The sequence below is a fragment of the Dunckerocampus dactyliophorus genome, chromosome 7, assembly GCF_027744805.1.
Source record: "Dunckerocampus dactyliophorus isolate RoL2022-P2 chromosome 7, RoL_Ddac_1.1, whole genome shotgun sequence".
Classification (NCBI taxonomy): Eukaryota; Metazoa; Chordata; class Actinopteri; order Syngnathiformes; family Syngnathidae; genus Dunckerocampus; species Dunckerocampus dactyliophorus.
Genome location: NC_072825.1, coordinates 10,459,250 through 10,531,338, shown reverse-complemented (window position 1 = coordinate 10,531,338; position 72,089 = coordinate 10,459,250). Strand labels below are relative to the sequence as shown.

Genomic DNA, 72,089 nt, shown 5'->3' with positions numbered 1-72,089 from the left:
TAGTTGCTAAGCCTGATGCAGTTGACAGGTCGGTGTTCCTGGCACAAAATAAGGACATGCATGTGTCTTCCAACAATGTTTACCTAAAAAATACTACTGTTCAATTGAAAGTATTTTTGAGTTGCTGACGTTTTAAAATTTCCTTATATTTTTCTTCTTTTGTTATTAGCTGGGGATTTGGCTTTGATTTTGTCCAAACTTAAAAATATCGGGATATACAGTTTGTCTATCGTATATCGATATTCAGCCTGAATATATTGGGTGATGATTTGAGTTTTGATCCATATCGCCCAGCCCTACTGCTGACCAGCCAGGGTGTACCCCATCTCTCACACAAAGTCAGCTGGGATAGGCTGCAGCTCACCTGTGACCTTAATCAGGACACGAGGTATACAAAATGTGTGTATGGATGAATGGTTTATTTTCTCCTTTGTAGCTCTAGTAGCTTTCACTTTTCTTGGAAGACATTAAATTTGGACCTGTCTGTGGGATTTATTTTTTCATTCATCCAGGAAAAAAGTCAGACATGAATGTTTGAAGTGGTCCGAAGTGTCTAATACTTTGAGCACTGGAGCACAGCCAGGCGAGACAGAACGTGCCTTGGGCAAACTGTTAAAAATGTACAAAATATTTTGATATGCTAAAAAATGAAAGTACAGTTCAAGCCCAACCCCTGATCCATTAAATAACTGATTTATAGTGGTTTCCCAAAATTGATCACTGTGTCCAAAAGCCTCAACTGGTTCTCTTGACTTCTCAGAAATGACTATTTAAGATGGTGACACACAGGCAGATCAGAATAACTACGTCCAACGTGAATGTCTTTGATTTAATTAATGAGAAATCTCAAATTAAGAGGATTTGTGTATGTTGGACAAAGAGTACAGCACTGACGGTAACAGCTGATCAACCTGGGTAAGTATGAGTGCTGTGTTGTGGTTCTCCTTGATTGGATTAAAGTCTTAATGCCGGATTTAGTTCCTATAAAAATGTTATCAATATTTCCTTACATCTAGCTTCAAAGAACATTTTGCTTTCATTTACTGAACAAGTGAAAGCAGGTAAACACAGGTAAACAACTACACACCAGTTCAGAAACAAAAAGGGAGAAATGCAACTCCAAGCTTTCACTGTACTATTTAATTAATCAGCGTGTGTGCGTGTGTGTGTGTGTGTGTGTGTGTGTGTGTGTGTGTGTGTGTGTGTATGAAGTGGCACACTTTGTTCATCTCAGGCTCTGTCCACTTCAACTGCAGTCACCCTGCACCCCGCCAGGGCTTGATCCCGCATTCACACATCCACACTGATTGAGAGTTGAGTGGAGCACCATTAGCCAGTGAGCCAAAAGCCCCGGCTGTCTACCCATTGTCCAGCGCAGCTCTTAAGGCACCGGGGAGTGAGGTTTAGACAACGTTTTACCACACAACCACACTAGCTATCATCTGTTTCACTCACGCTCCTGAACCTCACTCTCATTCAAGTCTTGGTATCAATGCAACAGGGACCAGCCCTGCACCTTGCGTCCACGCATCCCCACTTTGAGAGTGGGGATTGAGAGTGGAGCAGAGCTCTTAAAGCGTCGGGGAATGAGGTTTGCACAATATCCTATCACACAGCCACATCATCGCATGTGCTAAAAGCTGGGTTTGGAACTAATCCGACCTCGGGTGCAAAAATGTGGTCATATGAATCATGTAGTATTACATTCATATTAGTATTGTACTAACACAAAAACAAGACAAGAGCAATGTCATCCTTGGCTGAGCCCCCTCTCCATACCAACTGTTCAGGAAAGTCAAGTAAGTAGATCAGAACAAGCCAAAGTCAAAGCCAAGCAAAGTTAGTAACCGGGTCTGTGGGTCCATGGCTCTCTCCACAGCCATCACACACTCCACCACCTGCTGTTGAACATGAGTGATACTGGAAGAGTCCTCTCAGGTTCACACCTTCACTTGTTCACCTCCTGACTGGGCAACAGATGGACTGCAGCCGAGCACAGCAACAACACCTCCTGCTACTGTGTGTTTGTGTGCGAATATCCGTGTGTTGTGTGTTGTTAGGTCAACATGGCCGGAATTAGTGTGATAATAAGTATGATCCTTCATGTCTGTTGTTGACAACATTATCAGTCATTTCCGTGGAAGGTCCATTGTGTTTCTGTTATTAAGGGTTGCTATCATCATAAGCTCCAAACCTGAAAAATGATTACTCATATGCAAAATGTTAAAAAAATGATATCTCCTCTCACCTTTTTCTACTACTAAATACATGAATACCTATGAATGACAAAAAAGGCTCTTCTCCCAGCCTCTTATTAGAAATAAACCCTGGCATCTGTATAAATCACTCAGTCATGTATTGATGATGATGATGATTAACGGAGCTTGCAGGATGCGTGGTATCGAGTAATCCCTGGCGGTTAATTGGTTCCAGACCCGACCGTGATGAGTGAATTACCGTGAAGTGGGGTTCCTTATTTACTGTACAAATCGGATATTTTCGTAGTTAAGAGCATGGAAAACAATCTTTTAGAACCCTCTAGACATGAACTAGCACCCCTATAGTCACATTTACACTCATACTACCCAATGTAGTCGACATAAGAGAAATAAGACATACGTATTTGTAAGTTTAATATTAGAAGTTTCTTGTTCTTTTTTCCTGCCTGTTCTTTTTTACTTCCTGTCTTCTGAATGCCTTATATTTATATTTTAGTTCATTTAGCCATTTGTACGTTTTTAAAATGCTTAATTTAGGCAAAAAATACATATGATGTACTTAAATATGCATATGTTTTGGCTAATAGGCCATGTTCAGTGAAGCTGCTAAAGTCGAAGCATGAAATGGAGAGGGATTACTGTGGTTTTATTGACCAGTTGAAGTTCTTATAATTTCAATACACTGTACTTCAATAACTATTAAAAAAAACCTCAAATAAATACAGGTGGTGCTCACTTTGTTTACTCGAGCAGCCAAGGACCTCCTATAACCCACGTGGGTAGGCACTGCATGACTTTCCTTTTCTCAATTCAGACAGCACAGTCAAGTGAATCTCCTGTAATGGAAAGTCACATTTTGACAACATCTGTGTTATGGCAACAAATTAGACAGTCTTAAAGAACAATAAACGTTTACCACCTCAGACAAAGCAGCATCGTCTGCTTTAACTCCTGCTGGGAGGCTTGACTGTGCACAAGCTGCTCTAAGGCTTCGGGGAGATATACAGCCTGCATGCATGCATTTAAACAGACCAGTGTGCAAGAGATTCACACATACAATCACTCCTCTGCGACTGGCTGGCGACCAGTCCAGGGTGTACCCTGCCTCTCGCCCGAAGTCAGCTGGGATCGGCTCCAGCAATACCCCCGCGACCCTAATTAGTATAAGCTGCATAGAAAATGGATAGATGGAACAATCATTCCTACACTCAGAGTCTATCCAGACGTCTGGCAGGGATATTGCACCTTGGACAGGCTAGACTGAACCTGCCTAGTGTGTGTAACCTGTGTGTGTGTGTGTGTGTGTGGGCGAGCGGTTGTGTGCTGGTTTATGTTCTCCTAACATCTGGACTCAAGAGTGAATGACTCAAAGCTGGTGGGAAATTACCAATGTACGTCTCCCACTTTGCTGACCTAGGCACTGTTGTGAATTCCTGTAACTCAAATTGATTGTGTTAGTTTGTGTGTTTATCTTTGTATTACATGATTACATGAAGGACCATCAAATCAAGTCAACTAGATTATATATATATATATATATATATATATATATATATATATATATATATTCTTGTTACATTATTTCTTGTAACATTTCTTGTTACACTATTTAAAACAACACCGTGGTCTCCTAAAGTACTTCAAAACCAACCAATACAACTAGATTGCCGTCTGTATCGCAGTAGCTCACACATGTAAGTACACCTCTCACATTTCTCACATATTGTCTAAGTTTCACGAGGGAGGGGATCAGGCTCTGCTTCAAAATGTCACAGTACATGTTGGAATTCATTCACCATCCTTGACTCTCGGCACAATTATGTTGATACTCGCTTGTGTTGCCAACTATTTAGGTTGTGTAATTTTCAGTGGATAATAAATCTATATCGCTTTACAAGATGTACACTGGCAACTCTTAGCCATATCCAAGTTTCATTTCTATAGGATTGCCCCTTGAGAAGATTTAACAAAATTGTTGCTGAATCGTGAGCGGTGTGCTCAATTTTGTGAGATAATGTAAGTATGTCAAGTGTTTTCCACTCATACAGTTAGCCAGCAAAGTGCCTCATGGTGTGAAAAAGGCAATTTCGAGGACAGCTCAGTCTGTTTCTTTCATCTGTTTTTTAAGATAACTGGATACGTTCTTTCCAGTGTTGTGCCGTCACGGCCGGCAAAGCCTACTGTGTTGGCCACTGCCAGAAGCACCGGCATACAGTAAATGTGTGCCTTAAATTCTGGTATTTGTTCCATGAAAGTGTATGAATTTATTTCCAACAGTCTATTATCTTCATTTAGTGGCATGCCTTTTGGCTGGACTGCTTCAAAAAGTTTAAATAGTTATGGCCAAAAATACCGTCATGCCAAAGATGCCAATGTTTTTGGCTATGCCTGTACGGAAAAGAACCAAATCAGCCTAATTTATACAGCCATGGCCAAAAAAATCATCATTTTTGACCGAAAACACTGGCATCAGATTTCAGCTTCTATGTGTTGTCATATCAATGTAATCTTCTCAAGGCTTTCAGAAGTGCTGGCCCATACCACATGCACACTAAAGTCGTCCCTTGCTATATCGCAGTTTGAATATCACTCCCTCACTATATCACAGTTTTTTCCAAAAAATTATTAATTAATAAATGATCATTGTTTTGTAGTTGACCATGGCCTATTATTAGTTTAAAAATATTGAAAGACAATTTATATGTAGTATTCTGGTCACTAGGCATCAGTAATGTCATGAGACATGACGTTAGATTACTTTACCTTTTACACCACACTAACTAGTTAGCTTGCCAGCTTGTTATTCTAGCGGTAGTCGTCTGTTATGTCCCAGCTTTGATCCCTTGGCCTGAGCAATGTGATGTAAACAAAGAATAATCGGAGTGTAAAAGTGACTATAGGGTTGTTATTGCATGTCTACAGGGCTCTAATAATGTTAACACCCGTATTTAGAAAGTCATAAACGGGTTTTCTATGCTCTAACTATGAAAATATTCAGTTTTTTAATATTGAATCCTACTTGGTGAAAATTCTTATTGCAGTCAGGTCTGGAACCACGATAAAGGAGGGACGACTGTATTAGCAATGGGGCTGTTTCTGTAGCCATTCAGATTTCAGATTTGCCTCTTAGGGCCAGCTAGTGATATGATGATTGTCAGCGTATGATGATTCTGTCCTCTAATTGGTTGATCAGAGCAAAACTGTTCAAAAAGCCAAGTTCAGCCCACAATGTCTGACTGAGGAGGAAATTGCCATTTTGGTGAGTAGATGTACAGTATTTTACTTATAAGGTTTTATGTTTTTGTCATGTTTTTAGATAAATACTGATGGTGAACTCTTCCAGATGATACTGTAGTGTAGATGTTTGTCTGAACCCTTAATCACCGAGTCGTTCCATTTATGCTTGTTACATTTGGCTGAGTACGAAATTTACCACCGCCGCCGCCACTGACCAACTCGAAGTTACGAGCAGTGATGTAAGTCAGTATATCGGTGAGTATGTATTCAAAGATAAGGGTACTTGGATAAATATCAACACAATATTGGCATCGATGCAATGTGGGATCTTTTTTTTTGTGACACTGGCTCTCACAGTGCTCGGCTAAAAAATGTAATTCCCCACTGAAGACCCGGGTACCAAATGCACCGCCCGCCACTGGTTCGCTCCTTGTCTCCTGTACACACTCACTGTGACTGCAGTGTAGTTTAGTGATGTGGAATAAATGAGAAGAAGAGGACCTTTATGTCACTGGTCTCATTCCTTGTGTTCCAGTCAAACTCCTGAGTTAATTAAGCCTTTAATTATAGAGTGTTGTGCCTGTTTACGCAAATTATCTGAAATACCCTTGTATGCGCTGGGCAGCTGACATTAACGTTTTAATCTTAAGAGCTTCGTTTGCGTTTTTTCCAGCAAACCGACGGCCTCAATAGCTGTTGATAAGTGTACTTAATAATTCAAGCATGTAAAGTTGAGTCAAGCTTCTGAAACACAAGTTGTCCTCAGTTTACGGCATTGCGAGTTATGACATTCGGTGGTTACATACACACTGCCATGAATTAATAATACTGTACAAAAAGAAAACAAAAACTAGACACGTGGAGTAATACATTATTATAAAAGGCGGAGTAACATTTAGTCACGACGCCACCCTGAGACGAAGGACATCGTCATTTTTTGTTCTTTTTAGTTACTGTAACTATTTAACTTTAACCTCCATTATGCCTCCCAAAGCAGTGAGGCAGACATGTCTGGTGGCAGCGCTTAAAAGAAAGTGAAAGTGAAATTAGACATCGTAAGATGCTCAGCGATTAAATCAACATAGGCTGAAAGTGACCGTCATGAAGTGTAAAGGTGGTATCAACAGCATAGTGCTCTCATTGAAACTTCGTTCTCTCAATAAGGCTATTCTACCTCCCTTGCAACGCCCCCCAGTGTGCAAGACAACCACAGGGATGAAAGTTTTTTTTAAATTGAACTCCTATAAATATACTTAATACTTACTTGGCAAAGCTTGGCAATTTTATTTCAATGAGAACAAGGAGCACAGGAGCAACAGTGAAGGAGGTCAGTGAGGAAGCGTGCAGGCAGGCAGCAGGAGATGTGTCTGGCTCCTGAATGCCTCCACATGCTCTGTGTCCATGGATTTATGGCCATGCCACCATTGGCCTGAATCTCCCACTGATCCAAGGTCAGAGGGTACGATGATGCAGGGTAGGAACAGATACACATAACAAATGGTAATGATATAAGACTGGCAAGGGGAGCCCATGTAAACTCCACACGGAGATGGAGAGATTCAAACCCTTGATCTCCTGCCTATGAGGCTGACCACTGTGCAGCCATAATTAATAAGACATTGCAACCCCGTAATGAGTGTATGTAAACCTCTGGCCAGAACTGTAGGAGGACATTGAGGTTAAAGGTGAGCGTGGATAGTGAAAATAAACAAGAAAAACAATAACAAACAGCACAGACAGGTAATACGCCAATATATAATTTAGAAACTACTGATGATGTGCTCTTTGGTACGGTCATGGAAAAAATGATTAGACCACCCTTCAGTTTCTTGCTCATTTTAATGCCTGGTAGATTTTGTCTCGGGCTCAAATTGTAGGACCACTGTCCTACAATATACTGTCTCTGTCTCTACATCTGGGCTCGAAACCTACACTCGATCATTACACTCTTGTCATTTTGTCTTTTTTCTTTTATAATTTCTTTCATAATTAGTATTTTCCTATGTTCATTTCTTTCTCATTGATGGACTTCTGGACTCGGACTGGACTTGGCTTAATTGACTTGACAATATCATCAAAGACTTGCAACTTGACTTGGACTTTGACTTCGATGACTCAGGACTTGAATCAGACTTTAGTCTGATGACTTGAAAATATGTGATTTTCAGTGAATGTGTTGAGAACTAACATAATTCTAACATCATTTTTATTATGTAATTTCCAGCAAGACAACATATTTTCCCTTTGAGTCTGCCTCATTTAATGCATCTATTAACGTCCAACCAGGTTTAGGACCAAACAACAAATGTGTGGATTACATAAATCCTGAATGCTACGTCAGCACTTTTTTTCTGTGACCAAGTCTTGTCACACTGGTCTTCCATCCATCCATTTTCTATGCCACTTATCCTCACTAGTGTCAGAGAGGTATGCTGGAGCCTATCCCAGCTGACTTTGGGCGAGAGGCAGGGTACACCCTCGACTGGTCGCCAGCCAATCGCAGGGCACATGTAGACAAACAACCATTCACTCTCACATTCATACCTATGGACAATTTAGAGTCACCAATTAACCTAACGTGCATGTTTTTGGAATGTGGGAGGAAACCGGAGTATCTCGAGAAAACCCACGCACGCACGGGGAGAACATGCAAACTTCACACAGACACAGCCCAAACGAAGATTCCAACTCAGATCTTCCCAATCGTCTGACTGTGCGGCCAACATGTTAACCACACTGGTCTAACTGTATTTAAAAAATAAAACAATTCAACTTGCATTCAATGTATTTGTCAAATTTGCTAGATTGTTTTAAGGACTCCAAAATTTCCAGCCTATGTTTTGTTTTGATTTGAGACTTGCAAATCTTTACGTGAGACTTGACTTGAGATTAAAGACGAGAGACTTGCAAAACACTGACTTGCTCTGTTGGTATTCACGTACATGTCCGTAGCGCGTCCACACACACAAAAACAGTCCCAGAGAGGCAATGAACAATTTGCATTCATTATGTTGTTATGATGGGCTATACATTCAGTGATGGCAAACATTAGTAGCTAAACTTTTCCAAATTGCTTAGCTGACCAAAAACATAACTACAAGTAATGTGTGTACATGTGTTACGTGGGCATACTCAAAGCAGGAAGAGGCAGGATATAATGCTAGTAGTGTGTTTGAAAACTGGCCCTCTCTAGTCAGATGGAGAAACCCGCTGTGTTTTGAGTCTCTTTACGAGAGAAGAGAAAAAGTAGTTTTCCTAGTATGTAGCCTCCTTAAGTGGCTGGTGCTACACCATTTCCCATATAAAAATGCCATTGGATCCTGACATTATCATTCATATGTGATCTCAAATGAGGGAACAGTGTATGTGAGGCAACGCTGGCTAAGATCCATTCAAAGCAATAAAATGTGAGAAACCGTTTGAAGGCTCTTAGAGCTTGCTCTGTTGTTCCAGGCTGCTCTTTGTCAGCACTCATTTAGTAGTATTCTTTTAACTCTGCTTGCAAGCTTTAACATCCTCTCCAGATGAATCAAGCGCCACTTAAGAGAGAAAGAGAGTGGGTGTAAATGAAGCTCCCACACAATGCGTGGGTAATGCTGCCAAGTACATGACCCTGTGGAGAGAGTTGGATTTCAAACCATATGATGTTTCTCAAATGCGAGGAGGAAAACATAAGCAGTTCAAGCTATAGGAGGCCTGATAAGTGACGCTCTCAGGAAACAAGCCACCACTTCTACTCTTCCTCTTGTCGACTGAGTGCTGCGCTGTAGCTGTTTACTGTGCCCATTGTCGTTCACAAAGCAAGGAGGAATGTTTGGCTGCCTCTCTGGGAAACGCCACTTCAGGGCCCACAGCTGTCACAGGCCGGGGTCATGAATTCTGCCAAAGAGAGTTGAATGGTAAGGAGCTGGCAGGGGAAGACATGTCTTTCACTTACTAATGGCACACTGGGAGAGGGGTTGATGTGAAAGTACTGGTTCTACCATCACATAGTATTCTTAACATTCTCCATCTCAGGGAAACACATTTGGTCTCATTCAATATGTTCATAATAGTTTTAAGAAATGTGTTCTTGAACGCATGTGGACCTAACTCAGTGTGCCAGCTACTCCTAATTATTAGATGGACAGAAAGCACGAGAAAGATGATTATGGATGACAAAGGCCGCTTTGCTCACTGGGACTCTCAGGGCAACAAACCCATCCCCAGATTTGTGAGCAAAACAGTCCTGTCCCAGAGGTCTACAGACAATTCCTTTGACTACATGCTTGCTTTGTGCTCTGACATGCACTGTCAACTGTGGGACGTTACATAGCCAGGTGAGTGCCTTTCCAATGTCCAATTGTCCAATTAACTGAATTTACAGTCAATTTATAGAGAAATAGTTAATAGTTAATTTATAGAGAAATGAACATTAAATACACGAGCAACAGCTCTGGTCGACGTTCCTGTTGTCAGCATCCCAATTCCACACTCCCTCAAATCGTGCGACATCTGTCACATTGTGCTGTGTGATAAAACTGCACATTTCTGAGTGACCTGTGGGCAGTCTAAGGCACACCTGTGCCCTAATCATGGTGTCTAATCAGCGTCTTGATATGGCACACCTGTGAGGTGGGATGGATTATCTCAGCATGGAGAAGTGCTCACTATCACAGATTTAGACAGATTTGTGAACAATATTTGAGAGAAATGGTGATATTGTGGATGTGGAGAAATTGAGTTCATCTCATAAAAAATGGAAGCAAAAACGAAAGTGTTGCGTTTATATTTTTGTTGCGTGTAGTTCATTATAGAATTATCAAGTTAGTTTGGACAGTAATTATCCTACAAGCCAAAAATGTTTACATTTAGTATATAGGCCTACAATATGTAATATAGCGGCCCTTGATTCAAATGCACTTTCACTTGATTGGGTGATAGTACATCCATCCATCCATCTTCTATGCCGCATATTCTCACTATGGTCGCAGGTATGCTAGAGCCTATCCCAGCTGACTTTGGGCGAAAGGCGAGGTACACCCTGGACTGGTCGTGGGTGATGGTACAGTAGAATAAAATGTACCGCATGCATATAATGTTGCGACAAATACAGTTAACATATTACCACATGTGCATTAGGCCTATGAATGGAGAAGTCAATCTAAAGGCAAATATGAACCCCTCAAATACACCGCAAGGATTTTCCTCAATATTGAAATTACCCGAATGTTTCTCTCACAAAACTGCTAATCTAATTTTGTTCACTTCTATTTCCCTTCTTCTACTCCCTTGCCTCTCTCCACACCGTCTTCTTCCTCCACTTATTAGTGCTATTTGCATCTCACTGAGAGCCCGATAGAATAATAATCAGCCAGCATGACCCGCCAGAGAGGGAAAGCTTTCGTCAGCCAGCACCAGCCTGAAAACACGCGCACACACAAGATTTTATGACTTCAATTCCATTAGCTAAATACATCTCTTAGTTCAAGCTACACAAACAAGGTCTCTCTCATTTCACATCAAAGTTTGATTCTTTGTCCAATACTTTCTTTTTGTTGTGCACGTCTGTAACTGTGAAAAGCAGCAACTGTACGCTCCGTGTACTACTATTTTCATAATTATTTTCATGCATATGTGGTCGAAATGCACTTCTGGCAAAAGGTATGAAAAATGGATAATGTGTGCTTTTAGCAGACATGCGCTAATGTGTACAATTATGCTCATTACAATACCCATGTACACATTATTCATGATGATGGTAAATCTAATCACCAATAATTAGGTTTGTATGGCGACCACGGAGGCTTTGGCTGCAGCAAGTGCAAACTTCAATATATAAATATACAAATGGCTTTTCCTCACTGGAAATAGTGTGATGGACTCTTGTGTGTGTGCTGCAAAAGACTAAAGCGTTTCAATTACCTTTCACTTCACCGGTAAACACTCACAACGAGGCGAATCTCTTCCATCCTTGTCAGTCTTAGGCTTTGGGATCGTCTGATCACGTGCGGCTGTATTCACTATTTCCATGGCAACTGTTGAGCAATTTTTTTTTTGTTTGGAATATTGAGCAGCAGCACTTGTCACTATTTTAAGAGAGATAGGAAGATAACGCAACACACTCCATTAATAAAGGGGCAGTTTGCAACCGGCTCAAGATTACATTCCAAAAACAAAAATATGCAAAGAACACCACCCACTAGCATATGTTACCATTCGTGGTTGAAAAGAACACACTGAACAAAAAATGTCTGTTGCAAATTAAACTTCAACTCGGGCTGAACAAGATGACTGGCGTTCATGGCTGTCGTACCAGCACATACACACATCTTAGACAAGCGACCAACAATATGCAGCCATCCTGTTGTTGCGATAGGCTACAGTACACGTTTAATGATAGCTAACATTAGTAGCTATCCTTGCCAAACAGCTCAGCTGACAACAAACATACAGTAACTAACTGGTGTGTGTTACGTGGGGCACGGCTTACGTGCTCAGAGCAGGAAGCGGGCGAGATATAATGCGTGAAAAATGTTTGAAAGGTAGCACCCTCTAGGCAGCCGTGAAGACACCCTATAACTACCGGAAGCAAACGTTAACAACAAAACCACTGCTAGCAAAATCCACACATAAACACAACTTTAGGAAAACAAACAGTTTTTGTTCGGCCATCTAAAGGAGCTAAGGCTACGTTCACAGTGCAGGTCAATTCAGATTTTTTTCAAATGTGACCCAAGCCTCTTTCGTACGTGGATATAAATCTGACGCTACTGCAGTCTGAAGGTATATCCGACCATCCATCTACAGCATATGTGCGAGAGTTGGAGATATGTAGGCAAAAGTTTTTCTTGTCATCCAAAATGTATTTTAAAAATTGGTGTGAAGCAGCTCATGTCAATGTTTCACCACTCCTGGCTTCGACTCCTGAACAGCCACACGCTTCTCGGAACAGACGTCGCTGTAAATTCCCCAAAAAGTGCCACAGACAAAATTCTTGCCCTCTTCCTTTTGAATCTCCTACGTAAAATCATTTGGTTAAGAAAATATCAACCACAACTCTCGTTGACCTATTAGCTTGTTAGCTTCCTTTGTTATGAGAGAACGATGGCAATTAAAGAGACATGCAGAGTGTTATTGGAGCTGAAATGAATCGATGTGTTACAACAGTCACTTATATTGCAAATGGTGATCTAAAATCGTAGTGAAAGGCCCTCTGAACAAGTCGTACAGTTGGCCTTCGTTTATAGCGGTTAATTGGTTCCAGACCATTAAATGTTAATACATTTAATATTTTCGTAGTTAGAGCATAGAAAACCTGTTTATGACTTTCTAAATACCGTTTTTAACATTATTAGATCCCTGTAGACATGAAATAACAACCCTATAGTCACTTTTACGCTACGATTATTCTTTGTTTACATCACATTGCTCAGGCCAAGGGATCAATGCTGGGACATAACAGACAACTACCGTTAGAATAACAAGCTGGCAAGCTAACTAGTTAGTGTGGTGTAAAAGGTAATGTAATCTAACGTCATGTCTCATAACATTACTGATGCCTGTATTTCAGTGCAGCATTTCTGTAAACAAATGTGTCTTCTTATGCCACTTTTATTGCAATATTCCTGTAAACAAATGTGTCTTTCTTAGCAAAGTCCTTCTCCAGCTTTGTTCCACCATCAGTACTGTAAAACCCGAAATGCATCCACACTTTTGACCTGTAGGCTGCCGGTGCATTTTTCGCTTCTGTTTTTCGCTCCTGTCCGCCATGTTCTCTCCTGTTGTATGTTTACTTCGCTTGTCGACTTCCGCCGACTTTCCAGCCGCTCCCGCGAGGCGGGCCCCTAGCGGACCACCAAGGAATTAAAAAGGAACTAATAATGAGTGAGGCGGTTTATAGCGAACGTATGTAAATCAAAATTATTGATACTTGGCGGGCGTATATCGATAATCAATCGGGAGATAAAATATGGCGATTTATCCCCATATCGAGATATTGTCACACTCCTACTGTACATGACATAATATGAGTTAGGTCTGGATTGGTTGAGTGTGACAGTGTTTGGTAGAGGTCTCCATATTCCACGGACAGTGGCCTCTCCGTAGACTTGCTTGTGCATTAGTGAGCTCTATTTTCTTTCAGAAGTGATATCATCAAATGATGAAAGCCTGAGGTCTTATGGGAATGCCATAACATATTTTGGGACCCTGAGTGCAAGTAGAGGAAGACTGCATCCGGCTTTAGAACCACTAACCCGAGTATCCTTAAAAGGTTTTATTCAGTGTGTGATTGTGATTGCATGCGCATGCAAACTTAGTCCTCAAGAGTTTCCATCTTGCACAGAGTGGATGCTTTGTTACAAGATGGAAACTCTTGAGTTGCTTGCAAGAATGATTGTTTGCATGAGTCCTGCCATATGTTTATTTGTGTAAAGCTGCTGTGTATGTGTGTGTGCAAACACGCAAGTGCGAACTATACAAGGAATCTCCACTGGCATGTGCACACATTTCAGCATCTGTATATGCAAATATCTACTTAGAGCAGCTTTTCTTGCACACATGCATGCAGGTCTTTGTGTAACAGATTGCTGCAAGTGTGTGTACGTATGCGTGTGTGTACAGTTGCTGCAAGGCAGGTTGAAGATTGTCTCCCCCCTGAGGGCCTGCCTCTCCCTGCAGCATGTGGAAATCATGGCGCATTGCCAGGATACAAGCCCCTCGTCTCTACTGACAAGAAGACATGAAGAGCAAAGATTAATTATTTACAAGCAGACCCCTGTACGCCACGTCTGGCTTGGCACATCTCCTGCATTAAATGTCACTATCTATGAAGCCATCCATTTTATTGCTGATTCCATTTAAGCACTGTAGAAAGTATCGTATCATCCCATCTCCTAGAGTCCTGTGATGTGCGTAGCCTCCGTTCTCATTTCATCTAATATTTATTCACCGCTTACTGACTAGCAGATATTCATAAAACATATTAGAATTCACATATATATATATATATATATATATATATATATATATACACACACACACACACACATACATATACAGTATGAACGCATGCGCTTTTCGGTTCTGATGTGGCAAAGCTAAAAGTGAAGGCATCCGAGCAGACTCAACCTAGGCTGGTCCTTTGTTCTCATTTTCTCCCTTCTCTTTGTTGTGCTGCCGACTTGTCTGTCTGTAGACAGCAAGGGTGTATTTGCATTCTTCCAACACATCCATATTCATGATGGAAGCAGGTCACCTCACATGATGCATGTGTGTGCATGCGCGTGTGTGTGGTCAGGGGGGGATCTTCCACACAAAGTCCCAGGTGAAGTGGGAGCATGCAGCCTGCTGTTCACAGCATTATGTATTTTCCATTGTTTCTTTTCCCCTCCTCCCAAACACAGCAGCACTCCTGTGGTGGCGACGTCTATTCATCAGGCAAACATCAGTCTGATTCTGTGCTGTTTCTGCTCATGTCTGACACGCTGATTCCAAGGACCACGGAATGAGAACAAAATATTTATCATTTGTCTTGATTTGTGATGAAAATCAAACAACACAGCACAGCTGACAGAAATGAAATGATATTATATAGAATTTTGATTAGCATCTTAATTTATATAATTTTACATTTCAATGCAAAAATACGACATCAAATATGCTACATTCAAATTCAAATTATTCCAAAAAAGCTCAATGAAAGAGGTCACACAAAAAAGCCTACTTCCTCCAGAGCCTTGCACAAGGACTTTTATTATCATCAGAACCGTAATTGCACTGTTGTTGTTGAAGGACGGAGGATGGAGGGGAAAGGATCAAGCCCGGAGATATCATGTACGTGCAGAGCATTAATGCACAGTCCAATTCTCTCCTTTATATTTCCCCACCAGTCCCTGTGACAACCTTACATGATGGTGCTATTGTGTCCCCTTAACCCCCTGGATGTCACATGTCACGGAACACAATCACTGCAGCAGCCTCCTTCACCCTAAAGTGGAAATGAGCATTAACACCAGACTGGAATTGTATGGCAGAACAAGCTTTATTACAGAGGTCAATGGCCCGGGGGAACACTTTTTCAACATTATCTGTAGTCTGTTAAACATACAGTACGTATTTCATTTTTGTTCTGTTCTTATTATTATTATATGTTATTTATTCTTGATCTTTAATGTATAATTAATTAAAATAATATAAAAGATAGAACAAATGTATCCTGATGTAATTTTCTGCAGAATTAATTTGATTGTTTTGAAAAGAATTAGGGCTGCAACTAATGATCATTTTCTTTGTTGATCAATCTGAAGCTTGTTGTTTTGAAGAATCGAGTAATCGGTGAGGCTCTAGATGGACCAAATCGATACAAACCGATACAAACAGAAAAGAGGCAACAATGTCTATGTCCATCTATCCTTATCCGAGATCGGGTCGCGGGGGCAGCAGCCTAAGCAGGGAGGCCCAGATTTTCCTCTCCCACTTCGTCCAGCTCCTCCCGGCGGATCCCAAGGCGTTCCCAGGCCAGTTGGGAGACATAGTGTCTCCAATGTGTCCTGGGTCTTCCCCGAGGCCTTCTATCGGTCGGACTTGCCCTGAACACCTCCCCAGGGAGGCGTCCGGGAGGCATCCTGACCCGATGCCCAATCCACCTCATCTGGCTCCTCTCAATGCGGAGGCGTAGCGGTTCTACTCCGAGTCTCTCCCGGATATCTCTAAGGGAGAGCCCAGCCACCCTACGGAGAAAACTCATTTTCAGCCGCTTGTACCCGCGATGTTGTCCTTTCGGTCACCACCCAAAGCTCATGAATCTAAATCAAATCCATTCAGGAAATTGTCCATGATACATGCCCAATGTTTCAAATAGTTAAAATATATGTTGCTTATTAAACACAATTGTGGATAAAAGATGAAAGTATCAGAAAGTAGTAAAATGTTCTCTTGTGTTTGGAACTATATTTAAACCATCAAAGGAAGGTGTTTTGTCTTTTTTGTCTATTTTGTCGCGGGTACAAGCGGCCAAAATGAGTTTTCTCTGTAAGGTGGCCAGGGTCTCCCTTAGAGATAAGGTAAGAAGCACCGTCTTCCAAGAGAAACTTAGAGTAGAACCACTGCTGCTCCACATTGAGAGGAGCCAGTTGAGGTGGCTAGGGCAATCTGGTCAGTATGCCTCTCGGACCCCACCTTGGGGAGGTGTTCAGGGACCGTCCGACCGGTAGAAGGCCTCGGGGAAGACCCAGGACACGTTGGAGAGACTCTGTCTTCCATATGGCCTCGGAACACCTTGGGATCCGCTGGGAGGAGCTGGACGAAGTGGCTGGGGAGAAGAAAGTTTGGGCTTCCCTACTTAGGCTGCTGCCCCCGCGACCTGACCTCGGATAAGCGGTCGTGGATGGATGGATGGATTGATTCACAGGGTTCTAAATTAATTAATCACGAATCGATCTGCTCATAAGAAATGAAAATGGCTCAGCTCTGTTACAAAATTGGTATTTATATTTTATTTTTTCTCATCACCATAAAGTTTTCAACCACATTTGCCCGATTACTGATTATTCTCTCGTGACCAGAATTGCTTGGCCAATTAAAACATGAGGAAGTCCATATGTGATCATAAATTAAACTAAATCATGGTAAAAAGAGAGAATAGCTGAAATCTACCTTACACAGTATCACTCCTATCGAATGCCCATACTGTGCATATTAGTATATATATATAGTATATACTCCACATAATTTAATGTGAACAGCTTATAGTCAGTCTTCAAATAATTAGTGCCTTTGTTTGATGGGAGAGGAAAAAGGGATCCATGAGAAGTGCTTATTGCAATGGGATTTTGTATTGCTTTCTAAAAACCAATTAACTCCTGAGAGCTTAGTGGCTTTTCAACGAATGGCACGTAGTTAAAGTATTGTTGAGAAACAATGTTGGCCGTGATAATTGGCATTCATTCTTTGCCGCTCAGCAGACTGGCTGTGACAGAAGCCTGAGTTGGCATTTCTTCGTCCTTCTCCTCTCGTTGAGAGTTCTTCCTTACAACCATCTCTCAATGCTTATCTCTACTTCAGCACTGCACACACAGATTTATAAATCAGCTGAAAGAATACTTTCAATGCAGAGATTGATTATAGAGATTGAACAGTGGTTTTGTGCATCTCTTCACAAGTTTAGGAGATCCTGTCATTGTTGTGCACTGCCGGAAGTGTAAATGTCAGCATTCTTGTCAGTCATTATTTAATGAAAATCAGTTTGATACAATGGCCTCTCTTAAATGTGACTTCAACAGCAATTGAGTGACAGCTGTACAGTGTTCCCTTGCTACGTTGCGGTTCACCTTTCGCGGATTCGCTCTTTCGTAGATTTTTTTTAAGTGGAATTTTCCACGTTTTTTTTTTTATAGTGTATGAATGCGCATTGTGTTCTGCATCCTTGTGGTGTATTACAGTGATCTATCAGTGCGTTGTTGTATGTGTCTGTCATTGCATTTACTACTGCTACCAGTAGAGGGTGTTGTACACTCATGTGAGAGTTGAAGACGTGTGCAGACGTGTCCGTTTCGTCTCAGTAACTATAGAGCCACAACAGTCCTGATTGAGAAGGGAGAACCCGCCCATTCTGTTCTGCATTCTGATTAGACATTGTCAATCAATCTCTTTAGTGCAGGACTGCCTGTTTCCTGTTATATGATCGCAAGCTGCTAGCGATCATACATGCTGAATGAAGGCAGACGTTACGCGGCTGTAGGGCGCCTGGAATAATGTAAATGAATCTTTGGTTCATGGAGGACGACAAGGATGAGTGTGTTTTAACAAAGATACAAAAACCCTACATTACGGCGCCAGGACAAGACACGATCAGAGGAGTGGAATATGTGTGAGTCATTGAATTTCTTGTGCCCAATCTCATAAGTTGATCATTAAAATTCAAACATAATTTGAACTTTGAGAGTGTTTAAAGAAGAGAGAAATGTGGTCAAATGTTAATTCCTGTCTGAGAATAGTGTATAAAGTGTATCGTGAGGGGTTTTACATACTTAAAACATATACAATAATTGTCCAAAAATATAGCTGGCTACTTCACGGATTTCACTTATTGCAGGCTATTTTGGGAACCTATCTCTTGCGATAAACGAGGGAACACTGTACAGTAATGTGAAAAGATTAGGACACCCCATGGTGTAATGCTTCTACTCCTCAACCACTACATTAAAAAAAGTGAAGATTTGGCAAAAATACACCTCTACTGTGCTGTTGTTTCCAACAAATGGTGGTGGTGTTGTCACGAAGCCTGGCGACCACCAAATCACCAGTCAGCGTTTCCTCTCTTGAGATGCTTTGCCTAGTCAGTGTTTCCCACAGGACTGTAATCTACTTGTGGCTATTTGTGGAAAGCCAACGGGGTGATAATGTAATCGTCACATAAGCATAATTAGCCATGATGTATTTAAAAACATGAAAAGCAAAACAAATACCGTATTTTCCGCACTAAAAGGCACACTTAAAAGCCTTTAATTTTCTCAGAAATCGCTGGTGCGCTTTATAATCCAGTGCTCCTCATGTGTGCACTGGGTTCCAAAATCTGTAAAAATGTCGTTGTGCGACTTTGTTAAGCGCTCCGCTTTATTGGCTGTCGGACCATTTCCCGCTGACACGGGACGTAATACGTACACTACATGGGCTGGCAGGGATAAACCAATCAGAGAACACTACGTAATACGTACAGCACGTACGCTTACCTCCGCCACGCCTCTGGTAGGTATACTACCGGTGTGCTGCAAAACAACATTTGTGAAGTGAAGCAAGTGAAGCAAATGAATTCAAAACTTGCCACCATTCCGGGAGGATTAACAAAAGAACTCCAACCGCTGGACAGTGTTGTAAACAGGGTGTTCAAAGTGAAGTCAGAGCACCTTATGGTGCAGAAAATAAGGTATGTTTAGATCTACAAATGAATTTTCTTATGTCGCTTATTTTTGTAGTTTTTTTAATGTCTGCAAAACTGAGTCGCCTGTGAGTGCTGTTAAATGGGCCAAGGGCCCACAGCAGCACCCACTGCTCGTTGAGAAGATACGTCCCTTCATGTCCAAGTTGCCAAAAGACTCTTCACTACATTTGTTACTCGTCACTTTACTGAATAAGTGTTGGCAACACCAATCCCTCTTGCTCTTTCTTATTCTCTCCCAGACCAGGTGCATTATAATGTGTTATAATCTATTTGTGGCGGGCTGCCACAAATAAATGAGTGTAAGGGAAACACTGTAAGTGTTCGGTGCAGCTGTTGTCATTCGTAGGTGAAAAGCAAGCTCTATTGCATAGAGATAAGGTCACTGCCTTGGCCATTCATGTGCGATACGTATCACCATCCTGTCAGTTTTGTAGCATTTGGCAAAATGTGAGCCATGAGAGTCTTACACACCTCACTGTTCATCATGTTCTATCAGCATCATCATCAATAATCACAAGTCAGCTTGTTTCATAAGCAGCCATACATGTCCATCGCTAAACACTGCTTCATGTTTGAAACATAACTTGGTGTGATTTGGATCATGAGCTTTAGGCTGATCATTTAGATCTAGATTTAGAAATAGATTTAGATATTTTATGGCAAAGTGTAATCTGGCTTTCCTGCACTTGATTGCTACCAGCGGTTTGCACCTTTGCATTTACACCTCAGCAGTAGTCAGGAAAGGACTAGCATCTCTCCAACATCTAGTTTCAATTTCTTTTTAGCCACAGCAGGGATTGAACTGGGCCCCTCCTTGTGGACTGAGCTACTGCCCCTTTTTAGTTACTGAAGACACATGTGAAGGCAGCAAATACAGTGGCTGCAGTGAAGGCCTGACAAAGCATCTCCGGGATGGAAAATCAGTAACATGCATCTTGGCCAATGACACCATGAACAGTCAGTGAAAGCGACCCAAAATCTTGGACTTTTTAAAATCTCAGATTGTAGTTTCCTTAAAATACCTGAGCAAAGTGCACATATTTTAGCAGCATGCGCTCACATCCAAACAACATGACTGTTCTGATCTCATGATATCCAGTCAGTGGTTAATAGAGGATCACAGAAAACTGTCTCTCTGTGGCGCATACGAGCATACACGACTGCTGTGTTTCTCTGCATGTCTAATTGAACAGCAATGTCGAGCTGCTCTCTAGGGCGTTCTGAGGCCTAGTTTAGACATGAAAAACTGAAACTCACTTATTCGGGACAAAAAAACTACACCCTCGCTCTCTCCCCAAACGATGTTTTAAATAATTCCTTACACCTGCATGCTGAATGAACTTTGGAGAACTAGTGCGTGTGCGTGTGAACCATATGTTTTTTTATGTCGAGATGAACATGTGTTCATACTTTTATGAATTAGAAATGATTATATATGTATTTCCCATATCTATACTTAATTACAGGTGCACTCGGATTTTCTCATGTCATATAAGTAAAAAAAAAAAGTTCTGTTTAGGGTCACGGGTGGGCTGGAGCCTATACCAGCTGTCTTGGGGCAAAAAACGAAGCACACCTATGCCTGGTTACCAGTCAGTCACAGGGCACATATAGAGAAACAACCATTCACACTCACACTCATACCTACAGACAATTTAGAGTGTCCAATTCACATAACATGCTAACCGCATGTGTAATCATGCAACCACTGATTATTTGTATGTGAAATAATCCATCATAAAGTACTATGTCTTTTAAAAGGGTTGTATAGTAACAGGCGAGCCGAAGACTGCACAGTAATCTCACAAATCAATTTCTTCGAGTACTCTGCTGGAAGGACTAATGTAGAGGAAAGCAACTCATTTAACCAACATGAAAAACTCTAGTGTTTACTTGAAGAAACTTTCATCACTGCTTTAATCAGTCAGAGTGACACAAATACACCCTGACGGAGAGAAAAAAATCCCACTCCTGATTGACAGCTTTAATTAACAAAAGCAGCAGAGGCCCTTTGCATTTCACGTTGCATCCTCTGGAGGCCAAGTTGTGATAAACAGCGAAATGCCAGTAAACAGTACCTGACTTTACAAACAAATGATCTATTCTCTAAATGGGTGCATTCATAAATGTTCATGTCAGATTTTTAATGAGGATTTTCAGCAGACTGTATTAAAATAGCTGTGGATACGTTCACACTGAAGGTTAATTCCAATATATTTACTCAAATGTGACCAGTAACTGATTTTTTTCATGTCAGGGTGAATTCCAATCCATTTTTTTTCAAATGCGAACCAGGCCGCTTTCATATGTGGATATAAATTTGATATTTATCCGATGCTCCTGCAGTCTGAGCGTTTGAGTCGCTGAAAGGTGGCAAACGTCACAATTCGTCGCCAAAATAGAAAGGCACGAAGACAAATGGCAGACAAAGGAGCAGGAAACAGTTACTGGCGAAAAGAAGATGTTTTGGAACGGATTACTCAGGTCAATGTCAATAAGCAATGCTGGCAATGATGCAATTTGGATAGCTACAACATCTGTACGTCCCCAAAGCGCCAACCTAAACCTTATCTAGGATTTGTGGACTATGTTTAAAAGCCAGGTTCGTGTCATGACATCAAGTAGTCAAGAAGAGGGATCAAATTTATATGAACTTAAAAAATACGACATTCATTGCGATAATCAGTGTATATAAACTTCTGACTGTAACTGTAAGTATACCTTGAATACCAAAACTATATATTTACAGAAAAAAATAGTGAATATAATAGTACTATATTGTTGTGCACAAGACAAACGCTAATTTTCAATTAAACAGCTCCTCAATGCATTAATCAGATCTTGGCCTCATGTTAACATTCTTGTTTCTTTCCCAAGTCACAACAGCTTTGAAAAAGTCTTGAGCGTAGTCACCGTGACGTTTCATTGACTGTGACATCTCTGTGATTTAAATGGAAGACTTGTGTACCTCTGAAGTTTACTAACATCAAATATAAAACAAAACAAAACCTCCTCATTCCAGTGAGACCATTTCAATGCTAAATATTTCAAAAAGATTCCCTCTTTTTCCTCCTGCCGGCAATCAGGAAACAATCTTTCCTTTTCTGTACCAAGCATCTTCAGGGACTCTGGGAACAGAGTGTGAGGGAAGATGTCTGAATGTAAGATGACTGCTCCAGATCTGATGGCGGACGGGTGGGGTTGGTGGAGGGTGTATAATTGGACATGTGGCTGCTTTCTCCTGCTAAAGCAGAATAGGAATATGAGTGGCTCCCAGTGGCTCAGCGCATCGCATAACCAGTGACCTAGAAAGAGAACACTGATCACTCCCCGGAGTTGACGGCAAAGGAGTCTTGGTCCTAATGAACACGCATAGCTGACGGCTGCTGATGATCAGAGAAAGCTGGGGCATTGCCTGGCAGGGACATGTGGCAGGTAATGTGACCCTGCTTATTAGACGAGATGTAGGAAGTTTCTGTGGGCCGGTCGAGAACAGTACTTCCAATTTGTTCGTTCTAATTTAAGAACGAAACCCTCACTCCTTTTCGTGGGCAAGCAGCCCTCTATCTTAAGTATGTGTGCAGCACACCTCACTATCACGTAAAACCAGACTGTATGTATGATTGGTAAAATGCAGACTATTTACAAATATGCAGTGAAACAACCCGATATTAATGAAACATTACACATCTAAATATTAATTTAAATGTGCAAAACTAAAAGAAAATGCAGCATCTGCAGGTAACAGTTTTTGTTAGTCTTTAGTGAAGATTGCCATTCAGAAACACAAAGTGCCTCAGCTTCCGTTTCCTGCTCATGTTCCGCACTTTTCCAGCTTGCCTGTGTGTGTAACTCCTCCCTTTCCCTTCTGCTTAGTGTTGACCAATCACGTGCGGCTTTAGCAGAAAAAACAATGGCTTGTTTACTTCAAAGATCCGGCTCTAAGAGATGTTTCCTTCAGGACACATCAGTAGTAGGTTCAGAGCCTGTCCAGACGGGAATGTTTTCAAGTCGTTTCAGCCTTTCATCCACACAGCAATGGCGTTCTCGGTGCCCTGAAACGGTATTTTTGAAAATATGATAACGCCATCTTGTCGTTTCCCTTCCTACTTCCTGAAAGCTAGGACGTCACCGCCCCGTCTCCGCCCCGTGACCAGAAGTGAGCAGTTGTGTACCACTACTGAAAAGCCAACATGAAATCTGAATATTTCAATCTGCCTCCCAGTCGACAGTCGCCTGATATTTTTTTTGTCATACACCAAAGTGAAAGTGAAAGAAGGATTTCCGCTTGGTCACAAGTCGGATAAGCGGAAGACGACGGACCTTGTGCACATGCATTCTTTCTTCTTCTATCGTTTTGGTGTGTCACGTGGCTTTGTCTATGTGTCTGTTTACAGCACCACAGGGAGGTATGCCTTATGTATTCCATTGTTGTCGTTCCCGTGTGGATGTGACTATCTAATGATCCAACACTGTGTGGACGCAATTTTTTTTTCAACCTGCCAAAAAAAAAAAACAAAAACAGGAGCGTTCCCGTGTGGACAGGGCCTCAGTACCCCTTTAACGCCGAAATAGTTGTCTTTCTCTATATACTGTATATGCCCTGTGATTGCCTGGGGACCAGCCCAGGGTGTACCCGGCCTTTCACCTAAAGTCTGCTGGTATGCAGTGGCAGAGCTACGGGGTGACCACTCCCCGGCCATCCCATTGGCCATCAAGACATTTCAGGTATCAACTTATTGCCACTCCTATGTGAGTAATGGTCTCACCTTGGCCACTCCGATGAAAAATTTCTGGCTCCGCCATTACTGGTATGGTGTGGTTTATTTGTTTCAGACATGCTTAAAAAGTTACATTAAGGAACATCATGTTTACACTTGCACAATTCAGTATATCCGAAAAGCAGCAGGAAGAAGCAGAGCTTTGTTTATAAATATATATATATATATGTATATGTGCCAAGGTCATATACAGTAGTTATGGTTTCACAATTCTGTTTATGTGCAGGATTGCTCAAAAATTATTCAAATTCACATTTAAATGCAAGGGACTTCATAAGATTAAAGTAAACCGGCTGCTGGATCCCGCCACCAAAAATATTTTAAGAAATTAGTCTCCACGTTGATGTGCATCACAGCCTTCACATTAATCACCAGTCTGTCACTGTTTTCTCTCCTCCTGCTCTCAATTTATTCACGTTCCTCTCTTTCCCCTTCCTTTACCGTGAATCGCGCCTAATTAGGCGTTCTCTACATCTGATTTTCATAAAAGGCTCGGGGGAAGGGTACATATGACAATTATTTTTCATACGTGGAACAGGGACAATGGATAAATGGTTATTAGTATTCTGAGACTTAAAAGGAAGTCACCAAAAATATCAGCTTGATTCAGAAATTTTCAGCATTATAGCACTTTGGAATTAGCTGCATAATGTCAACGACCATTAAAAGGCACAGAAACAATGCTGCATAATTTCCTCTAATGTGAAATTGTACATTATATTAAAAAAATAGCCTCTTTCTACGGGCAATATCTGCGCTATATTGCAATTAGTTGGAATAATACAATATGATAGTAAAGCTGGCAATGTTCATGGAGAACCGAGTGTGCTTCCCTTCTGTATTTTTTCACCCTGAGCTTTTTTTCCCTGGTTTGTGGCTACCAGGGTGGCGAGCAGAGTCTTCATTAAAAATACATCTGACCATACGACAACAATAAAGGCAATTTAGACATACTTTCATTCAGGGACTACACAATAAGATGACATGCCCGTGTCTCCATATTTGTCTGTTTACCCCAAAAAAACAATCATCATCTTCAAAACACACACACACATTATTTTCATTTTTACATTATTCAGAATGTGTGCGCCTAGCATCCGGATAGGAACCGTCGTACCTAACAGCCTCGGGCGTGAATCGGGGGGATGAGAAAACATTGGTTTAAGTGTGGAAGATCCGGCAACGTCCCCTGTTACATTACCAACACACACACACACACACACACACACACACACACACACACACACACACTTGCACTGATGATGTCTACTGCCATATTGAGCGTGCTCTATTGTTTACGGCCCCCTGGACAGGATCTCCAGATGGCGGGGGGCCTATTACTGCGGCCCTGACTGTGAGGGCCCCACTGTGCATGTGTGTGTTTATCTAGGAAAGTGTGAAGATGCAAATATGCTCAACTCAACACTCACTGTAATGGTGTGCATTTCTTTTTATATGTCTGCAGGGCAAACTGTGGTTGTCTACGTGTGGTAGGGGTGAAAGCAAGACACCACTGTCACATTCCTTCAAAGGCCTCAACACAGCGTCTCCCTACAAAGGAGAGTACATCTCCAGCCTCAAGGGGATTAGCTGGGCCTCGGTCATTAGGGCTCACCCAAATGGCCCTGAGGAGAAGCTGCTGGATCTATAGCATGAAACACATACAACACCGTCACAGCCGTATGGCGGGCCCAGCTCATGAATATCATTACATAGTAATGGAGAGTAACTACTGAGGGATAAAGCTCAGTTATCACACAATATGGTTTGGCTGTGCTGTCCGGGTGGGATTCAAGGCATTGAGTATGTATATTTAATATTTAATGTTCGATATTTCAAGCGTATTCAAAGGCTCAATGATGCAATGATTGCTTACTGTAGGGCTACATCATTTTTCGCATTTTCGAAATAGTCCAAATAAAAGATTCTCTACTGGCGAGGAACTGCAGCGTGAAGAGATTAAAGGTTTCCGTCTCTGTTAGCTTATATTGATGACTACCAACCATCTATGACCTTTACACAGCTGGAGCACACTGATCAACATCATTGATGAGCAGAGGAAAAGTGATGTATCAATACAACAATCAATCTCCATAGGTCACAGAGGTTGAGCACAAACAGATGGTATGTAATAAGATTATGGAATTATTATGACAAACTGGATTTGAACGGTCTAGTGTACTGGCAATTTGTTACAAGGAATTTGAACAAAAGCATGGTGGAAAAATATAGTGTACATACACCCTATTCTTCTCCAGGAAATCACCTCCTGGTGAGCTTGGATGCTTCATCCCGGGGTATGAGGGTGTGCGTGAGCTGGAAGGTGGTAAGACATGTTGGTGGGATTGAGGAGGTCTTCAATGTGTTCCTTCCACCGGTTCACAACATCTCCAGTTGAGGTCTGCAGCACACCATCCCCACCATACACGGTGTTGACAATGTACTACTTACTCCTCCTGAGACGGTGGATGGTGGTCCAGAATCTCTTCGAAGCCATTCAGAAGTTGTTCTCCGTGGTTTCCCTGAACTCCTCCCACGTCCTCGGTGACCGCCAGAGCCACAAACCGCTTGGCCTGCTGATACCTGCCTCCGGAATCCCATGGCCCAAAAAGGCCCGATAAGACTCCTTCAGCTTGACGACATCCCTCACTGCTGATGTCCATCAGCGGCTTCTGGGATTACTGTCACGTCAGGCACCGACCACCCTAAAGCCACAGCTCTGATCAGATGCCTCCACAATGGAGGCATAGAACATGGCCCACTCAAGCTCAATGTCCACTGGTCAATGTGGTCAAGGCTTTCACAGAGGTGGGAGCTGAAACATCTTCTGACGGGGGACTCTGCCCGACATTCCCTCCAATGCGTTTGGGCCTGTGAGGTCTGACCAGCTTCCCACCCCAACATCAGAGCCAACTCACCACTAGGTGGTGATTGGTTGACAGCTCCGCCCCTCCTTTCACCCGAGTGTCCAATATATGTAGCTGTAATTCCAACGACACAACCGCAAAGTTGACAATCGAACCTTGGCCCAGGGTGTCCTGGTGCCAAGTACACATGTGGACACCCTAATGCTCGACCACGGTGTTCATTATCAATAATCTGTGAGCATAGAAGTCCAATAACAAAGTACCGCTCGGGTTGAGATCAGGGGGGCCGCTCCTCCAAATCACGCCTCTCCAGGTCTCACTGTGGGTGCCAACATGAGCAATATCATGAGTGGATTAGCGGCACAAAAAAAAGAGGATGAATCATTTGTTGTAACCACTGTAAGATTCTTACCCTTGGTTTTACAAGACAACAATTAATGCTTTAAGAAACAATAAAAATGGAATTATAAGATGACAAACCTTGTTTTTTTTATGGAATACAATTCTTTTAAAAGTCATAATAAAAGTATGTTTTATTTGTGCAACTATAAATATGTGCTGTGATACATCTCTTTGTATACTACAGTGACGTGTTGACATTTTAACATATCTGTTCCAATAATGCAGTCAGAGTGATCGGATTGATAACATAATACAGAAGAATATTTGGGGAACCTTTGACTTATAGTATCTGGACAAGGCGAAAACCGAACCTTTCATTTAGTATTTCCAAATATTTCATTAGGCATTTTACAAAAGAGCGAGCAAACAAGCTGAGAAGGCAGCTCACACGAAAGGTCATCACCACCCAAAGGGTCTCCTGTGATATTTTCACTAGTGATGAGAAAACGCCTACTCAACTACACCCTGCTTTCTGTGCATGTGCACCATCTTCAGGATTTCAGCAGCAGTCTCTAGCGGCAATATGATATGCTTATAAAAATGAAGGAGGGGAGGTATCTTGCAATGAGAAAAGGTGTGTTATGAAAAGAGCCTGCTAAACCTGTATAAATATTGATGTGGTTTGAGGAAGAATAAAAGAAAACAAGTTAATATATAAAGCGGATATAAAATATGACGGAAAAAGGAGGAAAGCAGGTAAAAAAAAGATGAAGATGTGGAGATAGAAAAAAAAACCCCAAAAAGGAATATAGAGAAAGAAGAGACTTCGTTACAGGGATATGTCCGGTTAAGATGGGAATCAGATAGGCTCTGATTGTTTTTTCTTAGATACACTTATCTCACTGATCTCCAAACAGTGCTGTAATTGGATTCCTCTGGGAAGATCAGAAAAAAAGTATGATTAACTGCTGTCCTTTTGTCTCCAAACAACAGCGCCAATACTTGGATGCTACCATTATTTTTGAGAAAATAACTTTTTTTTTTTATCATGCCAATCGACCTCTTCTTCAAAAATACTTATTTTGGGTAATATGAGTATATTGTATTTTATATTGTACCTATCTTTTATTAAGCTGCTGGAACAGTGAATTTCTCTTGGAGATTAATTATCTGTCTACCTCTCTATCTCTCTATCTATTTAATGATAATACCGTGTTGCAAAGGTGCCTGGCACATTTGGCAATATAGGAAGATTCTAAGGGCGCCGGGGCCTCCAAGGGGTGCCAAAAAATTGGGGGGAAAAATTCACCTTCAATGCACAGTAATCCACTGTTTATGGTTAATTGGTTCCATACCCCATCGTGATGTGTGAATTTCAGTAGGAAAGTAGGATTCCTTCTTTACAAATGAAATATTTTTGTAATTTGGCATAAAAAAAAAACTGTTAGCGGCCTTCTAAATACATTTTTTCACATTATTAGAGCCCTCTAGGCATGAAATAACACCCATACAGTCACCTTGATGTTCGTGTTACAATTACTGACACCTAGTGACCAATGTAGAATACTACATTCAGAATTTGAATGGTCTTCTTCATTCCTTGTATTTGCATTTTGCATTGGTATTAAGCCATTTTTATGCTTGAAAATGCCTAATTTAGGCAAAAAATAATAATAATTTGCTTCAATGTGCATACTTTTTGTCTAATACCAGGCATCTTAATACCATGATTTATTAATTGATATGTGATAAAAAAAAAAAAAACGTGATAGAGTGAAGCCACAAAATGTGGCTATTGACGACTGTCATTATAAAACCAGTTATTATGATGAACTCTTAAAATGGAAAAGCTCACACTGATTCAAATGTAAAGCAATACCCAATTTATAATTCTACAAATCATGACAAATAAGTCTCCCTGTGGACATAGTTGTGCACGTAGTTGTGTACGGGTATTAGGGGTATTTTATATACTTTGTATTTAGTTATTTTTAGTTTTTGTATGTAGTTATCACATCGTGTAAATGTACCATATATATAGAGGTATTGTGTGGAATCTGCTAGGTTATTTAAAGTGTTTGATGTTGACTGTTGTATTTATAATTTACTACTACCATTATGAATTAACTTATTTACAGGATTTTTATTTTGTGCGTATTTATATTGTATTTCATACTTTTTTGTATTTATTTGTAATTGGTTGACCATGTAAATTATCCCACAAATTAAAGACAACAGTAAAAACCATGGCATTCAATTTCTTTTGCAAGTGTATGTAAATTGTAGATGGAGGGGGATGCCATATAAAATCTTATATTTAGGTAAGGTCGTACTTCTGTAATGACCCAAATAAAAGATGGACGCTCTTTTTCAAAACCCGTTTTTGGACAAATATTTTTCAAGAGGAAATCAAAGCTAAAATGAATCTTTTTCTAAATCATGCATTCATTATCTGTTAAATCATATTTAATTCATCATCATTCATCATCATTTTTTAGCTGCTTGACTGTTTTATGAAATTCAAATCAGAACGAGAACACCTCCTCTGTAATTTGCGAAGGATATGTTCACACAAAAATTTAAAAAACTGCCATGGGACCAAAGGCAACGCAGTAAAAAACAAAGTACAGATATGACAGTGTAGCTTCTGTGACTTATTACTTGATGAATCTCTCGGGCTACATACATTGGTTATTTGAATATTTTTTACCAATTAAAAGCTTCTAAAATACACCTTTTAAAGAGCGCTATTGCCTCACCGGGCGCAATTGTGTGCATTCATGGAGAACTCAGTCATGACTGTTACATAGACCAAAGACATTGACCAGCATTAAAATTACAGCAAAAGCCATGAATGAATTACAAATAAAGAAGAGAGAATGTGTTGGAATTGCTGTCTCTCTATTCCTCGCTCTCCCTCTATGAGTGTGACTGCGGCTGCATACACTGGCGACCTGTTGGCTTGCGTGTATAAATCTCTAGACCCCAATTATTAGATGACCCGTATTTTTCAGTTCAATACTTCTTATATTTGGGTCAATATAGTATGTTATATTATTGTTTGAGATATATGATATCCTGTAACATCACTGCACTCTAATTAGAACCCATATATATTTTCATAATGTAACATGCAAAAATAAAATAATAAGCTCCTGTGTAATTCTATGATGATTCCACACCTTTCTCTGAATGATCCTTACCTCACAAGGTGAGATCTTGTATGGCCGAGGGCGACTGACTGTTATCTTGCATTTCCACTTCCAATTATCACGCCAACAGTGATTTATTTCTCACCGAGCTTCTTGCTGAAGGGACAGGACTAATTCATAACACAACTAATATTACAAGGATAAGCGGTAGAAAATACATTAATGACTGGGTCGACCAATCAATGTCTTTGAAGAACTGCTGCCAACAGGACAAGCAACACACAATACAATATAGACATGAATTAAAGCAGGAGACACATCTGTCAAAAGACATTGTTGCATTCCGGAATATCAAATAGGCAGGATTTCTCATAACTCTGAAGCAATTACTGTCATGGAGGGTGTGTGAAATTGCTGTAGAAATTCTAGAGCTGACTGCTAAATAACTCTTCCTTTGAAATTGCATTAAAACTGCCCTGAACATATGAATCCGTAATTGCCAGTGTAATTAAAATCTTACATGAATGTAAGAAAGATATAAAGCAGGCTGAGCAAAACAATTTTGTTGTGACAAGTGCTTTTGGAAATGTTCCATCCTGTGATGTTTTTTTTTTTCTTCATCCTCTCTGCTTTGGGGCAATGAAGCAGGCAAGCGAAGGAAAAGTGCATGATGCCGCCTGCATGGGTTTTCATTTCTTAAGAATCCCTTTCTTGAAAAAGCTAGGTTGATTTATTTAAGGATATCTATTGATGTCCTGTGCTGTGTGTCTCTCTCACTTCCATTCTTTCTATGCCTCACTACCTCCGTCAAATGGGCCACACGCAGGTTTGTATTCTGTGTCTCTCCCACATCTCCTGTCCACTTAGATTTTGCACACTTTTTCCAGTTCCATGCAATGCCACCCAGGAATTGGAAGTGACTCAATGCAGCTTCCAGTCTGAAATTGGAAGTTGTGCCTGAAAAGAGGATGCAAGTTAGGCTTACTAGCATGACCGGCATGTTAATCTTGTGTTTATTCCCAAGTGTAGCCACAGAATAATTAAATCACAACGTTCATAAAAAATGTTTTGGGTGTGTAATTGGGTGTCTACAGGGTGCTGCAGCCCTGTAAATGTTATAAACTAATTATATACCAACCAGCAAGATTTCTGACCCCCACAGACTGGTTATGTGCCCATAAAGCACACAAATTAGTTAGTTCTGTCCCTTCAGCAAGTCGCTTGGTAAAAAAAGAAAAACACAGTTTGAAGAAATACAAGAGCTCCATGCAAGATCTCATCTCGTGGTGTAAGGATGATTCTGAGAAAGGTGAGCAATTAGCCCAAAATTACTAAGGATGAGCTGGTGAAAGATCTCAAGAGAACTGGGACCACAGTCACCAAGAAAAGCCATTGGTAACCAGTGCTGGGAGTATTGGCGTAAAAAACACCAACATGGTTAACAGTGTGCATAGAGACCTCACAGAATGATGCAGAGAAGGCTTGTGAGAAGGTGATATGGTCAGTTGACACCAAAGTTTTGCTCTTTGGCATCAACTTGACTCATGCTTGGCGGCAAAGCAATGCTGAATATGAGCCCAACAACACCATCCCCACTGTCAAACATGGAGGTGGAAATGTTCTGCTTTGGTACAGCGACCAGACAGTCTGTAAGGACTTTGGCTTCAGAACAGGACAGTTCCATTTTAAGCTCTGCTATGGGCAAAAAGAAATGCAACTCACTGGCGGATAGATGCATGTTTACTTCCTATAGTTTAGGTTCTTTTGAGCAAGGTACCAAACCCTCTAAGTTTCAGCAAATGGGGGCAGTCACTCTGTCATCTCTCGTTGCATGTCTGCGTGTGTGTGGTCTGGTGATGTGTGGTGTGCAACATAATATATAAAGCAGTGTAAATTGAATTTCCCCTTGAGGGATTCTAATCACTATACTGTAATAAATTAAAAATTCTATGCAAATTCTACCCTCAGGGCTAAAACTGCATTTAGTGAACAACTTCATCTCCCTTTGTGCTTCTAGAGCAGTTTCCTTTCCAAAATCAGTACGTCCATCCCTACTATAGGTTTGATTGGACAAAGGTGAGAGTCATTCCTTTTACATTACAACTGATAAATGATGGGATTGATGTGAACATGGTGACATGGATGTGATTCTATTTGGTCAGACAATTAGAACAAAGAGACGTTTTCTTGACGTGATATTTTGACTTTATTCCCATAATATCATAACTTTTATGATCACACATTTTCCAAAAATTATAACTTTATTTTGATGGTTTGTCACAAAATACGTTTTTTTTTTTAATTTAAACTGAATGCTACTAAAATTAAATTATTTTTCCTCGTTATATTAGAAGTTTAATCTTGTGAAATTGCAACTTTTTTGTGTCAATATTTTTACTTAATTCTGGTAAAGCTGTTTTTTTTCCATTTTTTTCAACTTTTTTCATGTAAATTTTCTTCTCACTATTATGACTTTATTCCCATAATATTTTGACTTTATTCTTGTAACATTACAACTTTTTCCGCAACCTAATGTTATTTGTTTTTTGTTTGTGTCCCATAATATTACAACTTTAAAAAAAAACATATTTTCTGTAATATTTCAACTTTATGCTACTAAAATGACATTATTTTTCATCATAGTATTACTAGTACATGGTATTATTCTCTGAAAATTGGGCCTTTTTTTTCCTCAGTAGAATATGACTTTTTTCTCTTAATATTTTGGTTTTATTTTTGTAAAATGACTGCTGATTTTTCCACTTTTGCTGTTTTGTTTTGTTTTTTTAGTTTTCTTCTTAAATTATATCCTTAGAATGTGCAGTGGGCCACAATCATGGGCCACATATGGCCCCCAGGCCGCACTTTGGAGATACCTGCACTAAGCCATACGGTGCATTTCTTGTCACGCTCTTCACTTAACTTTGTTCATTTTCGGCAGAAAATATATTATGGCACAGAGGAAGCTCTGCAGCTTACTCCTAAATAAGCCATTTAAGAAATAAAAAAGACTCATGCTCGTGTATGTTTCAATAAATGTCTTCCGGACAGGAAGAGACATCGGGGATTCAGAGCTTCAGAGCTGGAGTAAGACCACAACACTAGCCTGTTTTATTGTTGTTATTATTATTATTATTATTATTACTATTATTGTTATTATGATGTTATGATTGTGTTATTAAATAAATAGTTATCCAATAATAAAAGCCTATCCTTAGCGATCAAGTCTGGTTATTCGTGAGACCTACTCATCATTGTTCACTACTACTACACAGGAAGCTAAACTAGTCATGGTTGGAAACACTGCCCCCTAGCGTGTTGGTAGAGAAATACAAGTAGCAAGCTCGGTGCACAGCCTTAATCTCATGAAAGAAAAGGGCACTACAAAATTAATTTTTTTAGTAATGCAATACAGTACAGTAGTTACAATTTGTACAGATATTACAATAATAGAGGTCTTTCAAACTCTAAATACAGGCCAATCTTTCCACCACAGTTTTGGGAATATTACAATTTCATTCATTTTAATCCTCCTACATCAACTTCCCAAATTGTCAGCAGTAATTGCTCAAGAAGAAACACAAAACCGGCTAATCCAGTTTTGAAGACGTCATTACGAAACGACTTTCTTCCTCAGTTTTCACATACAGTACAGTTAAGGAGTTGACTTGTGCCACTGGTCCGCATGCAGCCTTTTATCGCTGCCACCTCTGCAGATAACAAATTTGGAGTTTGGATTGAAGTCACAGAGGGGTCAGTGGCTCCCTTGTGAGAGCTATCAGAGTTGTATTAACATGGAATTTAAGGCAGTAGCACAAACATAGCACTCTTTTTCATTGTATTCACCATCTGAATGTCTTTTGGTTGTGTGTGGATTTATGATTAAAACCGCACGTACAGTCTGATATTGCATTATTTGGATGTTCATTCAAATTGCACTTTAGTTCAATGCAATGATTTGTAATTATACTACTCTCATAAAATCATGCCAACAAGAGAAAAAAAAACATTTTTCTTTTTTTATATTTTAACCCATAAAAACCCAGACCCATTCCTGCTTAAAGAAAACACATAGGACACATTTCTGATGTTGTTCCTAAAATACTACTAATTAATATCAAAGGTCTGCGATGTTACATCCTGTGTATGTTTGGAGTGTGTGATGCTGCTGCCACCATACATAATAAAAGCTTTTCCCACAGGGTTGCAATCTACTTGCGTCGTCTAATTTGCATAAGTGGCCATGACGCATGTGCATGTGTAATTGTAATAGGTGCGATTGGAGACAGTAATAACATGGAGGACGCACAAACTGAGTAAAAAAACATGAAAAGCAAAACAAATACAGTGCCTGACAAAAGTCTTGTCACTTATCCAAGCTTTAGGAACAATCTGTAATAACTTCACTTTTAGTTGCTCATTTGGATTCACCCATCCATCCATTTTCTATGCTGCTTATCCTTGTTAGGGTCGCCGGGGTACGCTGGAGCCTATCTCAGCTGACTTTGGGTAAGAGGCGGGGTACACCTTGGACTGGTCGCCAGCCAATTGCAGGGCACACATACAGACAAACAACCATTCCCACTCACATGGACAATTTAGAGTCTCCAATTAACCTAACATGCACGTTTTTGGAATGTGGGAGGAAACCGGAGTACCCCTAGAAAACCTACGCACGCATCTTGGAACCCTTAGTTACTTTGGCATGAGACAGGCGTCATTTATTGTTTAACTTCTCTGATTCTGTCTGCTTAGAGGAAGTACAACGTAGCGCAGGCACTCTGTTATTTCTACACCAAGAATCTGAAGGTGTTTAATCACGTTGGTCGTGCACACTCCTTTTCATGATCTCATTGTGTTGCAAATGTTGCACTGAGCCGACCGCTCTCCTTTTTTTTTTTTTTTTTTTTTTTTTTTTTTTACATGAAGTTACGCCTCTTCCGGTTCCGGTCGGTGGACTGAGCATCGAAAACTAGGAATCAAAATTAAAAAGTTTAAACAATCTCTGGAAAATCGGAACGTTAGTCCGGGTTCCCATCAATGCTCGAGACCCGATGCAACCCTACTCCTACTCCATGCCTAACACGCTAGCGCACGCTGTTGTCGTGATCACATGGGCCGTAGACAGCCGCTGTTGGATAGACGTTCTGGGGAGTTTTGAATGGGCTGCTTGTATTGGGGTACCAATATCGGAGTTTTACATGCAGGCTGATGTAATCCGATTGGCCTGATATCTGATATCAATATCTAATTACTAATTAGGCTGCACCTGTAATTCTTTATATTTATTATATTTCTTCCTGCCACCTGGCAGGTCTTTGCATCTCTCGCTATTTTCTTTTTCTTTTTGTAATGTACAAAGTCCTGCAGGGGGTAAACAAAGTGAGAGTGGGTGAGCGACTGCCGGAGGAGCAGTGGGCACTGGAGAAAAAGGCGTTGCATGGCCCGGAGCCTAACTGGTAATAAAGTCATTAATTCAGCTGATTAAGTTGGCCTTTGGGTTAAAGAAAAATAATATCCATCTCCCTTTGTGACTAGGGAAGCACAGAAGAGGGAGAAGCCAGCTAATTAGTGCTGAAACTGGATGGGGGTGCAGAGAGGGAGATGAGAGATGGGCGGGAGCAACAAATAGAAAGAGAACACTGTATGTGCATGTGTGCGTTGGAGAGGGGTGCTGAGGGAGGTTTTGGGGGGTGCAGGTAGGTGTTTAGAATGAACTACTAATGAGGCATGTTTGGGGTGAGGGAGTGACGAGCTCATCAAAACACCCAGCTGCCAGGCGTAGCATCTCCCTCAAAGAGTTAGCCTGCTTACCTTTGAGCCTGACGCTGACTCTTAATGATGTGAAACAAGAGCGAGAAGTCGGGTTGAAATGTCAGTTTGCACGCCGTTTAATGAGCTTGTTGGATGCAAGGGGAAAAAAGGAAGGAAGCCAAATAGCAAAAAGGCGACGGAGACAGGAACCACAACAACCACGCCCCCTTCTGAGTGACAACACCGCCTTTAAGAGGACCGGATTAGTTTGATGTTTTAGAAATATGGGATAAATGTTATTTATCCCAGTGTGTTTAGAATAATAACAGAATCATGGTGTTACTATGTCTTCCATTAGCGTGATCTATTAGAGGTGGGCGATACTGCACATTTTCAATACAAATTTGGGATTCGGATTTTGATACCAAGTAGTAATCTCTCATTTATTATGGTTAATTCTTTCCAGACCCAAGCATGATAAGTGAATTTCAAATATTTTTGTGGTTACAACATAGAAAACTTGCTTACAACTTTCTAAATATGTTTTTTTTAACATTATTAGAGCCCTCTAGACATGAAATAAACACTCCCATAGACATTTTACACAAATTTTACCCAATATAATAGACATAATAAGAAAAAATAAGCCCTAATATAGACTCAGATATGTTAGCATCGGGATAGTTTGTTGTTCATTCTTAATGTGCTGTTTTGTACAGTACTTGTCTCATCAATGTAACATTACTGACATCTAGTGACCGGTGTAGAATACTACATATAATCGCAGCACACTTGAATGCATTTTCTGAATGCCTTATGTTTGTATTTTAGTTTATTTAGCCATTTTTCTGCTTCAAAATGTGTAATTTAGGCATGAAATTGATAACATTTGCTTAAATATGCAGGTTTTTACTAATAATAGGCTGTATTCAACTACAAAACAGAGATGATTTATTAATTTATATATATATTTTTTTAATTGTGATAGAGTGAAGCCGCAAAATTTGGGATTACTGTACAGGGCCGGTATTGCCGATACCAATACCTTTTTCTCAGCATGCTTGTGGAGGTGCTTCCCAAGAAAAGAAAAAAAAAAGAACATGATAAATACATTATCACTTTTTTCTGGAGGTAAAAATGTTTAGAATGCGCTGCGGCCCAAGAACAAGTGCACAATGACACCTGGGTTGCACTTTGGACACCCTTAATACAAACAGAAAAGTCGTTGGATCTTTGAGTCATTGAGCCTGTTTAGACTTTTTATTGTATTTGAAATATATTGTTAAATTTCATCTTTTTTATAGTTAGTTGTTAAAATTACCTAAATAATGTCATTGGCACACTAGTGGACAGTACTGACTAATAATAAAATATTGGTGTAAAAAAACAAATCATCACTTCTCACTAAGCCAGAATACATTTAAATAAATAACGAGGTGACTTTAATCAATAAACAATCATCTTGCAAACTAGTGTCTTCTTCACGCAGTCTTCTACACACAGACACAGCGTTACTTTTGCACACAAGTTTCAGAAAATACATATATTCCGAAACTTGTGTGCAAAAATAAGCTTTTCATTAATTAAGCAGATGAGGATGAACCAAAGCGTTTTCACAGTCAGCGGTCGTTAGCAGTACTGCGTCACAATTTGTCAGTACTTAATTAAAACTATTTTATCATTCAAAAAGTCTCAGCCTTTTCTTCTTTTCATAATTGTATTCATTGCATTTACTATGTGACCTGGGGCGTCTTAAATTTCTTATCTGTGAAGGGGGAGCACATTATCCCAGGTTGACATGCAGTATTTAGTCAAATGTATGAAAATTCTCACTGAAGGTTCTTTCATTGTTACTGCAAGGCAATATTCCATAGTCATGTGCTAAAATGGCTGTGAGGTATATCACCACTTTGGCAAGCGATTGTTGACAGTACGTGTGAAGTGCAGGTGAATTCTCTCAATGGAAAGCACTCGTAACACTTCAAAAGAAGAAAAAAGCCATGCGTGTCAAATGTGTGGTATTTCAAGTGTAACTGGGGACGAAATTCCACCTGCAAGATGACTCCATGTACAGTCGTCCCTCACTTCGACTTTTGCGGCTTCACTCGCATTCAATTGTATTTTTTTTTCAAATAGTCAATAAACCAAATCATATTTCATTTCCTATCTGTTTCGTAGTTGACTGTGGCCCATTATATGCCTATTTAAGCAAAGTTTACATATGTTTGGCCTAAGTAAAGCATTTTCAAGCATAAAAATGGCAAATGAACTAAAATACAAATATAAGACTTTCAGTAGACATAGTGCACTCACCCATTCAAAGACAAAGCCCCGGATACATGTATCTAACGTAAACAAAAAGTGGTCAATTCTGAATAGAAAACCTGGAGTGGAAATGAAACTTCATAGGCTTCAGGTGTGACCTAGGTTATTTGATGACTTCATATTATTGGCCCAAGATGAGACCAAACCAGTCAAAGAGCGCTGTTCAGTATCCTGGTCAAACCATAGTGTAGTGGAACGTGTGTGTGTGTCTCTTCATCATGTCTTATTTTCTTTTATTTCTAGTAACACCAGAGTGTAAAGGTGACTACTGGGGTGTGCAGTATTTCAAGTCTAGAGGGCTCTAACAATGTTAAAAATCGTAGTTAGAAGGTTGTAAACAGGTTTTCAATGCACTATGAACATATTACATTTTTAAATGAGGAATCTTACTTGGCGGGAATTCACTTATCACAGGTCTGGAACCAATTAACCATAATGAACAAGGGACTAAATGTGGACAAAATTACTGAAATTGAAAGTGGAAGAAAATATACCTGTAATCGCCTCTCTTGCACCAACCCCCCACAATGCAAACGCTGCATGCCAGCAGCACTTTTGGGTCTGGGATGCAAGGTGTGAGTGATGGATTTGATAGGAAGCAAACTCTTTCTCCTTCACATTTTATCCCACAGGCCCTATTAGTCAATTACACCTCAGCTCTGCTGATTTATACGAGCTGAAAACATACCCAACTTCCCAGCATCAAACACTTCCTGAGCTGTTCTTCCTGTGGAGCAGAGGTGTATGTGTTGTGACTAATTCAGGAGAAGGCGAATTATTCATTACCGCTCCATATCTCTCTTCCGGCACACCAACTCATCATTGTGGGGAAAAGGCAGAATTGCAAATGAAAATGTTGACATTTTTAATTCATAGGCTATCTTTACAGACTGTTTTTTTAAAGTTTGTAATTTCAACATTACCCCTTAACCTATTGAGCCTGATATACCCCTGTACTGGGGGCTGTATTGCTACTGTACATTAATAATAATCAAGAGCCATAGTCACTGTAGCTACGCCGTACAGTGGTGTGAAAAAGTGTTTGCCCCCTTCCTGATTTCTTATTTTTTGCATCTTTTTCACACATAAATGTTTCAGATCATCAAATGAATTTAAATACTACTCAATGACAACACAACTTAACACAAAATGCAGTTTTTATATGAAACTTATTATGAAGGGAGAAAAAAAATCCAAACCTAAATGGCCCTGTGTGAAAAAAGTGATTGCTCCCCTACCCCCCTAACTGGTTGGGCCACCCTGAGCAGCAACAACCGCAGTCAAGCTATTGCGATAGCTTGCAGTAAGTCTCTGTGTGGAAGAATTTTGGCCCACTCATCTTTGTAGCATTGTTGTAATTCAGCCACATTGGAGGGTTTTTGAACATGAACCATCTTTTTAAAGTCATGCCACAACATCTCAAAAGGATTCAGGTCAGGATTTTGACTAGGCCAGTCCAAGGTCTTCATTTTGTTTTGACTTGCTGGTGTGTTTTGGATCATTCAGCTTGAGGTCACGAACAGATGGCCAGACATTCTCCCACAGGATGTTTTGGTGGGCAGCAGAATTCATGGTTCCATTTATCACAGCAAGTCTTCCAAGTCCTGAAGCAGCCCCTGACCATCACACTACCACCGCCATATTTGACTGTTGGTATGATCTTCTTTTTCTGAAATGCGGCATTACTTTTACGTCCGAAATAAAAATAATGGGACACACACCTTCCAAAAAGTTAAACTTTGGTCTCATCAGACCACAGACTATTTTTTCCAAAGGTCATGTCATCAAGATGTTTTCTGGCAAAACTGAGATAAGCCTTCATGGTTTTTTTGCTCAGCAGTGGTTTTTGTCTTGGAACTCTACCAAGCAGGCTGTTTTTGCCCAGTGTCTTTCTTATGCAGGACTCATGAACACTGACCTTAACTGAGGCAAGTAAGGCCTGCAGTTCTTTGGATGTTGTTGTGGGGTCTTTTGTGACCTCTTCGATGAGTTGTCGCTGGGTTCTTGGGGTACAGTAATTTTGGTTGGCCGGCCACTCCTGGGCAGGTTCACCAGTGTTCCATGTTTTCGCCATTTGTGGATAATGGCTCTCACTGTGGTTCGCTGGAGCCCCAAAGCTTTAAAAATGCCTTTATAACCTTTTCCAGACTGATGGACCTCAATTACTTTTTTTTCTGGGTGGGGGCAATGTGGGGGCAATCACTTTTTCACACAGGGCCATGTAGGTTTGGATTATTTTTTTCCCTTAATAATAAAAAGTTTCATTTAAAAACTGCATTTTGTGTTCAGTTGTGTTGTCATTGACTAATACTTTAATGTGTTTGATGATCTGAAACATTTAAGTGTGACAAACATGGAAAAAAAAAAGAAATCAGGAAGGGGACAAACACTTTTTCACACCACTGTGTATGTATGTGACAAAAAGCTAAAATGTCAGGAAAACCAATTTAAGGAAAAATGTCAAACTCCAAGCCTAGCATATGTCATTAATAAGTCCATAAAATCATAACAAACTTCGCCTAGCTTGAAGCTAACATTAGCCACTCTGAGCGGTGTGTCCTCTACTGCTAAAACTCACTGGATATGAAGCCAAAACGTTTATAATTAAGAATCTTGTCTTACCTTTGCTGTTTCTGTTCATAACTTTGTTTCATATGAATGAGCCACATGGCACCTACCCACGGACAGACAGTAAGCAAAAGTTAATAAAATACTTAAACAGACAGAAGGCCAGTCAATTACACATTTGTATAGCTAATATAGTCTCTGATGTGTTTAATTCAGTGACGTGATCAAGTGGCATGCCATAGTAAAAGTAATGTGAGAATACAATTGAGGCTAAATCGCCATCTAGTGCTGAACCTACGTATTACACAAGGTTTTCATTGTTCACACTAAGGCCATGTCCCACACGAAGAAAAACGCACATTTGCCCCTCTCCGGTGTCTCCATCCACACAGTGACGTTTTAAAAATATTTCTGTCCACACGAATACGCATTTACTGGCTGTCATGCGCATGCCAAAGTAGTAATGGCGCTGCAAGCCTGGACTGTTAAGGCAATTTCAGCCAATCAGAAACGTAAATGACGTCACTTCCGTGGAAGCGCAACAACAAACTTGGCGATTTGCAGGAGACACATGTGGACTGCTACTGAAGTAGCGCTACTTTTGAGTAGTTTATTTCACGTTTGTCAGCAAAATGCATTCAATATAAAAGTGAACCTGGATGAAACAAGTTCCTTATTAAAATGTAGCAAATGATTGTCACTACAATGCTGTTAAGTGTAGTTTATTTTATCGGTCACGAAAAACTCCATCGGCTGTGACGCTATCATTGCTGAAATAATTGTTTGGCAAATTGTCCGTGTTTAATTGCCTCCACGACAGTAGCTATGCAGCACAAGGCAGGCATCTATAACAGGGAAGCAGTGCAGGCGAAGGACCCCAGTCAAGCGCAATAATAATCTTCTTTCCATGCGAGCAATCCCACGCCATTCTTCCACAATAACGACATGCTTGTGAAAGTTGTACCGCCAGCTAGAGGTCCGATCGGGTCTTGTCCCAAATCGCCACCATTGGCGGGAGCGTCGTAGCCGTTTTAGAGAGCAAAACAGTAGCAGTAAACTCCCCTGGCATCTGTCGGCAACAAACGAAAAGCTCCGTCTTCGCCGTCCACTATTTACTAATTATTAAATCGATGACAGATCATCATCAGCCATGTTTTTCTGTAGTATCTGATACAGTAATATGTAAAATGCCATATCTTATACAGTATGTCTCCACATGTGTTCCTGGGAGGTGAGGCTCTGGTGAGGAGAGTTCGACCAGCAGCTGAATAGTAAACAATAGTACTGTATATCAGTTTGGACTGTTTAGACAGAAGAGTAAATCAAGGGTAATAAAACATCACATACACACATATAGAATGGTCACTGGGAGTGGGTCAAACCAGACCTCCCATAGGATCTTAGTGAGACCCGTGCACCTTTTTCCAGATGCAGGCAATGTTTGGGAAGAGGCCCAAAGTCTCAAAGACGGTAGGCTGGTTGGCACCATGATTTCATAGATGTGACAGTCGTTAGTCAATGTCAAAGCAACATGTGTCTTGACCATGTAAGGAAAGAGCCAACCCCCAAGACAACAGGTTGACGTAATGGTTTGCAAACCCTATAATTCTGACTGCTTACCGAATTCTCATTGGAAGTGATTCTGATCTGACCTAGCCTTCCCGCAGGGCGGCCGACCTGTTTATGATGCTTGCTGGTTGTAATAAAGTTCTCTTTGTTCAACTGGTTTGCCTCATCTGATTCTGCTTCATCATCAGAGCATCATCATCTTCTAGTTTGGGAAGACGGAAGGCCTAAATACTGCACACATCATTTCCACATGTCATTTTAAAACAGAACAATGATTACATTTTAATGATCTCCTGACACTAAAAAGTAAATAAATCTTTATTTATTTTACAACAACAGATATAAATACTGTCCTGTTTACTAATGAGTTTATTCCACTGCAATATAAACAAGTTTACAAAAACCTACCTGGATTGGAACAAAGTCATTACTGTAACGGTGACTTTTTCTTTCATAATATTGTAAATATTTTCTTAAAAAAAAAAAAATAAGTGGGCACAGCACAGATCCACTTGAGGTCAGAGAACAGAGCGATACTTACAAGCGAACATGAACCACACGGCACATACATTCTCTGGATAAATAAATATTCTAACACGAACAGCCAGCCTCACATGGTCACCACGGCAACACACTATCTCCTCACAGAACGGGGACCTGCACAATACCATCAGACACAGAAGCAAATGTGAATACCTTAATGGAATACTACAGTTTATAGTACATTCACCAAGATAAGAATAAACTGGTGTTTGTAATATTTTGTTTGCCCCTCACATGCAGCTGAATAAGGTGACCAAAATCTTAGAAACACCTTTCAAAACGATGTCGTGCAAATCTACATGACAGCGAACTACAATAACACATTGTTAATACCTTCTGACAGAGTCAATTAAAAGAGAATATACAGTTCTTGTAATTTGTATTACTGGTGGTGTATTAAAGTGTGCAAGTATATAAACATTTATTTTATATTCTTCTATCAGTGATCTTATTAGACACGTTGTTAAGGGTAGATATTGTTTTAGCATTACAGCCTTTGCTGAACTACTGTTAATACCAAAATTTAAAAAAAAAGGACAGTGTGTTTGTTATTTATCTTTTAGTACCTACAACAGGACGAGTACTGTGGTAATAGTTTACGGCCATTAGCCTGGAGTTTTGCAAACTAACAGTTCTCTAGGACTTTGTTTGAATATATTAAATATATTATATATTAGAATAAGAATATATGCTGGCCATGCAAAATAATACTTGTTCGTTCAGCTTACTTGAGGCAGGTGGCAAAGGCTCTACGGGCATTGCGGTGCAGAAAGTGGATGGGAAAGCCTTTAAAAGTATGCCCGTCCGGCACCGCTCGCCTTACTGCGTCTTGGAATTCTTCATTTCCACACGAGAGCCCATTGCAGCGCTCCATCTCATAGGCTGATAAGGCTGAGGACAACAGGTAGCACAGGTTGTCGTCCCAGACTGTTGTAAAGCTCAAGTCCTGGAAGACAAAAATGATGCAATACCAAATTAGACACATCGACAGTTCAACTGTGATTGAAAAATTTGAGGGTAGAATTCAACTTTATGATATAAACATACTATAAGTCATATTTCCTAGCATTGGAAGGGGAGTTTTAAAATAAATACATACAGTATGCAGTTTATAAACTCCCGAATATCAAGTGCACTGTAGTGTCCACTGCAACACAATGCTGTACCTTCCTGTGCTCGGAGATCAAGTGCCTCATCTCCAGCTCCAGCTGATTGCTGGCGGTAGAAGCAACAAGAGATGAGGACCTGAGTGGAGGCAGAGGTGGCAGGGAGCTGATGGCGCCAGAATCACAGACAGACTTCAGAGCCTCTTCACTCATTGCTTTCCACCGCGATAGGTTCTAAAGAGGAAAATATAAGGTGTTTGAATCCAAGAATACTCAAATAGCAAAAGTACTATGTAAGTGTGGCATCTGAAGGGCTTGAAACTTTAGTGAAGTGTAGTTTGTTGGGACAGAAGATTCTTACAAGGGAAGAGGATGTCCCATATTTTGAACGTATTCCTGAAATCATTTAGATTCACGTGCCTACCTGGAGGTCAAAGACGCAGAGCTCCACAGAGTCAGAGGGCTGACAGTTTGCCAGAAAGCTTTGGTGGTTGAAGACACAGCCCACAGTACGATATGGGTACGAAGGTTTAGGTTGGGAGGCCAGGGGTGGGGCGTCTGGGTCTGTGGTCTGATGAAGGTATCTGCCCATACAATTGGAGTGACGCACATGCTCATTTAGGAGTATGGACATACTAACAGACTGCACAGCTTAAAACGTCACCAATAATCAGTGCTTGATTATGGGTTGGATTTGTTGAAATACACAAACATGCCTGGAGGAGCATGTATGGATCGAGATAAACGTGCAGATTTATTGGCCTTTTCCAAGGGCTACCCTCTGAATTTAGTGCTGCAAACACACTGTATTCTAACAAGGAATCGATGTTTGTTTAAAAACAAAAGCACCGCTATGCAATCTCCACGCACATGCACTTCTTAGTGCACCATCACTGCGCAACACTGTCAAAAGAAGCAGGAATTTAAAGCAGCGTTATGAGTTAGCAAGTATACGAACAAAAACAAACAAACAAACCTGCGTGCAGTCAGGCTCTCCCAGAAAGTTATACTCCCATCAGTACCTCGGGTGAGAACCCAAGTGTGTGGTGTCCCCTTTGCTTTGGTGCCCACACACACGTATGCGTCAAGGCCAAAACCCAGCAGGAGGCTGCACAACAGGGTCGAGTGGTCCTCACAGTCCCCCTGTGGACAAAAGAGAGAATAGATTAAAATGCGGTAATAACTAATACTAGGTTAGTATAGTGAGTAATCTTGTAATCATTATAGACTACTTTTTGTGGAATATTGCGCATATCGTACTTTCAAACATGCAATAGTAATTCATCGTTGAACTGTAATTTAGGCTGAAATATCTAAGGAACGGACTATGACATTATTTAATTCAGGAATTTGTTGTCCACTCTTATATTTTTCTGACGCTAAAATGTCCACCAGCTCAATTTCAATGTGTTTATGATAATGACATAAAGCAGTTGTTTCTACACTGGTGCAAGTTATGCAGTAAAGAGATGCGACTTAATGTGGCTGCTTCAGTGTGCTGACCCAAGTTAAGGACAATCGAATGATAGATGTTTCCCAGTGGTGCTAATATAGATGACAGCATGTCGGTGACAATGAAGCAAAATTAATTTTCCTTAGAATGAAACTCATAAATCATGGCTGACAAGCACCACTTTGCAAGGGCTGTGCTGTCTGTCTTGCTAGACGCTAACGGAGGAACAGCAGGGAACATTTATCTTGTGGTGGTCTGTGAATCTGGCCACAACAAACGGCATTTGTTACATAATTCCACAAACTGTTCTCAGAAATGATATCATCTGCTGTGACGGACAAAATATAAATGCAAATAAAGAAAACATAACTTGTTATACAGTGGATCCCCGCACATTCGCAATTTGGCATTCACGGACAAATTTGCAGAATTTTACTTATTTATTCTTCGAAAATTGCCAGTTTTTCTCGCACAAAACACATCACCCTAAGTCGGTAATGATTTATAATTATGTGATAATACAGGTAAAAGCTACAGCATATATGTAATACTAGTTTAAAAAAAAAAAGCCCACAATTAAGCCTTTATTTAGCCCACAAAAGCCTTTTTTCATTAAGTGTTAAGATGTGTTCAGCGGTACTTGAACATACAATAGTTGTTTATCCAGCTTAAATGATCATTCATTGATGGCGAGTACCCATACATTCTACACTTTAAAATGTGCTTAATAAGTGTGTGAGGCATATTGAAGAGAGACGGGAGGGTGTTCTGGAGCTGAATCTGGAAAAGTCACTCCTATTTCAAATGTTGAAACGGTCAGGGGAGCGAACAGTGTGTCAAAAATTGGCATTTTTATGGGCGTCTTAATTACTCACGGATTTTTGCCATTCGCTGGTGGTGACCCCACAAAACGCGGGCATCTACTGTCGTCATTTTTATCCTGTGCATAAATTTTACGTTCGTTTTACCAGTCACTGCTCAATATAACTTTGTTAACATGCTCGCACAAAGCGATCTGTCATGTGCTGAAGCGCGCTTTGACACCTTAAGTCTAGATTGTTTGACTGCTACGAGTGCTAACTGCAGTGCTGTTTTTGCCATGTGGTTATGTTCAACCAACTAAACAGACGTGTTCTGAACAATTACTATGAGTATCTCACACCATGAACATACAGCAGGTCTCCACTTAAAATAATTTGTTTCACAAAAACAATAGTACCATATTGAGCCGTCAATCAAAACTAAGTATCATTGTCTTTGTGAATGAATATTTGTTTATAAGGCTGGATTTCATCAGACTGTGTAAAACAAATGCTGTGCCTTAGATTTGTCACTCATTTCACTACGACTAATTTCGATCGACACAGTAAATATCAACGACGTATATTACCTTCCCTCTACACAGGAATGCCAATAAGGTGCACCACTGCTCATGCTTGCCTCCTCCTCCCACTACTGGGGCCTTTTCATGTGCCAGGAGGCTGACGAAGCGGGCTGCCTGCCGAGGGCTCTCCAGCAGTCGGCCGGCACGGAGGACACGAACGTAAGAACACACCGGTCTGTTGATGCCATTCTCATCCTGCAGATTTGACAGAAACATATAAGATAAGTGATACTGTAAATGATTCCCCCCATGGGTGTTACCAAAATACCCTTTTTTCCCCTCAAAGTGCAAACATGACCAAACCTGTGCAAATATTTTGACCATTTTGGACTCGTTTGATGACCGGATTTCAAGAAACTCCCTCCACCACTGTTTGGCATAAACCAGAAATGCCCTTTCCTTCTCTGCTGTCCTCTGCCTTTCTAGTGATTGCTGAATAACAAAGAGAAAATGCAATGTGCTTAGGCAAGCTCACAACAATTCTTTAATCAGCAGTATTATTCAATAATAATAATATATATCAATATATTATTATTATTCAGGAATAATAATAATGAACCAGAAATGAAACAACTTTATAAGAAAAAGAAAGTATTTAAAGCAATGTTGACGTCCTTACCTGTGTGCTAATGATGTCAGGACTCAGTGTCACAGTGAGAGGAGGATACAGCTCTAGATTGACCGTTAAAACACCAGCCGGCAACTTGCACTCACTTCCTGATGACACAACAAAAACGTTCTGAGATGACTTCATTTTAAACTACTTTAATATTGTTGTTGTTAACATTGCATTTTGCAGTGGTGCAGGACTACACAGCATCACACAGACGGCTGTTTCTGATATTTTGCACCCCTCAAACGAGTTAACTAAGGCTGGGGAATGAAAACTGGCCTCCAGTGTTTTCAGTTCTTAGAGTCGTTTGTCAATTTCCCAAACGATTCCCTTAGCTATTCCAGCAGGTGCGAATGACAATAGTTCGTCAAAGACAGGAAGTACTACCAATATGCAGAAACATTTTCACACACAGCATGCGATAACTTTGAACGAGAGTTGGGTTTTTATCCGTGTGTGCAGGGTGTTGGAGACACCATGACGCCAGAAAAAGGCGGATCATGTTAAAAACTGTACTTAGAAGGTCGTAAACAGGTTTTCTATGCCCTGGCTATGAAAATATTCCACTTATAAATTAGAAATCATACTTTATATATGAAATTCACTTATCACTGTCAGGTCTGGAACCAATTACAGTCTTTCCTCTGCACTTTGCAGTTCAAATTTTGTGGCTTCAGTCTCACGTTTAAAAAAAAAATACAGGAATTAATAACTTGTGCTGTTGAGTGGTTGAATAGGGCCTATTATAAGTCAAAAATATGCATACTTAAGCAAAGTTTACATATTTTTTGCCTAACTTAAGCATTTTCACGCATAAAAATGGCTAAATGAACTAAAACATGTATGAGACATTCAGAAGACGCATTCAAAGACGCTGAGGAAGATATGTAGTATTCTACACTGGCCACTAGGTGTCAGTAATGTTACTGTAATGTAAACGCCAGACTTTATCGCCGGAACAACAGGCTTTTATTGCAGGCACAATAATCCCTCATAAAAACACGGGCTACTGTAGCTGCAGTAACTCACGCCAAGCTAAAACGCAACTCAGAACGACATCACTTCCTGTCCGCCCGCCACTCAGCTCCCCGAGGGAACACATTTATAGCAACACACGCGTGTATGACACTTATTTATTAATTAAATGGCTTATTTTGTCGACTGTATTGGGTAATACCAGTGTAAAGGTGACTATAGGGGTGTTAGTTCATGTCAAGAGCGCTCTAATCATGTTAAACACCGTATTTAGAAGGTTTTCTATGCTCCAACTACGAAAATATCCCATTTATAAGTTAGGAAACCTTCTCTGGAACCAGTTAACCGTGATAAACGAGGGATGACTGTACATACAATAAGAAGACAAAATGAACCAATGTGAGAAATGCTTCTCTGCTTGCCGACTACTGTCGCACGGTAACTGGGCAGTGTAAATTTAAATTTTCCATGTTATCTACAGAGCACACAAAAATAATTCTCACCCACTCCCATCAGTTCTACAGCCAAGGTGGTCTTCCCACTGGGTGAGCTGAGGACTGTCCTCCAGTCCAGGAAGTATGAAGAGACCAGTGTGGTCTCGCTGGATGTGTCCGTCTTGATCAGCACCAAGTGAATTGGGTCGCAAATGGACAGCATTGTGGTTGCATCTGCCATCTTACTGCTTTCTCCTGCACAACCCAAAGTCATTTTAGAGCATTTTTATGCACTCACTGTACGACTTCAAGTGATTTCTATAACAAATCATGTGACATAACCGTGCACATGTCCATGTACCTGTGCCATCTGTGTGGATATGGAAGAGGAAGCTCTCTTGCAGGTCAGGTTCACAAGCACAGGGCACTGGTTTAGAGTGAAACCTTTGATTTTTGAAGTGCAGGAATAACGTGAACGTGGAGCACACCTGACCAGGTAAAAGCTCTGGCTCCTGGAGGTGCTCCAAGAAGGCTTTACCACCAAGCACTTGCAGATACAAGTAACGTCTGGACAGGTCAATATTGGCTGCAAGAACAGGAAACAGTTACAGTACATAAAAAAGGTTACAAGCAGCTTTTTATTGATTTGTTTGCAAAAGTTCTTACTTTTTGTCAGCTGGATGTTGTTTTTGTCAGTTTTTGGAGGAGATCCTGCTTCTCCGTGTGTGTGTTGCACCTATGAATGAACATGAAAAAACAAAAAGGTAAGATCACAGCATTGTCCAACAATCAGAAGTGAATAAAATGACCAGATTCATTATCAAAATAACACAGTAAGAGTGACTGTTAAGTGCAGGCAACCTGAGAGGAGCGTATGTCCTTCATCACGTCATCAATGATGCCTCTGCGCTGCAGTGCGTGGAGGAAGTCTGCCTCGGACAGGACTCGATGTGCTGGACCTTGATCCTCCCTCATGGTCTCAGACAGCACCTCTCGGATTTTTCCATGAATATCCATCTAACAGTAGATAGGAAAAAGATAACACTGCCAGTACACAAAAACGGCATCACTACTAATTGGGCTTTACTATCATCGCCTGCCGTTGAAGGTCCTCCGTAAGTGCACCTTTATTTGTAAAGGGAACGTACTGTACCTTGCCATTCAAAGTGATAGCTAGCTCTCAAGTGGGGATAAATGAGACAAGATGATCTGCATGAGCAACTGCAGGTTATTTTGCTCAACAGAGGAGGATCAAACCCACAACTACAAATCCATCTGTCGCTTCTAGTAAAGTACCTTCTACACTCTGCAATGGAGATTATTTGGAAAGTCAGAGCAACAAGTTTGCGTGAAAGGTATGCATGATGTTTAAGGCATTTGAACACAAGACATACTTACTGCAGCAGCTTGGGCAAAATAACTAGTTGCTTAAATTAAATATTAACAATAACAGTGCATTGCTCAATGGGAGGATCTTAACTATTACAGTTATAACAGTCAGATGTTACCTTGATCAGATGGTTGTGAATGATTTGCTTCAGCTCAGAGGCCTTCTCTGGACGAAGAGACATGACGGTAGCTGGGCTTGCCGAAGCTGTCAGCACGTTAATGGCAGCCCACTCTAAATTTAAAGGCTATATTTCCAATCGGAGCAAAGTGAAAGTGGGGTCTATCGAAACAACACAAACCCGAGGCAAACTTACTATTCAAACTGTCGGCAGCGGAAAAGCCAGCGGGAAAGTGTCTTTGAATATGCCTAACTTTGGCAGAACGTTAATGAAATGTTTTAACAACAAATCAGTTTAAAAATCAACAGAAAATCAGAGACAAAGTTAATAAATAGTCTCTTGGTTGAAAAAAAGTTGTATAATCATTTTTCTGTATGGAACTAGTGAGGTAATTTACGCAGGACTGTGAGTAGGGTACTCGTTTCGTCATGATCTGCGACGTAAGGTAATGAAAGACCCCTTTGGCGTCTATTACAGGGACTATAGAGTTAAATAGGATGTGCAAATCTACCGCAACTGAATGGAACACAGTGTAGTACGCTACGGCGAAGAAAGTCCCATTCCAGTCAGTTGATTAAAAGGAAATCTAGTTATTTTTTTCACATCCATAAGGAACAATAGACATTTGATTTAAAAGTGCTTATATTATATGGCTATCTAACTGAAGGTACTTACACATTGCAACATTTATTTCAGTAACGGCATTGATAATACATTTGATAGACTATAATCTAAATCATCATCATCACTGACTTGTCATGAATTCACCTAATCACACAGAGAAAAAAATTAGCTTGTGTGAGAGTACCACACAATTATTATTATTATTATTATTATTATTAGTAGTAGTAGTAGTAGTAGTAGTAGTAGTAGTAGTAGTAGTATTATTGTTATTATTACTGTGATTGGCTGGCGACCAGTCCAGGGTGTACCCCGCCTCTCGCCCAAAGGCAGGTGGAACAGGCTCCAGCATACCCGCGACCCTAATGAGGATAAGCGGCATAGCAAATGAATGGATGGATGCATTATTGTTATTATATATTATTACACCAACCAGTGTTATAAATCTACACCATTTTTATTACACACTCCTGTCTTTGTTTTTGGGGAACTTGAATAATGACGAATCTGGTGTTTTGGTCGGTCTACGAGAGCAATTAATGGCTGAGCGGTGTGCCGAGAACATGTTTACAATGTAACGTTTTTGGATCCTGCTCACCATCATGGCGGCCAAACCCGCGCAGGGCATAATACGGAAGTGGTTGCAGATTCGGACATCATGATTTAACTTAGAGTCCTTGGTCTAGTTTTCCTCACACTTCCTGGTTGTGTCACGTGTGCTCATGTTTACTCTGACGTCATTACAGAACGACATCTGCCGTCACAAAAGAAGAGCGAAAACATAACTAAAGGAGAACAAACAAAATGTGACATTATAGAAGCAAAGTTATTATTTATGTAAATGGAGGTTTTACAGGTAATTGTAATGGTTTTATTAATTTACATACAAGTTACACTATAATACTTCACACAGCACAAGTCACGTGTCCAAAAAGGAGTTGGAAGAAGCCAAGCTTATTTAATCCTACTCCTTTCACATCACTTGCAATACATTTGTTCACCTCCTGTACAGGAGAGAGAAGAGAGGTTCTCCGTCAGCAGAGTCAACTCCAGCTCGCCGCGAAACCTGTCTTTCTTGCCATCTAGTGGGTAACTGCGGTAACTACAACCACTGTAGGACCAGAGGCGCCGCCAGGAATTCGGAGCCCCATGAAAAAAAAAAATCACCTTGCCCCCCTTGCTTGCTATTGTTCAAAACTAGCATTGTAATATACACTGCTAGTGAGTTGTCCTAAAAATATCCTTCCTATATACATTAACTTTAAAATCTGCCAATAAGAAAATAAAGTTGAAATGGAATCATTATGTGGAAAAATAATTTGTGTTTGAATTTCTGTCATCAAAAAAATATTATTTCTTTTTTGTAATTCTAATTGATTTTTTTTTTTTTTGTAACATACTCCCTGCAATGATACTAAGTGACATGTCATTAAACACAGTGTTGCTCACCTTCTTCTGGTAAATGGAAGCGGGACAACTGATTTAATAATACATGCTAAACATTTACCTGAGCTCCTTAAATGTTGGTTAAAAAGGAGTGAGATGAAGGCTAACACAACATGCTAACATCTGCTAGCTTATTTAATTGTGGACATTAAGCTAACAGGTTAATTTCCTGGCTAGGCTACAAAAAAAGGCTCACATATTGACACCCTTTTCGTTTGCCTTTCTTCTATCACTCTTCTCTCGTTCCTTTTTTCACCCCCAGACATTATTTTAGCAGACACTGGCAGCATAGTTTCACTCTTCTCCAGGGGCGCGTTAAGGAGGGAAAACTTCGGACAATTCCAAAGGCCCCAGTAAGTAGGTGAATCATTTTGCTATCTGGTCGTGATTTGTTGTTGATATAGTGAGAAAATGATTCAAACAAGCTCTTGGACTGTATTTGGTAGTAAGAGTTAAATATCCACATTAACCCAAAGTAAACTTACATATAGACTGACCACCCCCGCGATAGCTACATGAAATGGTTTGGTCCACTACTACCTTCACTTTGCTTTAGTTGCAGCTGTTTGTTTACTTTTGGTCAATGTAGATATTTAACTGTTACTACCAAATACACGGGATTGTTTTCATCATTTTCTGACGATATTAAGAAGAAATCACAACCGGATAGCAAAATGATTTACCTATTTACTGGGGCCCTTGGAATTGTCCTAACCTTTCCCCCCCTTTATGGCGCCACTGGATAGGACAGACTTTATTTATCTTACATTCGGGAAATTCTACGATTGCAGTATCGACAGGACCCAAAGTAAACATAACTTAATTAAAAAATTGTGTCACGGAACAGTAAACAATACAATAAAAGTAGGAAAATAACAGCTAAAAACTCACTTCCTGCAAACAGAGCACACATATGGCAGAAAAAACACTGTATAATTGTGTTGTATGGCTGTGGGGAGGAATGGCCTGCAGCAGTGCCCCTTACGTCTGTTGCTGAAGGAGCTGCTCGGGGCCTCCTAAGTGTTGTGCATGGACGAAAAGGGTTTAGCATTATGGATGGCAGCTTAGCCAACATTCTTCTCAGTGGTGTCCAGTGGTCAGCGTAGGACAGGGCCAGCGCACCTAATGAGTTCATTAAAATACATAACGACATAGTTCTAGAAAAGAAATAAATGAATGTGTGCTCATGGATGCAACTGTGGATGATCTGTTCGGAGTTGTGCAGGTGTGGTGAAGGATTTTAGGGGTAATTACACGAGTCCAGCTTTTGCATACTTCTATGGTGATATGGATCAATGTGTTCTTGGGCATCCAATTGTAACATTTTTTTAAAATGAGTTCCGCATCAGTCACATGCATGAATCATCGGTTGCTCTTCTATGTGTGTCAAAAAGACCAACTGGCTTTCATATTCATATTTGATGTTTAAAGGCGCTCATAGTGGAACACTTTGTTTTGTCAGCACTTTTGATTTTCCACCGGGGACTCCACTGTTGTTTGCAACGCTTGTGTATGTACTGTATATATTTTTATATCACGGCAGGAACGATGGAGAAAAGCCACGCACTATGGTCAGCCTATCAATTTATGATGTGAATTAAGGGGCTGCGGTCGGATGAGCAATCTGGAATCTGTCATCACCTCGGCTCCTTCGGCCGGGAATTCCTTCTTTCGCTTGGCCACTTTGGAGCAGTTCCACGTGGAAAGTACGCAGCAGTGGAAACTGGCAGCCAAAAAACTCTGCAGTCCACAAGATGTCCAGATTTACATTCCTTCCTTGTGACACACAAGCGAGGGAGAACACCATCATTTGACCAAGAGGGGTTGCACTTTTGGCGAGGAGCGGTGGCTCGGTGCGTCATGCCAAAAGGAGGACACAAACTTGGGAAGCGAGAGGAGAAGAAATATGAGAAATGATAAGTGAAAGCAAAATGATTTAAAAAAAAATTTTTTTTTTGCTTTTGATAAAAGCTTTTGGGCTTCACGTGTGTGCAAGAAGACGAAGCAATAGACCTGAGGATGACGTTCTGCCTGTCCATCATGGTGCCTCCATGATGCGACTTCATAATGCTGAGGTCCCTTCACCAGAGGGTGAACTGGCATACCTCCCCTTTGGGGGTGAGGGGGTTACTGCTGGCTTCTCAACAGTAGCATTCTTTCACACATTGCTGGAAGTAATCAGTGGCTTGGGCCAGAACGAAAACCCGAGCTCCTTCTGTTTGTTTTGGCTGCACCCCCCTCCATTCTAATTGCTCCGCCTTCACATGCAAAGCCTCCATTTGCTCATGTAGCCACGAGAAGCCCACCCCCTCCTTATCCTGCCTTCATACTCTCCATCCATCCATCAATCCAAACCAGTCCAGTCCAAATGACCTCAACATACAGCATGTCATAAAAATTAAAGGCACCCCCTCACATTTTAGCAACCATTTGATTACATCTTGTGATGTTGGGAGCGTCTGTGAATGCATCTCGCGGTTTGTCTAGTGACAATGAGGAAGTGTCGTTGCAATGACGAATGGACTACGCATGTGTTTGTGAGTTGGAGATACACATATAGTGTTGGAATTGCACTGCTGTAGATGTGTTCAGGTCAGAATAAAGGTATAAAAGAGCGTCAGACTCTGTGTGAGTTACACTGTGCCTCCGTTTGTCGTCATAACAGAGAGGCTTGGTTTGTTATGACGCGTATGCGTTAATTAAACGACAAAGATTTTACGGAATTAATCAAATAAATTAGTTTCCACCGTTAACGCGCTATTTTTGACAGCCCCTAATTGTTATATTCACAAGTTCCATGTGATTCCCTGCATATTACTCCCCATAGGCTGTTTACGGTAACAAATAACACATCGGGGTCTCCAACGTGACTCCCTCCACCCTTTGCGTTGAATAAAGGCGTTCTTTCTTATCATTCCATAATGGGCCCAAACTGTGTGTCCGTATGGCTGCTGTGGAACAGGAAATCAGGAGAAACCCAATTTTCGTGATCTCCTGTAGACCTTTTGCCTGAACAATGACACTGCCATGCTTGACTGTAGACATAATTAAGACATAATTAACTTTGTACTCCTCGCCAGGACGGAGACACACATGCTGGAAACCATTTGAGTTTATTTTAAGTTTATCTCCGCCTTATCAGACCACAGGACATAATTCCAGTATTTAATGTTCCTGGACTGCTTTTCTCCAGCAAAATGTTTATGGGGCTTCCTTGCGAGCCAGCCTCAAAAGAGGCTTCCTGCTGGAACAACGGCCGCACTGACTTGATGCAGTGTGCGGCGCATGGTCTGAGCGCTGACAGGCTGACCCCCCACTTCTTCAACCGCTGCAGCAATGCTGACAGCACTCATGCATCTGTTTTAAAGCAAACGTGTGGATATAACACAGAGCACGGGGACTCAACTTCCTTGGTTGACCCCGGCGAGTGGAACCCAAACCAAGTTGTCCGTCAAGTGTCGGGCTCATCGAGCAGGCATAAAATAGACCCAATGCTTCCTTGTGCAAATCCAGAATAGGATATTGCATAAGTTTGAAAACTCTGTTGAATTCAAATGGCCTCGTTGGCATTTTAAAAACAGCCGTCCAACTGCCAGATTTTTTCATAACCTCGTTTTATATCCTGGAACGAGGACAATCCTGGATGTAGTAATCACCCATTCACTGAAGCAAAATGCATTCCTGTATTTTTGTCCAGTTGAGTATTTTTGAAAAGTTCCAAGTAAAGTCAAGTCAAAATATGAATACAAAAAAGTTGTGATCTCACGAGAAAAAGTTATAATTTTACGAGGTAACTTATTTTAGTAGCACAAAGTTAAAATATTAAATAAAAAAGATGTTATCTTTTGTTATATTATGAGAAACAAATAAAACAAAACAAAGTTGTAATTTTTGGAAAATTCGTTTGGGGAAAATATGATAATATTATGGGAATAAGGCCAAAATATGATGAGAATAATGTCTTAATATTACGAGAAGGAAATGTACAAGAAGAAAGCTGAAATAGTTGGAAAATTAAAAAAAAACAGCAAGAGCAGAAAAGGAAAAAAACAGCATAAGAAGAAGATTAAGAAAAAAGTTGAAATATTTGGACAACTTAAAAAAACAACCGCAGAAATAAGAAAAAGAGCAAAGACCATACAAATAATACGTTTTTTCATCAATATCACAAAGCTGAGATGCATTTTTTTCTTGAACTATACATAACTTCTTAGCATACAGTATATAAATGTGTTGCTTTACAAAATATCAAAGTGGCCCTTCCTGGAGTTTTACAGTATATGGCCCTCACTGGAAAAGGTTCGGACACATGTAAAACGCATGCGAACGCCTTAATGAGTTAATTCATGTCGGGCTTTTTAAAGATCAGATTAACATACTTATATTTTGCTACTGGATACCAATTTCCTCTTGCAAGTGTACGCTGCCATGGATATGAATATGGTTTTACATCAAAAGATAAATATAACATTACATTACATCAGGATCGGATGCACAATTTAGAAGGCAGCACCTTTTTGTTTGAACCCACCTCATTTTTCATGTGAGCAAAAGTACTATAAGAACATGTGACTGACAGGTGTGCTTATTGCTTATTAAATCACTAAATAGCACTGAATGTCTAGGCTCAGTTTCAGATTGGGTAGGATATGTTTTCCCTGTGTAGACTGAATTGAGAGGTGAAAACAACATCAAAACCAGAGAGTTGTCTCTGGGTAAAAAAGATGCAATTGTGAAGTGGAGAGATCAATCAGGGCCACACGGTGGCCTAGTCAGGAGATCTGGAAGACCTGGGTTTGAATCTCCGTTGGGCATCTCTGTGTGGCGTTTGCATGTTCTCCCCGTGCGTGTGTGGGTTTTCTCGAGGTACTCCTGTTTTCTCCCACATTCCCAAAACATGCATGTTAGGTTAATTGGCCACTCTAAATTGTCCATAGGCATGAATGTGAGTGTGCGTGATTGTTTGTCTATATGTGCCCTGCGATTGGCTGGCGACCAGTTCAAGGTGTACCCTGCCTCTCGCCCAAAGTCAGCTGGGATAGGCTCCAACATACCCCGCAACCACGTGGGAAACAGGTGGAATGGTTGGGCAAACTCCCATGCACCCTCCAGTGTTTCACGACCGGTACAAAAAGCACATTGCCATCCTGTAATCGAGGTTTTCCTCTCCAGTACTCTGGAATAGACTTTTTCCCTTTACGGCCTTTCAAAAATTAAATAATACATGATCGCTGTTTTCCTGGTTGACTGTGGCCTATTATGTCACTAGGTGTCAGTAATGTTACATCGATGAGACACACTTACATTGCATTACCTTAACCGCAATCAGCCATGAATGCAGAGTCGTAGACAGTAGCTCCAAATGATCGTCAGTCATAGACATGACAGTGAAAGAAAGTTCTCCTGCCATTCCGTGTGGAAGTGGTCCATATTTGTCTCCTTACTTTGTCCATCCTCCCCACTCAGTTTCAAACCCTTTCTTAAGTTTAGAATCAATAAACTGGAGGCTAACTCGTTAGCTTGCTATGCTAAATTGGCGGCCTTCGCTTGTGTCCCTGCAGAGATCCCGTAGTTTGCATATAATAGTTGCGCAATATGGTGCAAGCAAATATAGTGGTGTCATATAGTGTGTGTGTATTGTTGTTGTGATATGACGATATGTCAGATTGACCGCCCTGTATATCAATCAAGTGACATCATAGTCACGTCGATCTTTTTTTAATGCCATGTGATCGACCCGCATTATTCGAGATACTACAACAACAACGAACCTTCCCAATGCTGTGTGAGTTACGTCTTATTATCGCTGATCATGTCTACTATATTAGGCAATACAAGTGTGAAGGTGATTATAGGGGTGTTATTTCAAGTCTACAGGGCTCTAATAAAACGGTATTTAGAAGGTCATTACCAGGTTTTCTATGCTTGAACCACAAAAATATTCAATTTATTAATACTGAATAACTTGGCTTCTATTGGTGACTTTGCGGAACTTTTCGCGGTTGAGTCTGGAACCAATTAACCACGTTAAACGAGGGACGACTGTATAGTGTTTAGAGTATTAAAAAGAAACATTTTAGGGATTTTTATGGGGCGCGTCCATTATTTATGTTTTTTGCCATTTGCGGGGGGGGGGGGGGGGGGGGGGTCTTGGATGTAATCCCTGTGAATAGTGGGGCTCTACTGTCTCTCTGTATCAACTTGTACTAATGATTCATACACTGCAGCACCTTTTTGCAGTACATGGGTTCTAATGGAAGAAAGACAACAACCGCTCTATTCAGGCAAGGAGAGCTGGTGGCAGAGGCCTTGTAATAAGTGGAAAATGGTGGTCATCCCAGTCTTCTCCGGCAGCAGGAAACCAGATAGTCCCCCCCCAGCTACATCAGGGTGGTATCAACATGCCAAGTGGAGAATCCCCCTTTTATCTGAACAGATAAAAGAGAAAACGATTAACTGCTGCCGCATCAGTTAAACAAAACAGCTGACATTCTGGGATTCGTTCCCACCGACCCAAACGATGAATTAAAAAAAAAAAAATAGTGCCCATTTTATTGGCACTTACTCAGAGGACCTCGTGAAGGCAAAGGCTGAAAATATTTCTGTTAAAAAACATGAAAATGAATAGAACTCGTAAGTTCCACATCATCAGCTCTTTTGCCGTGGAATACAGGGTTCAAGTCTGTCCTTAATCTTTCACATCTGGGCACACTGCATACATCTGGGAAAGTGTGCAAGTACCCGTAATGCTGTCTGAGAGCTGAGGGAGGAAAGAAGAGGAGCATAACGGAAGAGGACAAAGTGTATAATCTGACCGATCAAAAACGACAATTGGCTGTCTTTAAGCGCACAGTCATCCCTCGCCACTTTGCACTTCGAATTTCACGGCTTCACTCTATCCTGGTTTTGTAAATATATTCATTAATAAATCATCACTGTTTGACTATGGCCTATTAGCAAATTTTATGTATTTTTTGCCTAAATTAAGCATAAAAATGACATTCAGAAAACGCATTTATAGACACGTTGTCATATAGAGTATTCTACACTGGCCACTAGGTGTCAGTAATTTTACATTATGTTACATTGAGACAATAAGTACCAGAAGGTACTATATACAGAAACTGGAAGTAAAAAAAGAACAAGAAGAACAAACTCTCACGCTAACATGTGTGAGTCGATATTATGTCTTATTTTCTGTTATTATGTCTACAATATTGGGTAATACAAGTGTAAGGTGACTATCGGCGTGCTATTTCATGTCTTTCTGTCTGCTCTTGCTGCAAAAATATTTAATTTATAAATAAGGAATCCCAGCGATTGGCTGGCGACCAGTCCAGGATGTACCCCGCCTCTCAGGCATAGACAGCTGGGATAGGCGCCAGCACATCTCCGCAACTCTAGTGAGGACAAGCAGCACAGAAAAGGAATGGATGGAAATAAGGAATCCTGCTCACGGAAATTCACTTCACACAGTCGGGTCTGGAACCAATTAACCGTGATAAACGAGGGATTACTGTATAGTCAAATATACAGTAGTGATTCTCAACTGGTGGGTCGTGATCCAGAGCCGTTTTCACTGGGTCGTGGGTCTTTGTCTGGACAAAAAATATATAATGTAATGAGCTCATGTCCGTGAATTCACCTCGCATTCTTGTCTGTGCTATTTGCTTGCGTGCCTAGCCGCCGCATAACCATTGCAAACTGTCTCTTCAAATATTGAACACATTTGGGTTGCAGCTTGTCATGATAGTGGTTCCCACAGCCAAACCAGATGAGAACCTCTGGTGAACAACATACACGAAGCAGTAGTAGAAGAAGGTTATAGGTTCACGGATTAAACGGCGCAAAAACGGTGACAACCCAGAGAACTATCCAAAACTTTCTGTGCCGGCTCATATGCAAACCCATGACCGATTAGTTCACTTGGTGTTGTGTCACAAGACATATCGTCTGCTAAGTGTGTACATTTTCAAAGAGGACATATGAAACCATTTCAGGTCCAAAATCATTTGGCTCAATTTCAGAGATGATATATGGTAAGCCTGGTGTTTCAACCTGCAAACGTGCAGAACGTGCTTGTTAAAAATGTGCCGGGATGAAATTGTGGCCTCTCTGTCTGATTCTGATTATTTAGTTTTTTCTTGAAAGCCTCCTACTTCACTTGGAAGAACTGCTCTTTGGATTTCATTTTCAGAGATCAAAAACAAGGCTCATGTGGAAATTTTAAACTTCAATCAACTCTAGTGGGGCTTTATTTGTCAGAAAATATTGAGAGGCTAACAATGAGCAAATGGGCTACCCCACAAAGGAACTGAAGTTTGAAGTCTGTTTTGTCTTTAGTTACTGTATTCTGACACATAACAGTAAGCAATGATCGGCGGGCCGATCGTTCGGGGCCAATTTCCTTAATTCTGTTGGGTCGGTAATCGTTCGATACTTACATATGAAACTGATTTTATCTACCTGTGCAGAAGTCTGAAAGTTAGCCACCGTCCCCTTTTGCTCTGCCAGACTGACACCGAGCAACCCAGCTAAGGCTAAAGATAAAGCTGGCCAGGCAGGGGCCCGCTGTTAGAGCTTATGATCAGTGTAAATAGCAAAGCTATTTCATGTTCATGGCATTGGACGACCAGCCAATACATTTTTTGGTAGGAGGTTCAAATCAGCTGTGTGAGCTTCGTTTGTTTTTAAAATGTGAAAAATAAAAGACTGAAGGGACCGGTTTAAGTTATTGGTTTTGACAGCAATTTTCCAAACTTGTCATATATATTTGAGAGCACTAAAACAACAAGTTTTCATTGTTCAATGTTTTTTCGATAAAATAAGATTGTAACACTGAAGGTGTTTATTTTTAAAAAATCGTTATCGGCCAAAATCGGAATTGGCAGGTCAGGCTTTTTAAAGATCGGTGATCGGTCAGAAAATTGTAATCGGCGCACCGCTACACAAGTGTTCAGTCACTTCAAAGCAGGAGCGAATAGGTTTTGATAAAGGGAAATGAGTGGAATGCTGACAAAAACAGCTACATGCAGCATTTTGGATCGGGTATCAACCGAAAAGGCTATTCCTGACCATTTTGAAGCATGGTTGTAAATTAAGCCTGGGAGAAGAACGAACGGATCTGAGCAGCTAGAGACTAACTCATGGTAGCTCGAATGCTGAAAAGGGATTAAGATCCTCCAGTCTTTACGAATCATAATCCTTATAGGTGCGTACCAAGGTCACCTTTCTGCTTTATAAAGAGTTTTTTTTTCCAGGCTGAATAATAATATATACAATTTGGAATGATTTACTTATAATTATTACTGTTAAAGGTTGCTACCAGAAACTGTCTATGGCTATAGCAGACCAGCGCCTAATTCTGTGTGAATGTGGAAGTCAGTGGGACCGAACAGGGTCAGATGGAGAAAATGAATGAACGACTAACTGCCAGGGAGGGGCATCATACATCAACTAATTCACCTGTATCATTAAGAATTTTGTCAATAATGTAGAACTGGTTGCTGGTTATTTTCACGTTGAAGCAAAAATGTAGTGCACTACTTTGCTGCAAAGCTGAGACGCAGTAAGTCCCGCTCAACATGGTTGTGGTCTAAAGAACAAACACCTTGACGGCAATTATGTATTTAAAAAAACTAAGTATTGCATGAAAATGGAACACAAACAGCAGCTGCTTGGCAGATTTAGTGGCAGAAGTGTCATCACTGTATGTTGTATATGTACTTTTAATGTCTTGAGTTTTATTTAACAATAGGTTTGCAAAGTGAAACAACATGGCATAATGCCCATCATGCTATGACAACATTGCATTCATTCTTTGCCCAGGCATAGGAAGGGGGCCCACTGAAAATGGCTTTGCGACCCACTTTGGGGTCCCAACCCACTAGCTGAGGAGCACTGGTTCAATGTTTCTCTTTTGCCGCTGTCAACCTTAAATGATGGCATATTTCCACATCATGCTGAAGTTGGGATACAGTACCGTACATTGATTATTATGCAGTTTTTCATACTGTATGTAAAATGAAACTATTTTTGATTCTCACAGCAATGAGAAGGGACGAGGCGCGTCCTTTTCAACTCAACACAGGACACATGGTTTTGTTTGCAAACATGAGATTCCATTTTTCAAGGGAAGGTTTGCAACCCTAGTGGTGCTTTGCATTTTCTGGTTCATCTGCGTGTTCTCACGTGAGTATGAGCTTCAATACGTGGTGTCGCCGTCGGGCAGTCTCGTGTCTGAAAAACAAAGAATGCATAGGAATAGACACGTTTCCGCATAGAATTCTTATATAAACACTAACATTTGCAGTGAAAGATGCGTATGCACATTCAACCCTCCACACTGCAACTTATTTCGTGCGCAGCGACCTTTAGAAATGAGGCCCCAGGTTTGCATGAGGTTCCCTCTTATCTACACACTAAAACAGCAGCCTGCCTCCTTGAAATTGTTTTTCCATAGAAAGTTCTGGTGCTCGTCTGTCGGTCAGGGAAGTGCACTTTGGGTACACATGCCTGTGTTTCTACACAATGGCCAAGTGACTGCACTGAGTATTTACAGTTAATGACAAAGTGTTATGATTTAGTAAGAAAATATTTCAGCACTTTCCCATGTGTTCTTTCAGTTACCTTCTGAGGAGTCAAGTTTGGGGCCTTTTCTGACCCTTAACACTATAGCCCCTTTGCACCACAGGAACTTTATCCTGGAGCTATACATGTTCGGACCGCAGGAAGTGGGGACAAAATGAAGTTCTTGGTCAAATTTTAGGGCTGAAAGACTGCTTTGCTCGGGGGTAGTACTACATAAGGGTTTGTCGTACTAAACATATCTGATGTGGTGACCACTTTGTGCATTTTAGTTTAAGAAGTGTCACTGAATAGCATGCTTAGTAGTAAGGGAGTCCAGCCCAATCAAGCACATTGCTTCTGGAGACGTATTTCCATACTGAACATTATCTGCAAACACAAAACACAACCTTTTAGTTCCAGGAACAACAATTACAAAGAATGTAATATTTAGTGGAAAAGGGGCTTATGTCTTTCACGCCGTTCTATGAAATACCCACCCTCCCCTGCAGCACTGCCATCATAGCTTTGTGGCTTGGAGGTTAACTCTTATCCCTCCCTTCTCAGTTTCTCCTTTCATGTGCGACCATCAATCGGTGAAATTAAAACACTTGATGGTCTTCCATTTCCCGTGAGAACCCTTACCTCGCTTCGGTCATAATATTTATAGCGCTTTAGTCAACTTGTTGCATTTCACTGTGATTTAGATTGGCTTGATAAGAGGACTATTTGGCGTAAAAAGCTTTTCGGGGCAGAAAAATCTCTAGAGACGTTTAATTCAGCGTTGGCAGAATATAAAAGGACAGTAACGCGATGAGATGCATTCTTCATTTTATATCATGGTGGAGGGAGGAAGGTATGTGACTGGATGTGGAAGGGAGGTGAATATGGGGGGGAAAGAGAAGGGGAGTGAGGGAACAGACAAAGAGGTACTGTTGACAGATTGCATCACCAACATCCTTCAAAAGAAGTAACACTAGCAGTCTTGGACTCGAGTAGTTGAAGAACAGCTAGCCTCACTTGATGTTCTAAATACAGTGGAAGCTCGATAAGCGTACGTCGCGGTGAGCGTGTTTTCCGTGTCTGTGTCTACTAACAATACACGTAGTAAGGATTCACCTATTTTGCCAATAAAGCCCTCTAAAAAAAAATTCAAAATCCAATTCCTTCCAATAACAGGATCACTGTGTGCTACTCAGTGCTGCAGAAACAGATGGCTTGAGAAGCTCCACATTTATACCAAGCCGTGCCGGTCCCTATTCTCTCGGCCCCCGTGTGCTCCGACATTTCACTCTCGCTTCCTGCCTGCTCAGCTTCTAAAACCTGTAGGTCGTCTTCTGTATGTTCAGGCTTAAAAAGACAAGGTTCTGGATCCTCATTTGTCCCAAAGTAGTCGGTGAGTGAGCCCCACCTGCGTAACACCGTGCAATGCATTACTCAAAGCTTCAATTTTTTTTTTTTTAAAAACAGCCCTTGACCAACATCGCTAAGAAGGGAGAGCTTGGACGCACTCGCCTTCCTGGCAAAACATGCATGGGTGTCCAAAGTGTGGCACAGGGGCCATCTGTGGAACATGGTTCATTGCAGAAATAAAATAAACAAAAACCCAGCAAAAGTGGAAAAATAGAGCAAAAAGGCATAATGGAACTAGAAAAAGCTCAAATGTTTATAGTTATATCTTATAAAAACACAAATGTTTGTCTCTAAATATATGTAGAATTTTTTAAATCTTGTTTTTATTTATTCTAACTATCAAAGGACAGCTGGACAGCCCTGACGTAATTACACAACAACAAGTAGACAAGAGAAAAAAATTGAGCTGTATTATTATTCTTATTATTGTATATTATCATGGGGCCACACGGTGGTCTAGTGGTTAGCATGTTGGCCACACAGTCACAGTCCGGAGATCAGGAAGACCTGGGTTTGATTCTCCCCGTGTGAATTTTCTCCGGGTACTCCGGTTTCCTCCCACATTCCAAAAACATGCATGTTAGGTTAATTGGCGACTCTAAATTGTCCATAGGTATGAATGTGAGTGCGAATGGTTTGTCTATATGTGCCCTCTGACCAGTCCAGGGTGTACCCCGCCTGTCGCCCAAAGTCAGCTGGGATAGGCTCCAGCATGCCCCCTAATAGGAGAAGCGGTATAGAAAATGGATGGAAGGATGGATATAGGATATATTATCATAACAGTGGTTTATTTGGTCTCAAAAATGTTGACTATAAAATCTTTTAGCATCAATTGGCGAGACAATAAACATTTCACAACACCCCTGCATTGTTTTTTGACTTTGTTAAATAAAAAAAGTTCCTTAGTCCAGTCCATATTTACTCATTGTACTTTTCTTAAATGTAAAACCAAGAAGTTAACATTATGTTAAAATCTTGTCTCGTCTCGTGGACTCAATCTCGTACAACGTCTCTTCTCATGAGTTACTGTAGGTGTCTCGTGACACCCCGAGCGGTGAGTACCTATACATTTTACAAAATAAAATGCATTTTGTAAGCATGTAAAGAAGAGTGTAAAAAATAGGTGTAGGCATTGTTTGCGCTTATTTCTCTGTTAATCTACTGTACTGCATTACGTGAGATAAGACCAATTATCATGTGGGGTCGGCGGGAATATACTTCTTTAAATTTTTAGGAACCTTTTGACATGTGCATGCGACAAACAAGAGCCAAAACCAATGAAGGTCCATCACTTCACTGCAAATTAAAATAAACTATCTTCCTATATTTCTTTAATGGATGAGTTCTGCGCGTCATTGTGCCAGGAATAAAAGTCTGAGCAATCCTGGATGTCACTTTGAGGCATTCAAATTTCATGGCATGAAATACAGTAGTGTTGAAAAAAAATCAACCACAGTTCAGTGACACAATTTTGAACGGCTTTCAGCTTAAGCTTCTTTCTTATATCAAATCTACAACTGACAGCCCAGTTGCATTTGCACACACAGGGACACCTGAAGGGGGGGGGGCACCTGGGTAGAAGATACGCATGGACTTTGGCATCGTGCAAAAAGTGCAGTGCGGTCACATGGCTCGGTCATAATATTCTCATAAACAACCAAGTAAGTAGTAGAGGATTTTCACATCAGTGCTCGCCAAAATAAGTTCCTGGTTTTGCTCCAGGCACATGATCAAAACATCAACAGCACTCCCACTCACACACTGTGAATTCTCGACAATGACCTATTCAGTTCACACATGGACTCAATCGGATCTTACACAGACTTTGTACGAGCTGGCAAGTCTGTTTAATATCCACTTTGAACCTGTCTGACTGATTCAGACATTTGCACTCGCCCAAGCAGCTCCTCCAAGATAGTCATTTCAAAGCATATGGTGACAGCATTGTTGAAAACTTATTTGCATGGATGTCACTGTTTGAGTTGAAGTTCCTGAGCCCCCCCCCCCATAATGATCTGAAATGGGTTCAGGAATGCTCTTAACACAAACCAAAGACAATATGAGTTGAATGTGGTGAAACAAATAATAATACAGGTTATTCTTTGATTAAAGGCAGGTGGCTATTAGGACCCAGGCAGAAGCAGCTTCTCCATTAAAGGGACTGCCTAGAGCAAACACGAGGCCCGGGGGCCAGATGTGGCCCGCCACATCATTTTAAGTGGCCCGCGAAAACCTGTGAATAATGTGTGTCAATCATGCACTTCACCTTTTTCCTACTAAATGTATTTGTTTTTCATTTTGACATAAAAATTGTACTGCGTGCAGTTCTAAACGTTCATATTATTTCCTCATGTAGATATTCCAAGCATTTTTTGTTATCAAAAATAAATACTTGTCACTTGTCTTACTTGTCGCCTTGACGTTCTTACTTCACTTCTCATTTCAAAGCAAGTTATCCATCAATTGGCTCATAAAATATAATAATCAAATGCACGGGCAATTGTTTCGTAATATCATGAGGTCATATTCATGTTAATATTATTTTTTGACGGTTACAAGAGGCCCTCCGAGGGAAAAAGAAAACGAGTTTGACACGCGTGGCATAGAGGGTGCCAACATTCGAACATAGTGCAAGCATGACATCCCGCTTCTTCCTGCTTTAAGTACGCACGCACACGCACTGGTTAGCGTTTGGTGTCAGCTAACGGTAGCAATTTGGCAAAGATTAGCTCCTAACGTTAGCTATCGTTGAATGTATACATTTGTCCCTCGCTATATCGCGGTTCAAACATCGCTTTCTTGCTCTATCGTGTCTTTTTCAAAAACTAATACTATGGCCTCTTATTAGTCAAAAAGTATTGAAAGACAAGTCATATGTATTATTCTGGTCACGAGGCGTCAGTAATGTTACACTGATGAGACATGACCTTAGATTATACAGTATTACCTTAACAGTGCATTGAGTCAGTCATGGCATGTGCATAGAGTGAAAAAAGTTATCCTCCCATTCCTTGTGGAAGTGGTACGTTTTGGGCTTCTTATTTTGTTCTTCTTCCTCACCCTGTTTGAAACACTTCCTTAAGTTTAGAACAAATAAACGGGAGCCTAACTACTCGGTAGCTTGCTATATGCCGTGAGAGGCGGCTGTCTCTTATGTCCCTGCAGTGACCCCTTAGCCTGCGCAGTGTTGCGAAATTTGGTGTAAGCCAAGAATAATAGGAGTGTAAAGGTGACTATAGGGGTGTTATTTCATGTCTACAGGGCTCTAATAATGGCAAAAACGGTATTTAGTCATACAGGTTTTCTATGCTGTAACTACGAATATATTCAGTTTATTAATATTGAGTCCTACTTCGTGGAAATTCACTTATCGCGGTTGGGTCTGGAACCAAGTAACTGATGACTGTACAGTACATGTGTATATCAGTGGTGGCTGTTGGTCTGTGAAACAGGGGAGGCATTCGGTAATTATAAGCAGACACTATGCCCTCATTGTGAAAGTACTGTATATCTAAATGAAATTGAATTTTCTTAAGTGATTTAAGAATGCAAAGCCAATAATAGCTCACTACTGCTGTCTTGCTAAATAGAGCCTGTTTACCGGCACTGTCATTCTCCATGTGGTGACCTAATGGATTGTCTGGATCTGTGTATCACTTTAAACACATTTGAGCAACTTATCTTCTATAAACCTTGGCCTGGTTAGTTTAGATTCTGGTCATTGCTCTCACAGGACCACACAAACAGTATCCCTGCCGTGAACCCCCTGTAATTAGTGAAAATATTGCTTTGTATGACCCAAACCAAGCATAGTTACCGCACGTGCTCACATTTATTGTGTTCAATTCCATTTTATTCTATGTTCTTACTCATAAGCATGCAGGGTGTCACACTGCATGGTTGGCGGCCATACTGACAGGAGAAAGACTCTATTGGAGGGGCCAAAATCTGGCCTGGGGGCCATTTGAGAGCGAGCGAGGGAAAGGGTTGACCCTCGACCCCTGACCAATCACAACAGAGTAGGCGTGGTCTGGGAGTAGGCTGCGGAATTTGAGCATTTCGGTCAAGAGGAGAAGAATGCAGATTTACCCTGTACACAATGTGAGATTTTTTTGGCGTATTTTGTTAAAATAAACATACTATAGTGCCCCACTCTGATCCAATATCATTTAAAAAGCCCTTGAAATGAGCAGGTAAGTAAGTAACAAAAGGTGAAACATCAAAGTACATCCTTCACTTTTTCTGTGGTGAAGTATGGACACCATAGGCTATGATGTCTCTAACTATTCATAGCAGAAGCCTCTGCATTTCATTATTTCATCAACAAGGTATGGTCACACCTGGGGCCAGAACTGAGAACATCTTCTATTAATTGAGTTACTGTGATCAGGCCGCCAATTGTCCAGAGGCAGAGGTCAACGACTGGGTGGATCTTTAAAGGGAAAGATTTTAATGTCAAGAGCTGCAGTTTTGGCAAGCATGAACCCAGCATCTTGGAAGGAGGGAAGGCTGGAGCTTTTCTCAGGTGACTGTCTCACCTGTCAGTCACAGGACTAATACAGTACATAAAGGCAAACAACCAATCGAACCTAAGAACTTTGGTGGTGCGACAGTGCGAATTACTATGCTGTAAATTAATCAGGGATGCTCTTGACCACAGGTTTTGAGCAGCATTTGTTTGCTGGTTGATTGGTTGTTGGTTAGTTACTTAGTTAATTGGGACATGGGCCGAAGAACTGATTTTGAGGTTTTGATTTGGTTAATTTATTTTCTTATTTCGCTGCTATAAGTGGGACAATGTCCCACTAGATCCTGCAGCATTATGCAAATTACCACCCCATACCGGACTGGAGTGGAACTGTACATAATCTCACCCTTCATTCAACTGAGTCAGACGGTCTTGGTTTTATCAAGTTCATAACCTCTGCCTCGCCATAATGTTCAATTTGACTCAGTTGTACCTGTCCTAAACCCCACTACACAATAGAAACACTACTCAACTCAGTACCGTGCCTTCGCCCAAAATGTAGAAATCAGCCTCAGAAGCTCCCCTCCAGCTTTATAGCTTCACATCAAAGCCCCCCTTCTGCAGCCTTGCCATAGAGCGCCACATAACTCAACCAACATGAAAGTGCTCTTCCTGAGTGTACGTTTTTTTATGGAGCGGAAAAAAAGTCTAAACCTTCAATACAGTCGATAATAGGAGTGGGGGGTAGATGGGAAATGGGTGTTGAGGAGACAGTACCAATGTCTTTATCCCAATATGAATCAACACACTGAGCTTTATGTTGCTTTACCTTTATCTTCTCTCGCTGTACTTCTTATTTTGTTTATGAAATCTGCATATATATATAACATATATGTGCATAGATATTTTTTATTACCAACATAGGAGCAGAAGTTTTGGATTTAGAGGAATGCTCATTGGAGGCCAAGGAATTTTCTGGAAATATCACTTTATGCTGAGGCCTGCCTTTGATGCATTCCCCATTCACTTTCTGCCTAGAAAATTAAAAACATACATGTCAGTACAAAGGTCAGCAGTGACAACATGATATGGGTCTTTTTTTCTCCTTTTAATTTTGGCCTCGACCAGTCCAGGTTGTATCCTGCCCCTCCCTCAAAGTCAGCTGGGATAGGCTCCAACATACCCCTGCGACCCTCGTGAGGACAAGCGGCATAGAAAAGGGATGGATGGATGGATAATTTTGGCCTGATTAAACTGTTCGGTGCCTAATCTAGAAATAAATGACCCTGCTTATGGCCTTGTATAAGCCCGAGTAGTCTCTCACCTGCTGCAAAATGTTCTTTCAACAGCTCGCACACTTTCCACATAATGTATATGCCTCCACTCGTGAGCACTGCTGCATTGTAGAGGTTGTCAGGCTACTCCTACTGCAGCAGCAGTGGTTTGACCCATTGGCAAATACAATAAAATACATGTGTCCCTAATTAGTGTTGATGAAGCACCTTCTCTCTCATTGCCTCTATTTACATTGAACTGTAGAAAAAGGAAAAGCTATATTTTTGTTATACTAACCCGGCTTTCTATATTACATTTTTGGAAATTTTGGGTAAAGGTAGTCTTGGTTCTTTGCTTTGCTTGGATTGGTCTTGGAAGTGAGGAAAGTGATCCTTTCTTTGCTGTTTGGATGATGTGTCACAAACGATGCCACAAACGAACCACAGAATGAGTCCTTTTTTCTACGGCTTTCAGTTTATTTTGTTCAAAGCCAGGCTAGGTAGTTTGCATGGCACAAAAATACTGGTTTCCAAAAATGTGGATGCTGAATAATGCTAGTTAGATTCTCTGACAAAACTGAGAGTCCTCTTTACCTAGTATGATGCATATTTCGAGGGAAAGGCTTCTTGAGACGTCATCTGTACTTCTGTGAAAAACAGATGACGTCTCAAGAAGCCTTTCCCTCGATGGACAACTCCTGTACGACTGAGAGCCTACACAGACACATATGATGCATACTGTATCTCATATTTCAGCAACCATATTATGTCACAAGATTAGAACTTAGCCATAAATTAGTGTATTGGGTTTATACACTGGAAATTACGGTAAAACTAACACAAAGCTTTGGCTTTAAATATACCGAAATGAGTCTTGCCTACAGTCAAGCACAGCGTTGATGCATGAGTGCTGTCGGCACTGGAGAGTTGCGGTTCATTAACAGAAACACAAATTCCAACACGTACTGCACTGTGTCATTCTGAACTCGAGCGTGATCCTCTCCATTCGGAAAGTGGGCCATACGGCAGTTTTCCAACATGATAACGCCTCCATGTACACCTCCAAGATGACAAGTGCCTTGATGAGGAATCTGAAGGAGAAGGTGATGGAGTGTGTCTCCAGACCGGAACAGCTCAAGCGAAAGAAAGGTGAAAGAATGTAGATGTCTTTTTGTTCCTTCTTGAACTAAGTTGCAATAATGAAAAGTGAACGTGAAAAACCAAGACAATTAACTGAATTGAAGTATACAAACAAAATGTGCTACAAATGGGCACATTTATAGTGAGAAATCAATGGCGATTCCAGGGTGTACCACTGGATGAAATTCACACCACTGGAGGTCAGTAAAATCATTTTTATTTAGCTGCTACTCAAATCTCCATGCTCCATCTGAAGTAGTGACTTTCAGATATGGTTTGGGACTTAAAAGCAGGGTTTTATTTTAGCTCTGAATGGGTATGAATGGGTATGGAAATGCGGTCCAGATGCCTTAAATATACAAGATAAATTACAGTATGTATAACTACAATCTTGACATAGACATGTATGA

The 72,089-nt window shown here is 40.7% G+C and overlaps 1 protein-coding gene across 2 annotated transcripts; it reads right to left on the bottom strand.

Annotated features, from left to right (window-relative positions):
- Positions 1 to 43,092: 43,092 nt before the first annotated feature.
- cep76 (centrosomal protein 76) lies at positions 43,093 to 51,028 on the bottom strand. 2 transcript variants are annotated; one of them, XM_054781884.1, is made up of 14 exons: positions 50,752 to 51,028; positions 50,105 to 50,260; positions 49,910 to 49,979; positions 49,737 to 49,829; positions 49,605 to 49,670; positions 49,313 to 49,498; positions 47,841 to 47,938; positions 47,525 to 47,653; positions 47,228 to 47,416; positions 45,361 to 45,527; positions 44,809 to 44,968; positions 44,445 to 44,618; positions 44,007 to 44,224; positions 43,093 to 43,392 (listed from the first exon to the last, which is right to left on the bottom strand). In XM_054781884.1, the coding sequence occupies exons 1-14, from the start codon at positions 50,812 to 50,814 to the stop codon at positions 43,254 to 43,256; spliced, it is 1,908 nt and encodes a 635-aa protein (XP_054637859.1). In that variant the 5' UTR covers positions 50,815 to 51,028; the 3' UTR covers positions 43,093 to 43,253. The 2 variants fall into 2 exon arrangements, with proteins under 2 accessions (XP_054637859.1, XP_054637858.1); XM_054781883.1 differs by having other exon boundaries at positions 49,605 to 49,829; positions 50,752 to 51,026.
- Between the last annotated feature and the right edge of the window lie 21,061 nt (positions 51,029 to 72,089).

Excerpts from the sequence above, each read along its gene's own strand:
- cep76 (XM_054781883.1), bottom strand. The coding sequence starts at position 50,814 with ATGTCTCTTCGTCCAGAGAAGGCCTCTGAGCTGAAGCAAATCATTCAC. Across the intron at positions 49,499-49,604 it reads TATCCACACAGATGGCACAG|GAGAAAGCAGTAAGATGGCA; the intron begins GTACATGGACAT and ends TGGGTTGTGCAG. Across the intron at positions 44,969-45,360 it reads GAGAGCCTGACTGCACGCAG|ATACCTTCATCAGACCACAG; the intron begins GTTTGTTTGTTT and ends TTGTATGGGCAG.